Below are 66,104 nucleotides of genomic sequence, written 5' to 3' on the forward strand. Positions count from 1 at the left end.
CTGCAAACTCACCTGCCTCCTTCCCACTGTTTTTCCCCCACCACAGTTCACCCCTCACCAAATCAGAGGCAGCAGATCAGATCTTATTGCTCTGGCCATGTCTGCCTTGCTTCAGTGTTCCTGGTCACTCTCCACTCAAAGCTCTCCATCAGCACACATGGATATCAGCAAGGCTGCTGTTTGTCACCCACCTCAGCCCTGGCTCAGACCATGTGCCTGCCAGAACTTCTGGAAGGCCAAGGGTCCCATCCCTGAAGGAGATTACTACAATTCCTTGTCAGAAGAGCTTGACCATAGCATCTCCTCCAGCTTTTCAGGCTCACATTTTCTATTGTAACCACCCCCAGAGGCAGCTCACATTTAACAGATGTTCAGCTTTGATGCTGCCTTGGTGGAGTCCTGGGCTCACTCTTGCTTTTTGAGCACATTCCTGCCTGAACACAAAGGTTTCCAGCTGCTTGCAGCCTCTCGGGGAGCCACACCAGTAGGTGCTAAAAATCCTTGGGCCAGACCACCTGCAGCTACATCTCTGCCTCTCTATAAGCTGATATGCTTCTGCTCATCCTCCAGATCACTGAGGAGAGCCTGGTCTGCTCTGTCTTCTTACAGTTATTTCCTCTTTCCTCTAGGAGTCTGAAGCATCAGGAGGTTTTTTTTTGTTGTTGGTTTGTTTTTTTTTTCTCTACACAAAATGCTTTTCCCCCATCCTTGGGCAGCTCAACACCTAAGAGTAATCTCTTTACAGAAGTCTTGTGGGTTCAATTATGTGGTGTCTGTTCTGATTGTCATTAATAATATTGGATTATTATTGCCCTTAATATGTCCCTATGGAGATTCCCATCCCCTGGGGCTCTCTGCTGAACTCATGTGCTCACAATTTCCTTTTGGAAAAATCAGGACAGGGATGTAAAAAAGGTCTGAGAGAAACATCCTTTTCTCCTTGCCAGCTAACCAAGAGGAGTTGGCAATAAAGACCAGTTATAGCTGCTCCCCAGTGCTCCATTTCATTTGTGTTTCCAGCACGTGGAAGGAGACTTTTGGTGGGCACAGATGTATTTTGAATGGCTGAGCATACAGCCCATCAAGCAGGCACTGTTCAGAGTATAAAAAGAAATATCAGGAGCCACCCTGATTTTGTATACTCCTGAAATATCAGGAGTGTACAAAAGGGAGGGACAGACTGAGGTCAAGCTGCAGCACAGAGCTCTAGATGGGGAATAGGAGGAGAAGAAGAAGAAGAAGAAGAAAAAAAAAAAAGCTGTATTTGAGCTCTAGATGGGGAATAGGAGAAGAAGAAGAAGAAGAAGAAGCTGTATTTTCAAATACAGAAATTAGTCATCTGTGGACTTCACATTGTGTTAAATTACATTATTTAAGCTGTTGTCTGAGACAATCACATCCAAAGATCCTGTTGCAGGTTTTCCTCATTCATGTCCAGCCTGAGCCCAGCTGTTCATGCAGATACACCAGGAAACCCTGCAGAGCATTGCTGCCCCTTTCTCTGGCAAGTTCCTATATTAAAAATAAATCCTGGGGAAAGGATGTACCCTCTGGCCTTGGGAAGGGTGTTTGTTTGTATGAAAGCAGCACCTCAACAGCAGAGCATAAAACCAGCTGAATTCTTGTCAGCACTGCCAAAAGCCTTGACCACCAGAAATGTGTTAGCACTGTTGCTGGTAATTCCCAACTGGCACATAAAGCAAGAGCCTTCACATAACCACACAGCCAGCCCAAATCCTGGCCTCTGTCCATATCACTGACAGCTCAGTGATAGCAATTTGCCTTTCTGGAAAGAGGAAACGGGAGGTGACACGAGAACTGCATCACTGCTGGTAGCTGCAGCCATCAGCAGCTGCAGAGCTCATTCCCCTTCTCTGCCTCAAAGGAGCATGCATAGCCAGGCTGGCCAAGAAAGGCAGGACCAAGTTCAGATAAGCCTGTGAGCAAGCAGGTTACCAAATCAGCAAGGCCACCCTGCAGAAGAACTGTGGCACCCTGCCCAGGAACAAGAGCACGTCAGGCTGGGGAAGGGAGTCCTGAGCTAGGAAGAAGAGAGGTCTGGGATAAGGGGAAGCTTCCTCAGAAACACAGAAAAAGATATTATCAGGAAATAGTCCAGTCAGCAGTGCAGCATTTAGGCAGTGAAAAGCACAGAAATGGTGCTGCCCAAATAGCCATAAGCTGGGAGTGTTTCCATAATTAATAAGAATTGCAGGTTACACTTGATGAACTCCAAAGGAAACAAACACATTCCCACTGAGAATCAGCCCCCATGAGAAGCCAGTGCTGAGAAAAGCCTGTCCTGTACCTCACCACAGCCTGTGCGGAGTGGGGCCACATCCCTGAGGTGTGGAAGCCTCAAACTCCCCTTCTGTAGCACAGAAATCTGTCTGAAGGGCAGCCACATTTCAGGGAAAGGGACCTTGACTGTGACAGCTCCTCCTCACTCACCCCAAATCCTCCCTGAGGGGCAAGCAAGATGTCTGAAGGGAACAGAGGTGTTCACATCAAGACATTCGTGCTTTTCTTTCACTGGAATGGCAAAGATGACTTTGGCTTCAGTAAGGAGAGTCCAGTCTCTGCTTGCTTGCAGAAAGGGGGTGTCCCCAGCAGGGATCAACCACTGCTCCCCACTGGTGCTCAGAGTGACAGCCACTGGCAACAGGGATGGCCAAGCCTGGATCATGCAGAGGTTTCCCTGGCACCTCCTTTCCTCAAAACAAATCTTCTGAAAGGAAAGAGTGCTGGTTGTCCCGAGGAGAGGGGTGGGCAAGGAGCTCTTCCATCCTGCCCTGCTCTTGGCCCATACTGGAAGCCCAAGTGGCTGCCAGCAAACCTGCAGCCAAAATCATGCCCATGATGGCAAATTCTGAAGGTCACAGATGCAAACAAATATTTGATGAGTTGATAAAATGCAGCCTTGACCAGTGCATGCCCAGCATCAGGAGGACCCCCCTGTGCCACGGCTGAGTGTGAATGCCCTCCAGCAAACCACCCACGCTGTGTTTGAGCTGCCCTGCTGTGTGCACACCGCTTGCTTTGTTAATGTTTAGACTTCCCCCAGAAGGCCTGTCTGGGCTCAATGAGCAGGAATCAGCAGCATGAATTACCAGGAGAGAAAGTGTCCCCAAATGCTGCTATTGTCTCTCTTCTCTAGGTGGAGGAGCCACCTTCCTCCTTGCCTTGTCTAGGTGACCTTTCCCTTCTCAACTCACCTTCCCCTGGGATCATCTGACCCACGTTTCGCCCACTCTGGCCACCAAAAACCCACCTGGCCACCTTCTTTCCAACCCTTCTTCTGAGCCTGGCCAGCCACAGCCTAGCTCCTGAAAGAATCTGAAGGGCACTGAGAGGGAAAAGGCATCAGCCCCGCTGTGATGAATCTGCCATGCTGGTGCATGTGTGACTTTGCCCCCAGGATGCAAGAGACTGCTCACAGATGCATGAGGATCCAGAGCAGTCTCAGGGTTGTACTCGAACCACTGTTGCTGAAAAACATGGATTTTGTCCCTGTAAAGTCATACAGGGTGCCAGGAAACCTGATTTTGACATGCTCAGTAACCTGTAACCTCAGTCTCTCCTTGTACCCAGCTCTCTGCCTCTCTCCATCTTTGCTTTGTCTCTTCCCTCCCTTTTCTCCTTCCCATTTCAGTGGCATTTCTTTCAGCCCAACTCCAAGGACAACCAGCAGCCTTGGATCCTGATGCAGGAATATCATCACTTTGCGTGTGCCTCTTGCCTTTTGCTCCCTCAGGACCTGCAAAATGGGGAAAATTTCCTCCCCTCTAAATTCTGTTGTGGGAGGCCTACAAATTGTATGTCACAGTGTTCTCACATGAGGGAAACCTCCTTCATGACATGAAGAAGAAAGCATTTTCCTGAAAGAAGAGGCTTGGTGGGATAGAGTTTATATCTTGTTTCCTGACTCTGAAAACTTGGGTGAACCCAAGTGTGGATGTGCCTCAAGCAGCTGCTTGCTCTGCTGGGAGTTTTGTGGAAAGCTAGGAAAGGGAAGTTTTAGGGTTGCTTTTCTCCCTGTTCCTTGTAAATTTTCATGTATTAAAATAAGCCTGGCCATCCCACAGGCCCTCCACCCAAATTTCCTGCCCCCTCACAGTGTGGAGACAATGAGACCCACCAGCTTCCACCAGCTCCCCACCCAGCACCTCAGCACAGCTCATCCAACCACAGCACAAACTCAGGGTTCTGCTGCCCTGAGGAAAGTGCAGTTTAAAAGGAATTAAGAGGATGCAACAGCATTTTTAGAGGATTAGTTTAACTGATATCTGTACCTCAGACAGCAAAAAGCCCCAGAGCTCTGGTGAGCTGCAATACCCCTTGCTGCAGGACCTAGAGATTTATTCTCACTATATTCCCCCAATCCCTCCTCAGCACAGAGGTGCAAGAGCAACAAAATGCCCCTTGGACCATTTTTTTTCCCCCTGGCCCGGCCTCATCTTCCCAGCAAACCAGGTTTGCAACAGATTGTGTTTGAATTCTCCAACGACGTGGCTTTTTCTTTTTTAATGCCTGGCTGCCCAAGCACAGCTGTGGGGCTCAGTAAAGCAGGCTTGATTTTCAGCCTTTGAGGTGGTTTCAGACCTAAACCACCAAAAATTCTGGTGATAAAAATACACCTTGGCACTTTCAAGAAATGAAAAAAGTGGCTAGTAGTTGTGTTAATTCACCTGTTGCCTGGCTTTAGCATCCCCATATCTCTGCAGGGAGCTAGTTCCCATTCTGAAGGGGCGTGTTCTCTTGTACCTTTTTTCACTTTTGGTATTAGTTTGAAATCTGTGATGGAGAGGCCATTTAAAAAAGCACCCTGCTCTTCTGCAGCAGTTTCAGGTGATCCAGCTTCTCCAAGCCATGCAGCTGCATGGGTTTCTGGGCAGAGACCCGTGTATAAGAACTATTTTTCTTGAAAGCTTCTCAAAAAATGCCATTGGGCAGCCCAGCACCAGGATTTCCAGGCTGGTAAATGGGTGTGGCCCCAACCTGCCAGCCTCAAGCATTCTGGGGCTGGTGCCTCCCGTCTGGGTTTGGGGCAAGCCTTTCACTTAGGGACCCTGTCCAGTCCAAAAGCATCAGGACTGACTGAGCTGAGAGAAGAAATTCCCAGCTTTCCCTCTGTGTAACAACCTGCCTATACTGCCTGGTCCAGCCAAGGTTTGATGCCCCCAGCTGCAGGGCACAAGGAGGATGTGAAACCTGGCTCAAGGGCTGGATTTGTGAGCAGGAGTATCCCTGCAGACCACCAGCACCTCCCACACCCACCTGGGCACCAGCTCAGCACCAGCAGCCTCTGCATGGCTGCTGTAAGCATTGCTATTGTCACACAAGTCTTGTCACAGCACTTGGCAGCCCCATCTTCAGGGTCACTGACATACCTAGAAGAGAAATTATTCAGTCTCAGCTGTTTCCACAAATTTAGGCCAGGTTCATCCTGCATCACTCCAGGATTTGTGCCATGGGAACGCCCTGCAGTTACTGAGGTGACACCACAGAAGTGATGGAGCACTAAAATTGGAGTTGTGCATCAAGGGCACTGGCCTGGCTGCAAGTAGTGTTTTAACATTCTTGTATTTTAGCTCCTTGCCTGGGGAGGATTCAAGCAAAATCAGACAACAGCTGCAGAAGGGACATTTCCCAGCCCTACTCTGCAATAAACCCCACCAACAGGTGGGGATCACCCCGACATGGTGCAGCAGAAATGTGGAGCATTTCCCCTCCTGGAGACCCCCAGGCACTGTGCAAGGTGGGTCTCAGCCTTTGCCCTGGTGGTGGGCTCAGGTCTGAGGTGCCCTTAAGGGGCAGCTGAGCTGTAGGAGCTGTCTCTATGCTGGATCACCCTGGCACGGCACCGTCTGGAAAAACAGCAGCAGATGTCTGTCTGCTGAACTGAGGCAGAGATTAACATGCTCAGGGCCAGGGCAAGGCAGCGAGGGGGACTTGGCCACTGGGTTTCCCAGCAACACGCCTTGCATGAACATGTGCACCCTGTCAGCCAGGCAGAGGCTGCAGCAGAGAGCCGAGAGCATCCCCTGCTCGTTACCCACTGATGGAAACGGGTGAGAAATGGGTGAGAAACCATTTAGCTCAATCGAAGTGAAAACTGGTATTTTGAGAGACAAATGGTAAAAGCAAGGGCTCCTACAGATGTCCCTGTGACTGAGAGAGGAGGAGGAGGCAGCTGCAGAGGGTTTGGTGGGGTTTTTTTAACGTGAAACCAAGCGAAGGAAGTGTGAATCAAAACCTTGCAGAGCCGAGATTTTGCATATTTACACGGAATTGCAATACACAAGGTGTGCCTGAGTATTCCCCCATCTTTCCTGGGACCTCTGACACCAGCTTGGAAGAGTGTCCGGCAGCCAACTATGCTTTTGGTGACTCCAAGTGACATCCAGGGACCACCATCAACTCAGGGCTCAGTCAGATCCCTGGCACACCCTTAGGGCACCTACCTCCCCTCTGGACTGATCAGAATCAGGCACCCTGGGGTCTTGCTTCCGTGCCCTGGCTCTTACCCCCTCCCAGTCCCAGTCCTTTCGAGGGACCCTGCCAGCAGTGCTGTTCCCCACCTCCTGCTTGGCTTCGCCTCCACGCCGGGCCCACGTCACCACCCACAAAGAAAGGCCTGTGCAGGAGCTGGGGCTCATGCTGTGCTGAGAGGAGTCATAAAGCTCCTTTTAAGATGTCCAGCACAAAGCTGAGCCTGTTCAGCCGCAGGTTGGGGGCTGCTGCCTCCCCTCCCTGCCTCTGCCAGGCACTGAGTCATTGCCCTGCCGTGGTGCTGCCAGCCCAGCACTGGAGAGAGGGCCAGGGCTGGTGGCAAAGCTGCCCCGCTCGCTGCTGCCACAGCCAGAACCTGTGCCTCAAAACTCTGCTTCTTTCCACAGGTGCAAATAGGAAATATTGTGGAAGAGACCTGGGGAAAGGGGCAGTGATATGGAAGGGGGCTCACCCGTGGGGAAGGGGTCATGGGGAATATTCCTGGGGTTTGTGTTTTCCACCACAAATCGCTCTCGGTGCTCTTTGTGACACAAGGAAGGAGGCTAAGGTTTCTACCTGTGTGCTTTTACAAGGCAAGGGAGGGAAGGTTGGAGATATTTTCCAGCTTGCAAGAATCTTGTGGTGAGACTCTTATGGCTCTTGTGGTGTAGGCTTCTTCCTCAAAGACCAGAGCCAGGATTGCAAAAAATCTCTGACGTTGTCTAAAGCAGCACAAGAGACACACAATCTTCTGCCCACAGAGAAAAAAAAATGGTTAAAAGGTGGATCCCAGCACTCTTTCAAGTGTTTAAAGCACTTTCTTGGCTCTGTCATTTTTATGACACTCTGAGATGGCAGGAAATCTCACAGGTCAGGGATTTTACTGGTGTCCAAGGAACTGAGGTGCTGGTTCTTTAGCTCTCTTGAAAAGTATAGTCTGGTTCCTTGAAGGAACATGGAGACCTCTGCAGAGATGTCATGCCTATCATGAGCAGACAGGAAGCAGAGCTAGAGATAGACACTGTGATTTCAATCTGCTGTTAAGTCACAGAAATACAAAAAATAAATAAAAGGTAGATAAAGCTGGGAAAAGGGTCCTGCTCAGGGCCACTTGAGGAGTGTTGGAGAAATGCACTCCTGACTCCTTTACCCTCCCATGCCTGCAATCCAGGTACACACTCCCTTAAAGGCCAGTTAGAAACAGCAGGAAAGTGCAGCAGCCAGTTTAAATTGAGGGAAATAAGAGACTTGGAGAGAAAAAAAAATAAACTTCTTGAGCACCTCACCTGTGCCCAGCTGTGCAAGCTCAGCAGCTGGGAGCCTTGGGCACTCGCTGCTGCAAAGGCTGAGTCACACTCCTGAGAAAGTCCCAACTGCCTGCTTTCACTGAGTAATTGCCTTTTCAGATCAAAGAATTGAACCAGGAGGTGAGGGGGGAGAGGAGACAAGCCAAGCAGCTTAGAATCTGCAAGGTGAGGGAAAGTAACTTCAGCAAAGCAAAAAGGGAGACTTGATGCCAGGCAGGAGATCCATCCTCTCCATTCACATTTGTCTTCCTGATTCTGCTTTTCCTCTCTCTTTCTCTTCCAAGTTATTGAAGACAGGAGAGCCTCTGCCAGCATCACCCCAAAGTCTTTCTGAAAATCTAAAGGCAAGGCAAGCCCCAAGGACCAATTTGTAAATTGGCATGAGTGCTGCAGAAGCTGATGAAGGGTTCCCACACTCCCACAGCACTGCATCCAAACCCACACCACTTCTGGGTTCACAGAAGTTACCATGGGTGCTCTCTGACAAAGAAGTGGAGGTTGTCTGATGCCATGATCATGTCTGGACCCAAGCACAGGTCCTGTTCTTACAAGGATCTTCTCACAGATTTTAGTGTTGAGCTCCCTGGTCACAAGAGGTAGAAAAGCCTTCACACATACCCCTTCTTGTGTTCTTAACTGAATTGTGTTCTTAACTGATTTTTACATGATTTTGCATGGACACAGGCTGGAATAGGACTCACCAACAAAGCTATTTTAAAGCAGGCTTTCCTCTGCTTCCCAGTGGTCAGCAATTCCCTCCTCCCAGGAGGATGCTCTGCCCACGCAGCCCACAATGCACCGGAGCACTGAGGCACAGTGGGGAGGGAGGGCTGGGAAGCCACTGGACCATCCAGGATTCCCAGCAGCTCTTGGCTCAGCCCCCAGCTCCACTCTCTGCTCAGAGCTCTGGGGATGCTGGCCCTGGCTGGGAATCTCCAGCTGCAGCCATGCCAATAAGTCTGCCTGAAGATCCCTTAGCCCTTCCATCACAGCCAGCCAGGAATGGTCTCCCCTGAAACACATCTGGCAAATCCAAGCTGGATCCTTTCAGGTGGATTTACCATTCACTGAGCTCCTCCAACAGCAGTGCACAGTGTTGCAGACAGTCAAGGGCAGAACAACCAGCTGAGTCACTCCCTGACACCCTCAATCTGCCAGAGGTCCAAATGAACCTCACTGCAGTCCTTCCCCCTCTGCAGCTTCTGGAAGTCATGCATCCTGCTCCCTGAGCCCTGGCATCCATCTCTCCCAGGCCTCCTCTCAAAGGGCATTTCCTTTCAAGGAAAAGCCCAGACAAGCCATATCCTCTCCCTTCCTTTAAACACACTCCTCTTTAACTTCATCACCTTCTTGGGGCTGGCTGTGCCCCACAGAAAATCCACGTGGGTATTCCCACCTCTGGGCAATGCTTCACCCAACAGGAGATGTGTGAAATTTTGTGGGGTGGTCTGTGCTACTTAGAGGCAGATACTTGGTAGGGAAGAGAGAAAGAGAGAGAGAGAGGGACAGAGGGTAGTTTCTCGGTTGGTTCCAGCTTGCTGCAGGCCAGCACTTGGCCATCAAGTGTACATTAAAAGCTACTTGATTTTGGTGCAATCCTTTCCTTTCCCTGGTCATAAAAAGGGAAGGGGGACAGAGGGTGGTTTCTCAGTTGGTTCCAGCTTGCTGCAGGTCAGCACTTGGCCATCAAGTGTACATTAAAAGCTACTTGATTTTGGTGCAATCCTTTCCTTTCCCTGGTCATAAAAAGGGAAGCCAACCCTGCTGCTCATGGCAGTAACTTTGAAACTCACTTTATCCCCTAACCTTCACTTTTCACATAGTCTCAGACATGCTCACTAGGGATGCTCTGGCTAACCACTGTCATTGGAGTGGCAAACTCCACCCCAAACAGGACCAGGATCTGAAAAGAAGCCACAAGCCCCCTGCAGGGGTGTGAAGTCTGACAGGACAAGAGTTCAATGTGTTTCAGAGTACCTGGTATGTGCTGCCTGATGAGGCTCCTTGGCCTACAGACACCTTCCTGCTCATCCCCTAGGACAAGGAAATCCTCCTGGAAATCCTGCTGTTGGGCAGTGAGCAGAGCAGGGTGCACCTCTGTCCAGCTCTGATCCAGTTGGGATGGGGAGGCAGTGATCCACCCACATGAAGGTGTGCCCCATGCTGCTCTCATCTCTTCCTGGCTGGAGATGGGAAGGAAGGACCACAGTGTCTGTCTGCCAGGGATCCCTTCCCCATCACGCTCATACTGGCAATCATCTTCAGCCTCCCTTCCTCCTGCCTTAATTACCTTAATTTTCCTTTCACTTTTAAAGGTTTTTCTCAGCCCCCTCCCTGCCCTTCCTTCAAGCCCCAGATTGCCTCTGTGACTCTTTGCTGGGTGCCAGAGGTGGCTTTTTTCTGCGTGGAGGTAATTTTGCAGGCCAGCCCTCACATGTGTTTTGTAAGTGGACAACAGGCACCAGCAAAGAGTGCAGTAAGTGCCTGCAGTCCTGGCCCAGAGAGGACAGCACAGCCTGTCTGGCTGCAGGAGGATGACAGAATATATTGAAAGAGCTCATTAAACTCACTTTGGTCACGCTCCAAAGCATGTTGACAGTCAGGAGAGAGTCCCCCATTGACATGAACAGAGTTTGGATCAGGGTTAATTCCATTAACCAGGGTGTTTGGTAGCTGCTGAGCCCAGCTGAGGCCTGGGGTTATTACTGTGCATGTAAGCTGTCCCTAATAAAATAAAGAAGACAAACTGGCCACCTGTGTTTAATAATCTGTGCTGACTTATGAATCATCTGTGTTTGTTAAGACCCATCTCGTACACAGACTCATCTTTCTCTCACCAGCACCCAGCTCACCCTTCCCTATGGAAACCACAGCCAGCTTTCCTGCAGGAGATGAATTCCTTTCAGAGTTGCATTTAATCTGCTGCAAGCTACCCCTTTAAATCCAGGCTTTTACATCCAGTTACTCCAGAGAATATGAGGAATGCCTCTGCTGGCTTTTCACTGAGCCTATTTAGCCTTTTTTGGACAGAAGGAAGCATCTGAGAGGGAGGGTGCATTTTTCCCTCTTTAAATCACAGAAGGAACACCACAGCTCATTCCTCATGTCCAGACTGCTTAACTCTTCCCATATCCTAGCAGTGCTCAGCTGCTGCTCTGGTGGCTCTGGTGGAGCCCCTGGCTGTCCCTCTGCCTCCTGGTCTGCAAGCCTGGCACACAGCTGAGTTACCCTGGCAAACAAAGCTGCGGGGTTCTCCATCCTTTCAGGTCTGCAGCCAAGACAGTTGTCCCCATCTTGATCCTGCCATTCAAGCCACAGCCTGACACGCAGCCCCGCAGCTCCTTGCACAGCAGGGCCCCAGGCAAGAGAGATTCCTCTCTCTCTGAAACAAGGAAAGAGTGTTTTTCCCTTCCCACTCGTTTATGCGCTGCCACAACAGCTGCTCTCCACGGGCTTACTGTAGAGCCCTCAGGCTTAGCTGGGTTTTCAAGAGCACTAAATTTGCATCCACGCCACATGACCCAGGCTTTAAGCCTGCCCACATGGCTGGCAGAGCTCCTGAGTTTAAGTTTGGCTGCAGGGACCGACTTTCTGATGACCATAGCATTACTAAGAGATTCCCTCACCCTCTTCTCCTCCTCATGATCCCATGGGATGGAGTGCCATGCCAAAATTCTGGGCTGGAGAGCACAGGGAAGGGCAGGGCACCGGTTGTGGGGCTCCCATTTTATGTATACACAGAAGGTGTATACATAATGGTAATATATATAGATATAATTTTTTTTCCTAGTGTTCGAGTAGATGTTAAATTATCCATGCAAGCAAAATTAAGGATGAAAATGAAGCAGATCACATCTCTCTGCTGGGGCCTGAAGAGTGACAAAAGCTGGCCACATTGTATAATCATAGATTCTGGAGGGGTTGAACACCATTCTTAAGTTAAAGCATTCCCCAAGATGATTTCAGGTAAGCTTACTTTTTTAACTGAGATGGTGACTGAGATGCTTGTTTGGTAAAAGCCCTGCTCTTAATAAATAGAAAATCCCACATGACAAAGCACTGACAACATGAAAATCTGACAGATGTGCCTGTTTGAAAGGCTGCAAAGCGAAATTGTGTAGCAACAGTTTTACACTGAAAGAAACAATTGATGTCAGATGCTGCAAGCTGTGGAGGACTTAAAGAATTCTCACATCTCAGCTGTGCCACATCAGCATCTGCACCTGCACTCCCAGCAGTGGGGAAGACCCAGGGATGGAGCAGCAGTGCCTGCTGTGAGACACGGTCACAACCAGCCTCCCATCCCAGCAGGCTGTGCCAGGACTCAGGGACAGCATCCAAGTGCCAGGGCTGACTGTCCCCCATCAGGAACACAGCATCTGTGCACCAGTCCACTCAACAGCATACATTTCATCTCGGTCTTGCACAAGCAGAACACCCAACTTCTACCCAATTAGCCAGGGTTCATGGAGTTTATGTTGGCTCTGTGCAGAAAAACAGGCAAGCCATGGTGCAGCCTGTGGGACACAGAGACAGGCAGCTCCTGATGTGGCACAGGGCCACACAAAAATGTTCAACAAATCTGAACCAGAAAAGCGGGTTTGCATTGAGTTTGCCCCTTTCATCACGGGGCTGGGGTATTTTATGATGTGGTTCTCAGGAGCCTGAATCCACAGCCTGCAGCTCAGGGAAGGAGCATGGCAAAGGACAGGAGGTGGCACAGGATTCATCTTGGGACAAAACAGGACAGCTGTCCTGGCTTCATTCTGGAGGGCAGAGCCTTGGAATACAGTTATGGGAGGACCCCACAGATGAACAACCAAACTTCTGCTCCTCCAACGTGCTTCCAGAAGAGCCTAAGAAACTTAAAACAATTAAAAAAAAAAACAAAAAATCAGGAAAAAACACCTTCAAAGTTAGAGATCCCCAGGATGGCAGGACAGCAGCTGTAAAACACTTCTAAGCTGACCAAACCTCTGCAGTCGTGATGGTTTCTGCAGGTGGCCAAAAGGACAAGAATTGTCTGTTTCTCTTAACAGCTTCATCAGCCCAAGGCCAGGACTCCTCCTCTGAAGGGACACTGAAGTGTGGTGTGCTGAGGGAAGGGGCTTTCCCAGCACTTGCCCTTTCATGAATAAACCAGGTGTGCTATAAACACTGAACCAGTGATGTGAGATGCAAGTACCCAACAGGTTTGTACCTCCCCAGTCACCACCATTTGTCAAGGATGGGCACCCAGCAAACAAGGAGAACAAGAGGAGGAAATGTGACCTCCAGCATAGTCTGGAATCTCCTCTAGAAAAGGAAAACCTGCTAGAGAACAGCAACAGCACTTCCAGCTCTTCTGAGAAGTTTCCACATTTCCATAGGTTCTAAATAAAGAGAGGCTGGAGACCAATCTCTGGCAGAGGCAAAGATTTGGCTGGAGCTGCATGTTCCAGCAGGCAGGAATTGTCCTGAGCACCTGAGCACCCCATGGTGCTGCTGTGGCCCTAATTACCCACACCTCAACTCATGTGAAGGCTGCAGCCCTCCCTAATTACCCACTCCTCAAATCATGTGAAGGCTGCAGCCCTTCTTGCAGGCAGGTTTGATTGCCCTGGTGTGGGGTGTTCATCACCCTGAGGCTGTCACACATGTGCCACTCCCCTGTTGGGTGCCACCACCTCCAGCCACACCCCAGCTGTGACTGGCAGAGCACGGCTGGGCTACAAACCAAGCCACATGGGCAAGCAGGCTGGAGAAGGGCTGGCCTTGCCTTGTTTAGCAGGACATGCAGACCTGACCTTTCCCCCACAGGCCGGGCTGTCCCTGCTCACACTCAGGCAAAGAAAGCCAGTTCCTCACCTGGGTCATCCCAAGGTGAACCCACAAGGAAGGTGACAAAAGGGGAGAACTAAAGGAAAAAATACCCTAAAAAGTTTTCCTCCCAGTGCCCTGAGACAGGCAAAACATATGGGCAGAGTGTAGCTGGACTTGCCAAGGCAGGGCCAGCAGCTGTTCTGCACTGAGCAAAAATAAAAAAAGGTGACCAGCCATTTCTGAAAGAGCAGCATCCCTCCTTTCAACCCAGAAAAGCCACTAATAAACCTTCTACACTCAAAAGAATAGCACTTCCTGAGGAAGTGGGAATACACTGTGTGAAAACATGCAAGTGGAGGAGGCAGAGACTCACCAGTAAAAACACCAGCTGCCTCCTTGCCTCCTCACATAGGCCAGCCCCTTCTGCTGCTGCCTTCCCCTTCCCTAGGTCAAAATAGAGTTTTTGACTCTGTGACAGTGTTATACCCCTCTAACCAGGGCAAACATCTTGCCAACAAGATAATCAGAAAATGGAACAGTGTCAGACTCCACCTGGTGCATCATTCACACTCATTTTGGCCAATTGTGGGTGTAATTTAGGGATTGGGGCTTTTCTACCCTGAGATATGCTGTCACTACCTTCAAAAGCTGACATACAAATAGAGACAGCTGCATATTTGTCCAAACCCTTCTCTGAGACCACATTTGTGGCTTTTCAGGCAAAATATGCCTGTACCCAAAAGCCTAGAGCAGTTCTTAGGAAGTCCACCTAATGTCTCTGGCCATGGCCACAATCTCTCAAGTGGAGTGACACTCCAAACAAACCATCCATTTCACCAGGTTCTTTTTAGCCTGGATCATTTCCCTGCTTCACTCCTGGAAACTGCTGTTGTGGATAAAAAGTGAGACAAGAAGAAGGAGTTAAGATTGTGTTGCTGCAAAGAGAAACATTTGGCAAATCTTCCCCAAAAAGCTTCTTTTGTTTGAGCAGGGACAGGGTGGGTATTCCTGAACAGCACCAGGAAAATGGCTGGAAATTATATCTTGACCCTAGCAGAGGTGAGTAGTGCATGAACACCCAGGGATGCTTCCCTCTGCTTCCTCATGGGAGTAGCCATCCTGCTTGGGATGCCTGACATGCTCCAGGCTGCTGCAAGGAGCAGTCCACACACCAAAGGCTGCAATGGAGATGTGCCCTAAAGGTGCATTTTACACCTTCTACAGTGATTGCAGCAGTTTAGAGACAAGACAAGCAGAGCCTGGCTTGTCTCCTGATCCCTGTCCCTTCTTTCATCTCTGAGTGGGATGAAGACACCATGACAGTTTTAAAACTATCAGACACTTTTTTTGTAGGATGGAACAAGGCACATCTTGGTTTTGTGAGGATGGTGAAGGATCCATCAGGAGGGAAGAGGGTTTTAAACTAGAGCAGATCCCTAATCCAATCCACTAAACAGCCACTCATGGGGCAAGGGTGGGCAGAAAATCACATGGGTGACAACCCTGATGCTGTGGATCCAAAGTAATGCTGATTTATCCACACACATGGAAGAAAGGGTGGCATGCAGGCAGGAATTGCCAAGTAAGGTCCCCACAAAGTTAAGGCTGCTGAGCCTCAAATCACAGCCCCACCATCTTCATTTGCTCCACATGGCAGCAGAAAGCTGCTTGTAGCACTGGGAATGTTGCTGATCCCAGAGGGGCCATGGCTCTGCAGGAATGCTGGCATGGGCTGCCTGCCCACCTTATCCTTTTTCTGGGCAGCTGGACTGCCACAGACCCACGGTGAGGCTCAGAAAAAGAAACTGTAAATCTGTAACCACTGGGGCTGGCTGGCTCGGGAAAGCAGCAGGAGATGAGAGATTAGACACGTCATTAGCAAGAGCCCTGTTCTTTGCAGCTGCCTACAAACCCTGGTACTTCAAGCCTAAAGCAGCTCCGGGTTTGCAGGCAGGTGATAAGCTCAGTGCTCCATAAATCCCCAAAGGAACATGGCTGAGACCGTGCCCATTGGCATCATTACACAGCAGAAGGAATCATTGCTGCTCCCTCTGCTTTGTTATCCCACAGTCCCACCAAGAAGCCTTCCTGCATAGCTCCTGTGAACGGGCTGCACAGGAAAATTAATTCTTCAAATGTCTCTTGCCTTCTCCTTGTGCAAATACCAGGCTGTGGATTGACCAGGGAAGGATACAAATATTTACAGACAAGGTGAGGATGGGAGCTCTGCCACGCATTGTGCTTGTGGCAGCAGCTGGGCAGCAAACAGAGCTGCCAGGGTACCTGTGGCCTGTGCCTGCTGCACAGACAGACCTGACAAACCCCAAATTCAGCAACAAATATTCCTTTCTTGGACTGATTTCAGAGCATTTGGTTTAAAGCTGATATGAATACAGCTGAAGTGGGAAAACAATCCCATTAACGTGTCAAACAATGACAGGCCCTAGTGATACATGAGGTTCTCCAGCAAACCTCACCACAACACCCCACATCAGGCATTGGGGTCTCAAGGAGCCTGCTGCCCAGCAGGAAAAGCTGGCACCTTTGCAAGAAAGATGAGCAGCCACAGGAATCCCACCACCACCTCCCAACAAATGCCCCAAAAGACCCTCCTTTTTCTTGTCCAGGTAGTCTTGGAGTTTGACTATTCCCCTGTCCTCACAGAGATCAGCTGGGACAAACCAGCCTCCCACTGGATCCAAGTGAGGAGGAGGCAGATTCTGGATTGGCTGGGAGTTGGGATCATGACTGTTAGGATGGTACCTGGTGTGGCTTCAGCCCATGCCAAGGAGCTTCATTCTGCAGGTATCCAAGATTTGGGAGACAGCATGGGTCTGACAGCACTTCCAGCAGCAGCAGGGACATGGCTGGAGGCAATTTAATGACACACAGACTTGGCCAGACGTGACCACTAAACACCCTTACACACCTTTAAGTTCTTTACAGCAGTGTAGCCCCCTGCACGTTCCTTTCCCCATTAGGAGACCTAAGTACAAGTACCCTGGGGTGGGTGGAATCTCTGTCTTTCCAGTTTTTGCAGGGACATTTATGGATTCCTCTTTGATCTGACCTTTGCAGCCATCCAAGGCCGTTTTCCTGGGGTTTCTCCTTTTCCTGAGGCTGGAAAGCAAGTTGCACTTGCCAGGGAAGCACAGCCTGCCTTTGCTGCTTAACAGGGAGAACTTCACTCAGCATTGCCTCAGTGGAAGATCACATTCCTCCCAAATTCACAGCAGGACCCTGTAGTATGGAAACACACACATTAAGAAACGTGGTGTCCTTGTCACAGTCTCATCACTCTCCACTTTCTGCTGCTCATTCTCCAGCCTAGTGCCACACTACAAGAAGCACCTCACTGAAACATGCCAGGTTATTTTTCCAGTCCCTGTCCTTACTGGCTCCAGGAAATCAGCCATGATATTGCTTTCATGGATCAGTTTTCTGGGCTCCATCCTTCACCGCAAAAACACCCATATGGCAGGAACACATCCAGGAGGCACAGGAAGCCTAATGGAGTGGCCAGGTAGGGATACAAGGAAAGGTGGAGCCCATAGGGAGGTTCAGGGCAGAGCAAAGGTCTTCTTTACCCTCTCCTTCCACCAGGCAAGCAGCTTGTTCTCCATCTGGGAATCGGGTGGGTGGCACATGGACACTCCTCATCAGCAAACACAACAGTCACGGATGTGGAGGGATACACCTCCCTGGGCCTGGATGAGAACACTGAAGACACATTATTCCTGCAGCCAGAGGATCCTTGATTGATCCCAGCATTGTGGGTGACACTGTCCCTCCCCTCCATTTCCACCCCTTTGATCTGCACTTGTTCACTGAAGCATTACAACTCTTCCCTTTAAGCATTCCTACAATTCCAGGCCTAGGGGATGGACCCATTTTCTCAGGTCCAGCTCTGCAGAGCAAAGAGCCCCAAAGGTTCAGAGGACTCAGGGAGCACCTGCTCCTGGGCTGATCACTTAGAGCTGGGGTTGGAACTCCTGTACATGAGGTGCTACACAAACACTACCAAAGGTCCTGCCTTGAGCAGCTTTGCAGAATGCTGAGGAACAGCTTTCTGTAGAGCCAGCGTACCCATGATGTATCCATGCTTTGCAGTGCATCCTGACATTATAGGGACAGAAAACGCCTCTTCCATAGAGCTCAGCAGGATTTGACCTGCTCCCAAACCCACTGTGCAGCCCAGGGTGTTGATTGACTCGCTGACCAATTTCCCATGGCATGCCCTGGGCAAAGCAGCTCCAACACACACAGCATCTTCCTCACCTTCTTGGGAGAGCAAGGGAAACCATCTCTGAGCACTGGAAAGTCACAGGACTGTGCTGCTGGAGAGTGCTGGAGCTGGGGGGTGCTGCCACACCTCTGGTGAAATTAGTGAGGAATCAGCACCCCACCGTGCTGGACCTCCCTTTGCAACCCCCTGGGGGACAGAGACCTCCCCAGCTCTCCCCTGCCTGCTTTGTCAGGCCTCTGCAGAGCTGCAGGACAGCCACTTAAACAAGCATTGTGTAATTTCAGCCCTGAGCTCAGTCACTCACCCAGAAACACAAGCCTCCTTCCAGGGCTGCCTTATCTTGTGGCTTTGGTCGGCACAGGATATGCACACACTGGCATAGAGGGGCAGGCAGAGGACAGGAGGTGCACTCAGAGCTCCCATTTCCTTCTCTCTGTTGTGCTTTTAAAAGAAATGGTCCCTTTTTATACCTCCAGCAGTGTCCCCAGACGTGCTCTACCTGTCCAGCCCATAGAAGACCCCAGTTCCGTTGTTCCAGGAGCAAGGAATGGATCTGGGGCTGTCTGCTGAGTCTGCTCCCCAGGCCACTCTTGCAGGCCCCTTCTTATCTGCACCACCCACTCTGGAGCGGGTTACTGAACACCAAGCAGGAATATTCAACAGCACAATGCCAACATGCGATAACACGATTCCTACATCCTTCCTGCTGGGGCTGAAGTCAGGGCAGGAAAGAGGGCAGGAAGCTGTCACCACCTCCATCTTTCCCCAAAGCAATCCATCTCTCACCAGCCATCAGTCAGCAGAGTCCTCCTGGTGTTCTTGCTCCTTTTTTAGCTGCTCAGAAACCAAACAGAGCCAGGTGGTTTATTTACAAAGATTTCTCCACCAAAGCGCAGGGATGCCTGTCTCCCACAAGAACTCCCTGTTTGCACTGCACCTCCCCCTGCTGCTTGTGTGCACCAAGGAAGCTCTGGCACTTTAAGCCTTGTGTCCTCGCACACCACATGGCTTTTATGATTGACCAATTTCTGTAGACCAAATTATCCTGCCTGAGGAAAGCTTTTCAGCCAAGCGTCATGTTTCTCCGAGAACTCCAGAGCACATCCTCCAGCTTGCCTTTCACTGAAGCACACAAATACCATGTTCACAGTCCCAAGGAGAGCAAATAAATCTTTCATTTCCCTCTCTTTTACTTGAGCGAAGGCTGAGCCATGCCCAGCACCCAGGTGCCACATTACATTTTGCATTTGGCTTTTTGCAGCCCAAAGGACTTTCTAAGTCATCCTCTCCAGAGCCTCTTAAAATGTCTGACATAAAGAGATGGGGTGTGTGTGTGTAAAAGATGATGGACAGACACACAAACACCCAGCACTGGTTCCATTAGCATTGCCTCCTGCCTTTCTTCTGCAGAACACCAAGCTCTTGATGTCCTTTTTGCCACAAAGGAAGAAGATGCTGTCACGAGGTCTAATGCAAGAGATTTGTTTACCCCTGAGCAAGTTCTTTAGCCCATTCTTTTAACAAAAGGTTGTCCTGGTCCTCTAGAAAATTAAAAGAAGAGGCTCCATGCAACACACAGTTTCCAGAATGGTTGTCATTGACAACCAAATTGAAGATGAGCAAGACCATCTCTGTTTTCATTTATTGCCTTTTATTCCTCCTGTTGCACACACCTAAGAGACAGGCAGGGGGTTTCTTTTTCACGTGGTCTTGTTGACATCAGTGAGCGGCTTCTGTGTCACCTTGCACGTTTTACAGGCCAAAGGACTGGAAACACTCTGAGAATCAGGTAGCCCTCAAGAAACCCAGTCAGACTCTACACCAATGGGCCAAAGAGTGCCAGTTCAGCACCAGAATTAAGGGTTAAGCAGGCATTCTGCAGCAGATGGAAGTGAAGCTTAAAAAGCCCAGCCTCCCATCAGGGAAGAGGAACCCCATCCCAGCAAGGTGAAGACACCTGAAACACACAGCATTCCCAGCTATTGATGGGAAAATAAAGCAGCACAGAGGGTGGGACTTGACTTGTGCAAATACACCTAGGGAGGGCTGGTGGTGGAAAGGAGGAGGTGGCACTTTGTCGTCAGTCATAAAAGGAAGACATGGATCGGGTGGCCTTGTGGTGACTCCAGACAGACGTCACAACCTGCCTTATTCAGGGCTGGGCAAACACAGCCAAGGAGCCCTGCTGGTGTAAATCAGTCTTGCATTGACACGAGTCAACACAGCCATGCCAGGTGACATCAAAAGACTCTGCCAACATGAGAAGAAGCAGAGCAAGAGGGTCGTTTGAACATTCTGCACTGCAGCAAAGCTGGGCTGTGGCAAGGCTGGGAACAGCTGCAAGGGAAATCCTGGAGCAGTTTCAGGAAGGATACAGGAGTTCTGGGATTTTGACACCATTCCCATCACATTGGGTGCCAAAGGTACCTTAAATTCACCCACAATGTTCCTATGAGCAATTCCAAAAGGGGTCCCCAGAGACCTTGCTGCTGATTTAACACATCATGTTGAAAGCAGTGACTGGTGTACAAAGAGAAGCTGATGAGCACAGTTCCCTTTCCTTTCCAGCCAGAACACCACAGCCTACTTGCAGGAATATCCTCTGGAGCCTTGAAACAGGTCCAGTTTCATAAGCATCAGCTCAAAAACTTGACCCAGGAAACACTGCCGAGCAAAGGCTAAAGCTCACCAAGTCAGACATGGCCTTCTCTTTTTCTGTTCCAAACACAGCTTGGGGTTGCAATGGTGTGGACAGCAGTGGAACAGAACCAAACCTGAACTAAACAGCTGACAAACCTGTCTCTGGAAAAAGGGAAATTCCTGATCCAGTGGTGATCAGTATCTACAGGTGATCAATAATCACTGGTATACATCAGTAGTAACCTGATTGTCTGGCCTCTGAAGCAGTCCATAGGCAAGAATGACAACCCCAGTGATAGGGGAGGTATTCATGTGCTGGCAGATCCAGGCAGCTCAGCCTTCATACAGCATGATGATGTTAATTAACAGTGATGGCTTGACAAAGTTAGTCAACCCACCACAGGCTTGTCTGGTCTCAGCTCCTGAGGGAACTGGATCCTCCCACAGAGCCTGCAGTGGAAAGGTGGCACCAACACATCCTGAAAGATCTGCCTCAAGTCTCACCTCTTACCCATCTCGTGAGGACAGGCCAGCTCTAAACATCTGGGTATTTGCAGGGACAGATGGCCAGCTGCTCGATCTGCACACGTGGCCCAAACTGCCGTTCCCACCTCCAGCAGCAGCAGCCAGGATAAAGTTAAAGATTCCAGGTAGAGAACACAGAGCCAGCACAGCACAGAGGCCTGCAGCTCCAAGAGGTCTGAGGCAAGAAAAGGCAGAGAGGGAAGGTAGAGGGAAACAGGAATGAGAGGAGCTGCAGAGTTAAATGGAGAGGCATACACTGAAAGTTTGCTAAGTATCTTACTTCCAAGTGAAAATCCCTCCTGCTTCTCACATTAATCAGGGCACTTAAAACTAGTCCTAACCAGCTGCTCCCACTTCCTTTGTCCAGCTCTTCTTAAACGCACAAGCAGCCCACTAAGAAACAGAGCAAATATGTGCAAAGATTTGCAGACAAAAACAGAGACCTTTGGAAAACACTCCGTAGAAGCAAGCACCACTCTCCCAGCACAGAGGCAGCTGTGCTTTACAGTAGGACAGTTTCCAATGTTTTCTTTCTCTGTGCAGACTAGGGATTTCCTGTCCTCCATGGCAACCACTTTGCATTTACTGAAGGAGGCTGTGCCAATAATCTCCAGAGTGGAATGAAAATTTTTAAAGTGGCACTGCCTGTTAGCTCCTGGATTTAACTTGCTGATGTTTTCCACACCCACGTTTCCAGTCCATTCTTCTACCCTCCTTAAAAGTGTTGCCAGTGGGGGCAAATCTCCAGTGCTGTATTGTCCATGCCGAGGGAGTTTCTCAAGCACTGGTGACACAAGTTTTTCTGAAGAAGTCACCAACCACCAGCACCTCCCAGCAAGAGCTGTCTGTGCACCTTCCAAAGGACAAGGTTTTTGCTTTTCCCAACAAAGCACAGCTCCCAGTTTGAAGACAGTCCCTGTCATGAATTCAGCCCTGGAGTTTGATGGCCCAGGTCTTCCTGTTACAGGTTTAGAAGTAATTTTGCCACTCTTTCTTGGCAGGGAAGCACTCACTGGACCAGTGCTGGTCCAACAGTCCCAAAACACAGCTGAACCAAGCTAAGCCTTCCCACCAAGTTGTCCTTCTCCACCCCCTCTGAGCTGCTCTTGCTTAGGTCTGTGTGCTTCTCAGCTCCAGGGACACAGATTCAGTGCAGAGACTTGGCAAAAAGCTTTTGTTTTGGCCCATCTCACACCATTTTAGCGAGTTACATCAGCTTGGCCTGAGGCCACACGAACATCAGGACCAGCCCAAGGCATGCAACAAGAACAAAATGGGAGGGGAAGTGAGGCCATCCCCTTTCAGTGACAGTGAGCTCATGATGAAACTACATCCATTGGTGTCTCAAGTTTTGCTTAAAGAGGTTTTGTTTAGCAAGGCCTTCAGAGAGGAGCAGTTCAAGAAAGAGCTGGAAGCTCCTGACTAAATTGTACTAAATCTCAAGTTTTACGGTACTAGAACATCTCTCATTAACCTCTTATGCTTAAAGAGGTTTTGTTTAGCAAGGCCTTCAGAGAGGAGCAGTTCAAGAAAGAGCTGGAAGCTCCTGACTAAATTGTACTAAACCTGAGGTACTTTTTTGGGCTGAGTCGCAGGTGCAATCTAAACTCCCTCTTCTGTTTCATAGTCAGCTCTCTTCTTTCTACCTTTTTTTCTTTTAAAATCCCTTGGCAAAGGAGCAGAACAAACTTGATCCTAACTAAACCAGACATAATAAAGCAGGACATTGTTTTCAAAGCAGGCAGTAGACTAGCATTCAACAGGAACCTTAAAGTTCTTTTTCACTCCTGTTTTATTTCAGTGAGTCAGACTCTCAGGGGCCTTTTCCTCAAATGAAACAAGGTTTTTGAATAGCAGCAAAGCAACATTAAATACAAGGAACAAAAAGGGAATGAGAATCCCTAAACTGATAGGGAAGACTTCTACAGTCTTACCTAAGAGCGGTTAAGGTGCTGCAAGCAGTGAGTGCACACAGTCCAGTGCTCTCTAGCTTTGAGTGCTGACAAGCCAAAGCACCAGCACAGGAGCCCTCACAATGCATTCCTACCTGCCCTGGACCCCAGCAGCCTCTCTTGCAGAAAGTGACCTTGCAATTCTACTGCCAAGTAAAGCAGACCCACAGAAGAGAGCACTAAAAGTCACTCAAGCTGACTGAAATGCTTCACTGCATTGGAGTGGAGGCAGAACAGTGACATTGGCAGTTGCCACATCTGCACAGAAGAGCAGCAAACCGCAGCCAAGGGACAGCCAGACTCAAAACCACCAGCACTCATTTGATTGCTTCCAAGAGCAGCTGATCATGACAGCAGGAGCCCTAGAGTGGAATTTCAGAATCAAGTTAATTTCCTGGATCTGACAAAAACTCCCCACGGAACCACAGGCAAGTCCCCTTTTCCGGACACCACCTGAATTCCCTGTCCTGTAAAACAGGCACTGTTCCTGCTGCTCTGTTTAAGTCATGAAGCACTCCTAGCAGGGATTATTTTTAGCATGCAAGCATGACAACCGAGCTGAGCTGGACTCTGATCTCAGCTGGGCCTTCTCATTGGCTTTGTAATATTAAAAGTAAACAAAAAGCTAAGCTGAGCCCACACCAGAGCTCAGCCACTGGGCAACATTTTGATAGCAGATGAAACACGGCTCTTGGTAAACAGCGAGCTGCAGATCCAAAGCTGCAGCCAGCCAGCAATCTGAGGGATTACGTGGATCACCAGTGGCTGCACTCATTCACTGGTGAGCAGTGATCCGCCAATAGACCAACTTCAAACCCATTTCAGATATTCCACTCTCACCAAGCAGTGACGCAGGTGTTTAGGAGGACAAATTGAAATCACTCTTAACTGTGCTCTCAACCATAGCAGCAAGTGGTGGGAGAGCAGGGAAGAACTGAAAACTCCATCTAAGAACAGGAACTCTGCAGAGCTCTCTGCTTCACAGCACAAACAAGCAGCTTCTCCCCATCTGTTGAAAGAGACGGCAAGTCAGAAACTTAATACCTGCTGAGAAAACCTTCCCAAGTCCATGTTTGCAGAAATTCACATTTTCTATCAGAAGTGTAGCACAAGGGCCTCAGATCAGAGCTCCTCTACAGAGTGGGCAATCCAGAAGAAAGAGGATGGAATAGAGAAAAGCAGAATAAATTGGGATAAAGAGCACAAAGAGTACGTGCCCACGGCTCTTCCAGGCTTTATGTATCCCAAAAGCACACAAAATATTCTGGTTTTTTTTGCCAGCCTCAGCATCAATGATGTGTCTTCCTAGAAGCATGACTACTTGCATACGTCAGGGCAAACCAGTTCCTTCCTGAAGTACATTTGATCCTTAATCATTCCCTTTCTCTGGCTACAAACCCATTTTATTGCAGATCCTGGAATCACAGCCTTGTACAAGAGGGCACGTTTTTGAGCCTCTCTTATGGGACCAGCTTGGCTCCCATCTGCAGTTTTTCTACAGCTGAATGTTTAACACACCTTAGTAAATTTGACCAAACAGCAGATTTTCCTCTGCCCTCATTCAAACAGGGAGAGAAGAGCTGACATCTGCAGCATGTGGCTTTTCACAGCAGTTACCATCACAGTGATAAGGCCTCTCTGCCTGTTCTCAAAAGCCAATTTTTAACTCATAAACTAGGCGAACAAGCTTGCAAAGTTAAAGTTAACCTGCTTTACAGATGGGATCACTAAATATACATTAGTTAATCTTTGTTTGGGACATATATGAGATTCTGCTCTCATCCACCCCAACCAGCCTTTTAAATTAAGTCTCAGCAATATTTCTAAAAAACTTATTTTCATATTGATGATAACCTGCCTTATCACACTGATTTGCCCAAGCTGATCTTCATTCTGCTAAGGCTTTATTCAAGGCCCTGCTATAAGAAAAGGCAGGTCCAGTGCTATTACATGCCTTAAAGGAATATTTCTGTCCTTCCTTATGAGCAGGCTGCCTACATACACAGCTAATTTCTCTTATGTATCAACAACTGTCCAGCTACCAGGTAAGAAACTGGGGGATGCAGCAGCCTTTTCAGGACTTCATCTCAACTCAGCCTGAGGGGAAACGTGGGAGCAGGTAAGCAGTGGCTGTTGCAGCCTGCCACCCACTGGCCTCCAGAGGTGTGAGCTATGCTGGCGCTTATTTTCCAAGTCACAACGCTGAAGCTGACTGCAATGCACTCTGCTGGCAGCAGCTGACACGCAGCAGCTTCCTCCAGAGCAACAGTGGCATTGGCAGAGACTGCTTTACAGCTTTCTTGAGTTATTGTAAATTAACTGCAATTACAATAACTGCAACATCAGTATAAAGCCATAATTACAGCCATTTGAAGTGTTTGACATACTTTTAATCTGTTCACAATAATATCTTGACTTGGATTGAGGTATGTCAAGAATTTAGAGTGCCAACCACACAAGAAAAAAAGTCTCGTGGAAAAGCTCCAAAAGGGTGTTTGAAACGGGAAAAGGGTCTCTCAGCTTCCAACACTGCATGAAACCCACCACAGCCTGGGCCACTTCTGGGGTTGGGATATAAAGTGGTGCTTACCATGGCAGAAACAGCTGCACCCTTTCTCTGGAGAAAATGAGAAGAGCCTTTGAGCCAGGTTGAACTAGTTTAGGATAAACAGTATGCTTTTTTAGGAAAAACAAAGCTTTGCCAGCATGAACCATCCCGTTTGGGACCACTGATGGCCCCAGGACAAGTGCTAGGAGCTTATTTGGCATCTGTCACATCATCAATGTCACCTATCAGCTATATAGAGGCCACCACATATACACAAACAATGTGCTTATGGCAAATAACCCCAGGTTGAAACTATTCCTGCCAAACAAAGGAAAAAGGAGTTCACACATTCTTCAGCTACTCTGCTGCAGGATGGTGTGGCTGGCACAATCTGCTCAGTTTTCATGGAGTATCAAGAAGAAAAAGCAGTAGGTCACAGGAAGGTAAACCCTTATAAACTGCCACAGAGCTGCCCATTCTCAGAGCTGCTCTGGTTGAAGCTGCTTCAGGCAGTCTGCCCAGAGCACAGCCACAGAGCCCACTTTGAGCATGATTAGAAGTTTAGTCACATGAAATTAAGCAAGGCTGAGACACTCATCTTACCAAAAAGCTGCCTGTAGGAGGGTCTGACTCACTGACCTATATCCATGTATGCCAGCTGATAGTAAACTGTCCAGCCATGGCCCTGGGGCTTGTGGGCTGAGCCACCTCAGCTGTGGCACTGTGAGCCCAGCTGTTTCAAGAGGTTTATACCTTACAGAAGGCTGTCCACGCCTATGCTTCCAGAAGCCCTGAAGATTTAAACAGCCTCTTGCTGCTAGTAGGAGGTATAAAATTACAATGCTGTATGTGCAGCACAGGAGAAGTAAAAGTTGCAGCCAACCACTCAAACAGCAATGTCACTTGAAGTCCACACATTTCATTTCAACACCCATTCCAAGACAATCCTCTTGAGTCAAATATTTCTCTCTAGTGCTCTGAAGAGCTCCAGGTGATGAGTAATTCGTGATAGTTCTGTGTCTGAAGCCTCTTTGTCACTTTACGTCCCACACAAATTCTTGCCATACAACAGCTTGTTGTGTCAGACATCTTTATTTGCTGTGTTGCCCAAGTGTACAAATAGTGAATGTAGTTATAGAAATTCAAAATATATTGTAGTAGAAATCTGTCTGGGAAGTGGAATGCTAAGATATTCACTTTATAAAATTATTACCCTTTAGTCACTCTCACTTGGCAAGTTTTAAATACATCAGGGCCATGAAGAGACAGATTATGATCCTGCAAAAAAGGAGTTCTCAGTAAACTTTTTCTGCTAGATGAAGAAAACAGCAAATTAATTTCTTACATTTGACTCATTTTGAGTTATCAGCCAACAGGATGTTAGCTACATCCAGACAATTCATACACAATTCAGCTCCCATTTATACCAATAAAGTCAATGTATCACTATCAACATACCTAAGTATTAGTGAAACAATCTCAGTGACAATATTATTTTAAGCTAATGAAGTCAAGCCAATAAGTTGCTCCTGGCTATTGAGTGCAATTGATGCTTTTGTCACATTTTCAGAGTAAGACTCCTCAGTTCTTGAACAAGTCAATACAGCTCTGCAGGAGAGACACATTGTTCTGCAAAGGAAGAGAATTAGTTTCAGATGAGGATGACTGATAATTCAAATCCTGCCTTTCACAATGAAGTAGCTTCCCGAATAGTGGGTCCATCACAGATTTTGTAGCCTGTGCCAATGCTAAAGATCTCCTACTGCAAAGACAAGCATTCAAGCAGTAAAGAACCAAAACCAGATCACACATTCTGCAATCTGCCTCTTCCTGCAGGCCTGCAACCATTAATCAGTTTGTGGTAAGGAGAGGGGCAGGAGCCAACAGGAAGCTTTTAAAGTAGGCCAAACTGAGCAGTGTTGTCAAGGCTTCGTGTCACATTCCAGTTCAGCACTGAAGTAGCTGCCTGTGGCAAAGTCCAGTGCTCTCAGGGAGTGGGACATTAGACTTTCCTTCTTCAAAGGAAGCTGAGGATGCATTAAGTTAACAGACCCTTCAAGCCTGCCTAGCAAAGCTTGGCAGAGGCTGCTATAAAGCCAACATGCCCTCCACTGACAAGCCAAGTGACAAGGACTGCCAGCCTGATCACAAGCTGCAGGATGTGCTCCTGTGCCAGCATTCAGGAGCACTGGAAGCAGCAGCTGCCTCTAGACACAGCAGGGGTCAAACCCCACAGATGAGGCTGATGGGAAGTCAGATGACCCAGCAAATCCTCCCAGTTACACACTACTCATTTCTCTCAACCCATGGCTGTTAAATTCCAAAGAAAACACACCTTTGCATGTTTTATTTCCAGTTCTGCCATTTCAATTAAGTTTTTACGGAATGCTGCTATTCTCTTCTGTTTGAAGCTCATCAGTTCTGTAGAGAAGGAAAAAACAAAAGTAAGAGATAGACAAAGTGTGACAAGCAATGCCCCTCATGTTTCAGGAGTTCTGTTGTGCAGCTCAGATTATAGTATTTGATCAAAAAAAGGTTCAAGAGTTTGTCATGCTGTTTTTAGAAAGAGATGCAGTCATCACATGATACACAGACAGCTTAAGACAGAAAAGCTTTGTAGGAAGACAGCTGGAACAAACCAGAAATAAGCCACACAAGCTCTGTGAGAACGTGGATTATTTAAAAGCCAAATACACAAAAGGAGCAGCATGTATACCATGAAAGCATATTATAAATATATATATATATATAAATATACATACATATACTCTTCTACTGAAAACCAGTGTGTGAAACTCTTGTATAAGGCACTCAGCTGTATTAGGACAGAGCAAAAGCCTGTTTGCACAGTTCTGACTGAGATATTTAGTTACCCTCTAGTAGTTACAGTCACACGGAGGCTGAGTTCAGTCCAAAAAGCAAATACTAGGGGTTTATAAATAAGGTTGGTGTAGTACTGACACTGCTCTGCTACAGAAAATTGCTTTAAAAAATGTTTAGCTGTTTTACAGCATCTATCTCTACTGTCCTTGGGAGGTCCAGACTGTTTGTTCAGGAGCCTTCAGTAGCTGAAGGTCAGATGGAGACCTCGACTGCATTAAGCTCTCCTTTAAGCCTAAGTTCAGCAAAGCCTGTTTTACCTTGTTTAGCAGATTCTGAAATCTTTTCAAACTTCTGACAGCAATCCTGTTGATGTGCCTCAGCCAGCCTGACGTCCTTGCTCTTTAGTCTGGCTTTGTCTAGAGCTTTGTTCGAGTTCTCATAGTCAACAAGAGCCCTGGTTCGTCTGTACAGAAGATCCTGAAGAGACAGAAATAGCACACCAGAGCCTTAGCAGGACTACTTCCCAAACTGAGGTTACAACCACCTAAGCAGCAGGAGGTTTCACTTTTTTCAACACCAGATTCTGCTTTTTCAAACAAGCTATTACAGCCTGCTCTTGGCAGCCTCTGACAGTGCAGCACTACATTTTCAGGACAGCCAGTTTTGCCTTAGTGAAGGAAGTCTAAGGGCTACTGTAGGCATCGTTTCTTCCCTTAAAGTCGTTTCTCCTGCTGTAAGGTGGATGTCTCTACTAAGAGCAAAAAGCACTTTCTGAATTCCCTCAGTCTACTTCCAGCAGACATTTAATTTGTTGGAGATCTGACAGTTTGACTGAAGCACGGCACTAACCTAGACAGGAGAAGTAGTACAGGTCTCTGAGCCAATCCTTTCCTAATGCAGCAGGAGTACAGCTGTGATGTCTATATAACAGTACACCCACGGAGGGAGGCTGGGGATGTTCTGGGGTACCAGACATTACAGGTCAGACACTAGATGAAGAGGCCCAGTAGGTTGCACCTAGATACATTTTTGCAGCATAGTCATCTCCCCTGTCAAATCAAGTTTTGATTAGAAAAAGTGTTGCCAGCAAGGCTTTTGCAGTCACATCAATCTACCAAAGCCCTCTTGGAAGTTCAGACTCCAATAGCCTTCACAAGTTACCATGAATTTGTGCTAAGGTACTCTAAAAATCCTGAAATCAATCCCAACTACTAATTAGTAATCATTGATTTTATTGGCAAGTCCATGACTACTCAGGCAAGGAACAAGAAAAGAACTGCTGCAGACTTAAATTCAGTTTGCTCTAACTTACAGAAATTTAAAGAGTTCTTCCACTTTACATGCCAAAGAAAAATTGGTCCAAGTCTTCTGTAAGTGGCTGGGCTCCAGCTAGCTAATATATAGCTTCTATATTCTGCTGTGGTTTAAGAGTCTCAGGTTTCTTAGGCAAAACAAGGGTCCACTTTCCTGTCTTCTTAAAGCACAAAGAATACCATGAGTGAGTCATGTTGCCCATAACAAAACTAAGCTTCAAAAAGAAAACTCTTCTCACCTTAGCAGCTTCTATATTGAGCATGTAGTATCTCAACAGTTCAGAGAGCTTCAAGTCTTCATCAGATGAAACTCTACTCTCTACCTTCTGCAGAAGGGAAAAAAAAAATCAGTTAGTTGGTGTGTAACAGAACGGCAACATTCAGAGTCAGAGATTCTCCCCCCCACACACCTACCCCCAGCAAAGCTTCTTACCCTGAGTTTCTCAAAGAGCTCTGCAACTTTCAACAAGTACCTAGTGAAGGGGAAAAAAAAAAAAAAAAAAAAAGCATAAATAAGTTTGAGATACTTCTTAGTCTGATAAATGACAGGATCAATTGGCAGGAAACCAGAAAGCTGAAGGCTGGAGTGTACTCCTGTATACAGATCCAAACAAGGGCTTTAAAAAAAAAAAAACCTCATTTAGGCAAAGACCTAGAGAAAAGGTTGAATGTGCTGGATCCCAGCCTACCAGAATAGTACAGCTGAGCAGCTCAACACCATTGAATGTAACAATGCTCATCTCCAGAGCATAAAGGTCCTCTGGAGAATTTCTCTGCTGCTATCCAAGAGGGATGAGCTGACTTATTTATTCAGCTATACACTCTGTTTCAACAAGGTCTTGGTAAATTGATAGCAAAGTCAAAAGGTGGAAGAAGTCACCTCAAAAAAGACAACTGAGTTCCCCTGGCTTTAAAATCCCCTACTATTCTGGAAGTGCAAAGGTCCAGAAGATACTACAGACCTAGTGTAAGCTGACCTAGTGCAGTTATATTTAACAACACATTAGAACACACACAAACCCTTTCTTCAGGAGTCACCAGCAGTTTGTGACCTGAAGAGAATCAAGGAGATTTCTGTTTAGAAGGATTTTGATGACCAGCACAAGTAACCTCTAGGCCACAACTGGCAAGTGATCAACTAGTTCTGAGTTAGGTGCAATTGATAACATTAAGTCTGCCACAGCAGGAGTGCCAGAAGGAAAGTTTTAATGCCACTTGCATGCAATTCAAGAACCTCAAACCATCTATGACTCAATCCTCTGGATTTTACAGAAGATATTTGGTATTCCCAGACTCAGGATATGTTTATGAACAGTTGGTATTGCTTACTTTTTGATAACTGTAGGCTCTTCTAATGCCAGGCTGTTCAAACAAGCTGAAGTATAAATATAGTCATCTGCAACATCTGCAAGAACAAGACAAGGTTTTCAGGCTGAAATCATCAAAACTGCATGATCTCTGGAAAGGGCTTTGAAAAGATTCACTTTTATGAGATCTTGTCATCTTATCTGCTTTTGCACATGCATCCTTGATTCTGTTGTAGTAGTTCACAAGAAAAGTCTTCTCTTGCTCAAAAAAATCTTCTACTTCCTGAAAAAGAACATGGCCTGTTAAGTCAGTAACTGCAGAACACAAGCTCTTCCCTATTTTAGCAAGGGCCAAAGAAACAACCATAACCTGGGCCTGAGATTGAAGCCCATCAATCCCTGTGGAAAAACTGTTCAAGACAGGATGTGAGCCAAGGGTTTGACATCCCAAACCACATGGCAAACTTCTCCCTCACTATGCAGTGAAGATGAAGTTGGCACACTCAAATACTGATGCAGGTTGTCTGAAGCAGCCAGTAAGTTATGGGATAGCCCTCAGGACTCCCAGCTGCTGGAATTTTATTTCCTAGGCTTGCTGCAACACTGTAGCTAAGGACAAAGCAGTTTACAAGCTTGTTTCTCATCCACACCAAACATGATACATATCGTAAAGTTTCATGACACTGCTCATGGGACAACAAGCTTTTTGGGAAGTGCTGCCATGGCAACACAACACAAAAGCTGGAGCAAGACCAGTTACAGGAGTCTTTGGTATTTGATCTTGTCTAGTATAAGCAGAAACCCATAAATCATGTCTGTTCAGAGCTCCGAAGTAGACAAAAGCCACAAGGATATTTCCTGAAGGTATAATTCCTTCCTCTCCATTATCAGGTATTAAGGCAGGTCTTCTGCATCCAGAAACTTGAATTATACACTAAAATTGAACAGCCGAAAGCTACAGCGTCTTATTTCTATAGAAATCAAATTAATACAGGCTACTCCCCTCAACTGGGAGAGCAGTAACAAAGAAGGGTAATGTCAGTAGCTGAGCCTCATGCACAGCAAGCCTGGAGTAACTTCCCTGGAGCGGGAAGAAAGAAACAATCAAAATTAGGGTAAGAGACAAAGCAACAACCTTACCTTGACTCCAGAGAAGAGGACCTCATCAGCACTCTTTACTACACTTTTTAAAAAGCCACCAAACATCTCCTTAGTGTTTTTCCTCCGAACACTCAGCTGTAATAGAGAGGCCAAAGCAGCTTTAAGGTTATACCCGGGGAGGGAAAAAAAGTGACTGTTTTGATACTTGCAATGTTAGTAACATCCTTTACACTTAGCATATGAAAGAGCAGGTTGATTTCCAAGCCCTCCATAATACCCATATAAAAATGTAACATGTAACACGTGGCTTGGTTACAAGCAGTTCAACTGTTTGGTGCCACGGATTTTTCCAATCCCCATAAACAGCTCTGTTTCTCCTTGCATATCTTGGCTCAGCATCTATCACTCATAATTGGGAGTGACTTTAATACACCTACATTCCTCCACTTTAGGACCATGCAACACAGCACAGGTACACCAGAGCCATACATGTTCCCAAGATAAAAACATGCAAAGGCATCTTCCTAAGCAACTCGACAAGGATTTAAAAGCACGGTGAGATTTATAACAGAGAAAGGTGTAAAGGTCAGGCTTTCACCCTTCAGTCATCTCACAGAAATACTTGCAATATCTACTTGCTGATGCTGCACATAGGTCCACAGAACATTCTGACTGTGCCCAGCAAAAACAACAGCACTTCTAACAGTTTGTCTCGCTTGGAAAGGGAAACAAGGAAAAAAGTCTCACGTCCTGGTCATACTCCAGGAAAACATGGAAATTGCGATCTTTGCTGAGCACAGGATGAGAAGCAATCCGCTGCAGGAAGATCTCATGTGATGAGACAGTCTTCTTGAAGACAGCGAGGTATTCACTGCAAGGAAACAACAGACAGATCTTCTTTGTACTACCCTCTTCAGTATACAAAGAATTGCTTTAATTTTAGCCCATGAAAATATTCAACTGCAGACTTCTGAAATGGCCAGCTTGTGATAGCGAAGCTACTTTCAATCTCTTTAGCTAGGAAGTTTTCCAGCTTGAAAGCTGGAGAAGCTGGGCCACTCCCCAGCTCCAGGATTTTCAAGACACCCTTCAAAACAGAGACACTCAAGATCAGTTATCACCAAATGAGTTGCTGTCCCAGGAGGCTTCTCTATATGTAGCTTTTGGCAGTAGACTCCTTTACTTACGCTTCCAGCTCTTGCTTCATTTTGGCAAACTCTTCTTTTGTCATGGACACTTCTCCTTCCCCCAGCTTCTGCATCTTCTCTCTGGGACCATCAAAGTCAGGCTTTGAAGGTGCTGGAGGTATCTAGGCATGGAATTGGTTAGTCATGGATATTAGCAAATAAAGTTGTCCAAGATTACTTCTAGCCTTCTCTAGAAGGAGGCTCTTTTGCCTGGCCATAGGAAAGTGTGGTAAAGAGTGCATGATCCAGGAATTCCAGGTTCCTGGTTTGTGTCATCCCTCCCCAGGAGGGAAACCAACGCAGAGCAACAGCTTCTGTAATCCACCCCAATGCCAGCCATCTCTTAAAGAATCATGATAGGAAGGAAAACCCACATTTAATAGGCTACTTCAGTGTGCCACCTTCTGGCAGATATTAATACCACCACAGAGTCAAGGACTCTCACAGCATCTTTTGCTGCTCCAAGCTATGTGCAGAGTTAACACAAATGCCATACCACTCAAACTGTTTAGGAATTAAGGCAACAGGAAGTGTAGGGAAGTGTAGGGAACACCCAAGTCACAGAACACCAGTAACACTGGTAAAACATACTTCATGCCCTTATTAGTAGGCACTTTAGATTGCTACAGTTTTTCACTTAGAATCACATTCTTTAGGAAGTACTTACAATGAGTCCTGCATACTCTTCAGTTTCAGTGAGTGTATCATGTAACCACACAAAGTCTTCATGCTGCCTTGTAACTGAAAACTCAGGGCTTTGAAAAGCTGGCAGTGTAGTCTGGAAGAGAATATATAGAAGCCCTACTGTTTTGTAAATCAGTGCTTTTAGAAGCAGTTCTGTCCATTTCCAAAGGAAGCTATTCTGCTTACTAAGAGCCTTGCCCACTCCCTTTTAGCTGAGCTGGCACTTATTCAACAGCACCACTAAGGAGACTGTTAGAAAAAAAAGTACTGTTGTAGGACAGCATTAATGCAGTTTGTTTTGTGACATTTCACAGTAGCTGCCTTCCTATCCCCCACCCTTCTGGTGTCTAGCTAGGATTCCTTAGCAAAGCCATCAGCTACTTGCCTCTGTTAAGAGAGTTCAGATCCTAGGAAATCTGAAGTTTCTGCATATATATATATACACATATATATACACATATATATACACATATCCTCAGGCCACCTTTAAGTGGGAAATCTCCATCTAATTAGATTTTCTTCATTGCCAAGCCCATCTTTGCAGGTATGTGTACAGCAAATACATCTGTTACTTGCACAGCCCCTTTTTGCCCATGACTTTACCTTAGTGTGCACAGTGAACTTCACTCTGTCCTTTTCACTTAGGGCATCAGGGATATCAATTTGGAGAGAAGGATCAACATTCAGGTCTACAGATACAGACCTCAGCTGCAAGAGAATAATCCTAATAAGCAGGTTTAGTGAAGCTGACTGATCATCAGTCCTGAACAAGAATCACACTGCATGCACTACACACTTGCCTTCAGGTACACACGATCAGAATTCCTTTCCCAGTGCTTCAAAGAGCCATAAACTGAGCCAGCATTCCTTTGGAGGCTTATTTCTTCATTCATTCCAACAGCTTAGACCCAGAACATCATTTCAAGACTACTCAAACTTTTAAAGAGCAGTAGAATAGCTTTCTCAGCAGAAGATCCTCCAGCTTACACATGAAGACTGTGTCCTAAGAGGCCCTCCCTTGCTGCAGCCTGACAAATCATTGCTGTTTTCTGCATAAGGGAGAAACCACCAGAGATCAAGGTCACAACACAGGAAGTTTGCTGAAAAGCGACCATCAGGGCCAGGAGGAATGCTGAAGTTACCCTTTGGAGATAATTCTGAAGGCCTTCTCAGAAAAGCAGGCTAGAAAACTGCACCAGGACTGCTATCTCACCACCCTGCAGCACAGACCACACCAGCCAGGAGCCTGCTCCTACCTCTGCAGTGTACACTAAGCTTCAGCACCCAAGCTCACAGGCAAAGGCTGCCAGGATCTGAGCAGTCCTAGCACATCACAGATGGCTAAATACTGCCTCAAGCCTCTGCAAAGCTGCCTAGGAACTCTTGATAGGCTGCCTGTTATAAGGTGAAGCTTTGCTTCCAAAAGGCTCTGGAAAATGCCTCCCCTAGGCTGGCCATCTGCAGCCCAGATCTGGTATGTGACAAGTCTCTCTGGCTGCCTGCAGAGGACACAGCTGCCAGGACAGGGAGCACTTGCCCCTGCCACTGCTCTCCCCTATGATCAGACTGCCATGTATAAGTGAGGGACACCCCAGCCACTGCACCCTCCAGCCATGCTAAAAACACTTGTCTGCTGCATCCTCACTGTTAGCTAGAATTAAAAGGAGATAAGTAATAGATAAAACATTTTAAGCCTTACAACTATGGAAAGACCTTGCATGCAAACACATTAAGCTTCCCAGAAGATGGGAAGGACAGAAGAGTTTTAGCCCATCCTGGGCATTGCCTTGGTAGCGAGCACACTGACAGAGCATGACCTGGAGCACAGTTCCTAACAGTCCCAGGCACTGTTCATGTCCCACAGGACATGGTGGGACCCCAAACTCTACAGGGACTCCAACAACAATCACTTCCCTCCAGTCACCACTTAGGACAGACAATTATGTTCCCATACAGGCAGGCAATTCTGGTCCTTGCTAGGGAGGCACAAGCCAAACAGAGGTGCATGGTTCACAGGTCACTGACACAGGCTTGGGCAGAAGCTGTCCCCTCCAGGCAGGAAGGACAGGTAGAAGGCCACCAGTCAGGCATTAGTTTCACTGGGAGCACAGCTCACTGTTGCCAAATGAAAGGCAAGCCGGTTGGTGTTTCCCATTTCCCAGGCAGATAACACCACCAGCCAAAGCAGCAAGATGCAGACCCCAGTGTTTTACATCCTGCTTACATCTATTTGCTGTCCAAACAGGATCAGCAGTGCTAACAATATGAACTGCTGAGTCTGGAAAGTATGATAAGCCAAAGGAAACCATTTCCTCTCAGCTAAACTAAGGAAAGAATTACACAAATCAGACAGTCCTGAATTTGTGAGCTTGCTTGCTTTCTTTCTTGTGGAGAAAGTAACCTGTGATTAGATGCTGTCTAGGCCCCTCCATGCCCAGTAGCTGCCTACACAGGAGACAGACAAGCACAAACATTAGGTGGTCCTGCTTGGTCAGATTAAAGCAGTTAACATGTCACAAGCATGTATCTCCTGGCACCCTGCACAAACTGCAAATAGGATCTCGAGCTATATGAAACCAAGGATTTTAAGACCCCAGTCTGCTCTAGTCCTGTGAAGGGCACTGTGGGCTCCTAACTCCAGGCCAGAGACCTTTAGGATTACAAAATCACGGCTCAGACTACAAAGGGAACATTCACACTGTCTGAGCTTGGGAGGAGAGAGTGCTTTGTTTCCCGACAAAAAGTGCTGGAGTAGCATTTGTCCCCTGAATGAGGGGAAGCATGAAGCCCCAGTCCTGTCAGCACAGCTCTGTAAAGCACTAACTCAGGGAGCACCCATGGCAGATGTCTCACAGCAACCCCTGACCCACACAAGCACCTGCTCTGCATGCAGGACCTTTCGTGCCACCATCTCTCCTGCACCCATCCTACAAGCAGGAATGGGGACCAGCCTCCTCACGGGCACACGAAGGCTCTGCAGAGCAAAGGAATTAAACAGGCATCTCCAGGCCCCAGGCTTGTCCTTTTACTACAGCAGGCATCCAACACAAGGCTTTCCCAGGTCACCCCTCCATCTTCACTCTCTGGCAGCTCCTTCGTATTCAGAGGCATTTCTCTGCTAGGACATCACTACTTCCTCCCCAGACTCCAAGCAGTGGGGCAAGAGAACTGAAAGTTCCCCATCCAGTTACCAGAAACCAGTCTGTCACTCCATACCCTCAAGGGATATAATCCAAGCTCAGCAGCTGGGAAAGAATTATTCCTCACTGGTAGCAGATGCCCAAATAGTTACAGAGGACACACAGGATGGAAACAGCTGGGTTGGGCTGCAAACTGAAACACTCTCCCTGAGCCAGCACAGTACTCTCACTTCCAACTCTCATTTCTCTTCACCAGAAGCAGCTTCTGATTTGCAGTGACTCCAGAAACTGTTACAGCTTCTCTGACACCTCCCACTTCTAAACTCAGGACTCGTCAGAGACTTGTTTCAGGATTCCTAGGGTTTCTTGAGGATTCAAGCAAAACTACTCCCTGTTCAGAACAGATACTGTCCACCTGTCCAACTGGTAAATCAGAACAAATCAGAGCCCTTCACAATAACATAGACATCATACTAGTTAAGATTTCTAGGTTTCAGGGCTGAAAGACTATAAATAGATATTATGGTACTAATTAGGATACCATGATAAACACCTGATCTAGAAGCCCAGGAAACAGCAGAGATCATTACTGTGCCCAATCCAGGTAGAATTTTAGAACATTTGCCTTTTTTTTTTTTTTTTTTTATTTGTTAGAGATGCTAGGGAAAAAAAAAAAAAGTTGGATCACTTAAATACAAGGCAGTGATGACCATCAGCTACCCAGACTTCTGCCTGACAGACATTACATTTCTGATCAGGCCTCACCCAAATGCAAACACATCTTGATGCTTGCAGACACCCAGTGGGAGGAAATGCCCTCAGCCACTGAAGTCTCTCAGCTCTGGTGAGAGGCCTGAGCTGCTGCTTTTACAGTTCCACCCTTTGCAGTTTTAGCATCAGCTCCGGATGACTCGGTGTCACTTCTGCATTCTAACAAAAGAATCTGCCAGTGCAAGCAACTGTGTACAACTTCTGACTGCTTGTGAAATATGTATTTGTTGTCAAAGACAGATTAATCCAGGGGTTTTCCACATAGCCAGGCTCTTGGAAGAGCAAGGAGCCCTTCCACAAGGGCTCACATGTCAGACTTTTCTGCTAATTGTCAGCTACCTTTTAAAAACCTTCTCCCCTTACTGATCACCTCCCTGCTGTCATTCAAGCGACAGCCCACAAACAAGACTTCAGAAGTAATTACATCTGCCACTACCTAAAACCCATTACTCTTTACAGAGCAGGCTTTCTAATTAAAGCTGTTTAGGTGCTCTCCAGAGAGCACTAAAAGATCATGGTGTTTTCTGGCAGTTTATACAGAGCCCTCAGTTCCAGAGGGCCTTGTTTTGACACCCGGAATTAGCCACCAGGGGATCTGGCCAGCAGATATCAGCAGCATTAGCTGCTGGAACTACATTTTAGTCATATTCAGCACAAGCAGCTTAAGTTTCCTTTTAATCAGGATACTAAAAGGACATCTGAAAGTGCACTGCAAGCATGCAGCACTACAGAGCACATGTGAAGCTTGGATTTTGCAGCCTTTGTGGCAATTTGCTGTCACCACTCTGACACTGAGCTGAACAGACCTGAAGTGGTCTGGTAACACACAACCACGAAAATTGAAGCACTGCTTACTCATGCTATGGAAAATGCTTCCCCAAATTTGTGACTTCAAACTGAAGAACTCCAGTGATGCAAAGGTTGAATTATTTTGCTTAAAACACCGACAAAGAGGGAATAACAGCTCAGTGTAGTCACACTGAAATGGCATTCCTCAGCAAATGCAGTGCTTGCCAAGGAAGCAGAAGACCCAGAGCATCTGTTGCCTCAGGCTGTGCAATAAAGTGGCCCTCTCCTGCCAGAGGGATCTCTGCATCACTCTCTGCAGGAACTTGCAGGTCACACACCTCCTGACAGAGGAAAGGACTCTACAAACATTCAAGGATGCCACATTCCGAGCAAAAGCCTCGCTGGCTCACCCTGTTCCTCCAGCAGCATGCAGGACACCTCCAGCCAAGGCACGGCTTCCTCAGTTGAGGAGTCAAGCACAGCTTTGGCCGTGCAGGGCAAGCTCCCCGTGTGCCTGCACAGCACGGCCTGGGGCTGAGCACTCCCGGCCCAGCACAAATGGAAATGGTGCAACAGCAGCAAACCCCAAGCCACAGTCAGCATTCCCCAAGAACGCTTTGCTGACCTCCTACAGTGAGGCCAGAGCTGGTGGCAGGGAGTGTCAGGAACAGGGCAGCCTCACCGTGCTGGCTTCACCTCCCGCTAGCCCAAACTGCCGGGCCAGCCCCGTGGAGGCTGCGTGTCCTTGAGAGGCCATTATCCCTGTCCAGGAGCTGGCACCTTGCTAGCAGCTCACCTCCCTGCTTCATTTCAGGCTCAGCAGCAAGCAGAAGCAGGTTTTTTTGCTAAGCACAAGATCCAGTACGGTCTCATTCCTTCCAGAATGTGCAGCAGAATTTGTCCAGCAGAGCCACCACTTGTGAGTGATAAGAGCAAGTCCCAGGCCATGACACAACATTTTGTCTTCCACTGATTGCTGTGTGAAAGAGGTGCTACAATACATGCTCTTAGCATTTTGATCTAGAACATTTCAACTGCAGACTGAAGCCTTCAAATACCATGAAGCCAGTGACATTAGGAAATACCAAGGTATTTACTCAAGCTTAGCTTGGAAGTCCCACCACTCACTTCAAATTCTGAAGTGCCTTTTCCTCCCCCCTGACAGATTACACCTTATTTTCCACTGCACTTTCAATCACCTTTATCCTACCCTCCCTTCCTCTTCCTACATATCCTGATCCTCTCCTGCTTTGCCACCTCAGGGTCAGTTTTTAGTTTGTACTTAACAGTGGCTCCTATTTAAGTTAATTCCTAATGAAGTTTCCTTTACAGGCATGAGTTTTATCTACTGCTCACACCCCAGTTCCATGTTGCTGTTTCTTTGCTTAAACAGGAACAGACAAGATAGGAGCACTTCTATCCTCCCCCGTGCTGCTGGAATCCCAAGACAACCCTACAACCTAAAACAAGCTAATCTTTGTCCATTGAGCATCAGAGTTTAAAGCTACTCCAGCCCCCGCCACAAGAACATTTTCCCCTCCCCCCAATATTCCTGTCTGAGTTAGAAAGGCACATAAACACTCAATAGTTACCAAATGTTGCAAGAGAGTTGATATTTGACCTTCCCCTCCAGTATTCTCCAAGGGCAGACACTTTAATACAAAGAGTTTCACATGCAGCAGAAAAGAAAGCACTGGCCAGCTCACAGCAAGCTACTAGAAAATGCTTCTTCTACAAACTCTTGCCTGTCTTACTGACTCAGGACTGTTTCAAAACAAGATTCATATGGGAAAGAAGCAGAGAAAAGGAAATTATCCAGAAGTCAATAAAGGCTGGTGTATTTCTAGCCCCCAAGTCAGTTAATATACATGCTCCAAAAAGCTGGAGAAAACCCAGACTGAAGAGATTTCCAGCTCACCTAACAGCTTAAAGCAAAGTCATCTTCCTGCCAGTGAGCTTAGTCACAATGCAAAACCACATGCAGATGTGACAATATGAAAGGCAAATAGGCAACTTGCTGACTCTTACAGGGCTGCCTTGCCTTCTTCTCAAGGTGTGTTGAGGGTAGTTATTAAACCAGGGAGTTTAGGTAGGTTAGCCCAAGCAGCTCGTCCAGTAGAAGAGACAATTCCAATCATTGTCTACGCTACATAAACATTAATTCACAAAGTTCCTGCTTCAGCATTTCACTTGCATTTCCTCTGAGAAGTTGAGAGTCTTAACATTAGGAAATCCCCTGTGCTGCTTTAAAGGGAAAGCCATGAAGCTCCTTGGCACCTACAGCTTCAACACTTCTCCGGAGAAAGGAAGACCAAGCGAGCTGCTGATGTGACAACCAAGGCAAAGGGGCACCGCAGGTGAAGTGACAGCTGACAGCCTAATTACCGCAGAGCACACAGCCAGGAAGGCGCTCACAGACACGGCAGGGCAGCTGGCCCACCGGCGAAGAGCAAGTTTAACCCCCTGCAGCACCCGGCCCGCAGCGCCCGGGGCCGGTCCTGCTCCTGCATCCGTCACCTGCCAGGCCCAGCTCCCCGGTTATCACCTGCTCCCGCCTCGGCACGGAGCGCAGCCCGCACCGCCTCACGGCAGCTGCACAGCCCTGCCCTTCCCTCCTCTTCCTCCTTTCCTCTCCGGCTTTAATGCTCCCACCCGCTCCTCTTTCCCCGGGCACCTCTCCCCTCAGGGCTGCTCCCCACGCTGGCCCCGGCCACTCCGACCCCCTGCCCTCAGGTGACCTCGGCGCGCCAAAGGCACGAGGACTAAGGCGACTTATCGTCTTTTTAAAAAAGTCCTAAACGGAGCAAAAGCCGAAAACCTGTCACCGTCCCAGCACTGCCGGGGGCAGAGGGAGCGGGGAGCTCCCTCTCACGCCGCGGGGCCGGCTCGGCTGCGCCCTCACCGCCCGCCCCAGCCAGACTCGGGCCGCCAGCCTCACCTTGTCCTGCGCGTCCCCACGGAGCAGAGCCATATCTCCAGGCGCAGACAACCACCCTACACCTTTCTCTTTCTGCTCCTCCCCGCCACCTCCTCCTCATATAACCCGGGCGGAGCCGCCGCCGCCACACCCCCTGAGGGGCACTCGCCATCTTTGGTGAGGGCAGGGCGCTTCTTGCCTTCATCCAAGACGGCACCACAACGCTTTAGTTTTTCGGCTTGCATTTAAAGATTTCGGCTGTTTTCCTTACAGCCTTTCAAAAAATACAAAAAGAGCGCGACATAGAACAGGTATACCCCCCTCTCTACCTTTCGGGGCGCTTCAACAAAGGGGAAAGGGCTGGGGGCTGGCCGTGCTGGGAACTACAAGTCCCATGAGGCAGCGGGCGGCGCATGGGCGATGAGCGCGGCAGAGGCGGCGGGCGGGGCGCGCCTGCGCGGTGGCGCCCGCGGTGGTGGCGGGAAGCGCGGCTGAGGTAACGCGGAGCCGCGGGTCGTGAGGGCCGCGGGGCCGGGCGGGCCTGGGGGCGAGGGAAGGACAAGGGAGGGGAAGAAAAGAAGAAAGGTGCCGCTCTTCCCGGGGCCCACAATGCCCCCGGGTCCGTCAGCGAGCGTGGCCGGGCTGCCGTGGCTGGGCATGCCCGCGTCCGGCGGGGCTCCTTGTCCAGAGTGGGTTTTCCCCCTCCGCACACGGGCGGGCTGTGCGGCACTGGGGTTTTCGGACACACGCAGAAAGTTTATTTGCCCGAGGGCACTTGGTGGTCACTGGTGTTGGCCCAGCTCTTTCACAAATCGCCAAAAGCGCTGACTTCGTGTTACAGCCCTATTTCCCACGAATTCCCTTCCCAGTGCTGATCTGGGAATGGAGCTTGAACTGGGAACTGATGCCTGTTGAAGCTACCCTGAAGTAAAGCTCACAAGTGTGGGTTTGTGCTTTAAACGGGGTTGCCGAGTTGTCTCTCTTTGTGCTCTAAACATCCCAAAAGAGGGAGGCGTATTTTAACCCAGATAGGTTCAAGAATGTATTTTGAAAACTGCAGGGATCTCACAGTTATACCTTCCTCAGTGGATTTGTTCTGCTCAAATTAGGGACAAGGGGCAACAGGTCTGTAGGTGTGTCTAGGAGTGCTCTTTTTTGTTACCTCTGAAATAAGCCAGTGTTTTGGGTTTTTTTTAGCTGGATAGGTTTCTGTGGAGAAAAAGCCATGCTGGTTATTATGCAAAAACACAGCTGGAGGTAGGTTTTTATAGGTGTGAACTTTTCCTTAAGTAAACCTTTCTATTTCCTTCAGTTAAGACACTCATTCCTATACTGGAAAAAAAAAATCCTCAGTTGTGTTAGCTCAGTTATTGTTGGAGCTACAGAGTCAACTTGCTTGGGAGAGTAAAGTCCTCTTGGGGTTTTTTTTTAGCTCCAAGTTATTTTAATTTTTTTTCAGTTCTCCATTGTGGCTCGTCATGCAACACTTGAAGGAATTCTGCCAGTCTTCAACCACAAATGGTTTCAGAAGGAAGGGAGGCACTTCCCCAGAGGGAAATCTCAATTAAATTCTGTTCTTTGTGTACAAGAGTAGATCCCGACCACTCCATTTCTTTCTTGTAAGTTATCTGTACAGAAATGCCACTTTAGTGATTTATTGAAGAACACATGATTCTTTATTCAGCAGGGCACAAGAGTTCCTTATTTCTTAGCAATCCTAGAGCCTCTTTCCTTTTGTAAAACAGGACAGCAGCTGGAAAACTCTTCCTTTCCTCATGGTTCTGTTCATACACTGCACAAACATTTCCACAAGTACTGGAAATTCCACAGGTATATTCCCCAGCACAACAAAGGCTGTTAAATCAAAATTCCTGCTGGTCACTGAAGCACTGTGTTGCACTAAATTTAACTCTGGAGCTCGTACTATTCCATATCTCAGTAGCTCCGTGATTCAAAACACTGATCTGGTATAAATTTATTCCTTGGAAGGTGTTGAGGGAGCAGCTTACTACAAGTGAATTTATGCTGAATCAGGCATCCTCTTGCTACCTCCAGTGGCACAAAGCCAGAATAAACTTTTTCTTTTGTGCTGTGGCTTTATGTAACAAAGCCACAGCCACTGGCCCTGCATTTGCTCTGTTCTGATTAGTGCATGTCCACAGTGACCATTAATGAGCCTGTCAATAATCACCAAACAGCAGCCTGGGAATCCACAAGCTTGGATACTGTCACCCAGGAATGAGAATATATTTCTCCTCTTTTATTTGAAATCCCAGCTCTGGCACCTCTAGTTAGAGGTGAGCCCCAAGAGGGAAGGGATCCATTTTTCTGCACGGATGAAGCGATGAAGGGCGGTATTTATGGTCTCAGCCTGCTGCTGCCAGGTGCCTTCTTCTAATCAGCTGCCCCATTTTTGGGAACTCTTGTGTGACAGATGCTCACCCACCCCCACACTGGGCCACTGCATCTGTGGGATCTGTGCACACAAAGTAACTCGCCATGGTTTTGTTTCCCGTGGAGCCCAGGGCTGTGTGAGGAGCGTGGGGAAGGAGGAGAGCAGCTGGAGGGATTGTCAGGAACAGAACGCTGCTGTTGGCTGGCAGTGAGCAGGAGTTCTGTCTTTGCAGTGGGTGGAGGGAACTCTGGAATGGCAAACAGGTTACTCCAGTAGGAGACTAGGGCCTCAGTTCTTCCTGGGAAATGCTGCTGTGGAAGTGTTACATTTTATCCGTGTGCAAAAAACTTCCTAGGGCTTCCAGTGCAGCTCTGGAAGGTGTGCTGGGCACGGCATTGCTTGTATGCTGTTCTTGCTTTTAAATTTCCTAAGTGGCTTTAAGCACAGCTATGATTGAAACTTGGTGTGGAAAAATAAGTTTATATTTTTTTCTGGACTTTAAAAAAAAATCTTTGAATCTGAAAATATTTGCAGTGCATCTTTGCCTTTTCTAGCTTCAAGTCTCACAATTGTATATACTGCTGCTGTCTGTTTTCTCCTAGTGATACAAAAGAAAATTGTGGGTTTATACCCTGCAAGGTGCCCCACAATCCCCTTAAGTTGGTCATTCTCTATAAACTTAAGAGTTTTAATACCTCACAGCAGTGGATTGGCTTCAATGTCCTCTGTGTAGCTTTAATTTCCCCCTCCCCCTTTTGGCGATTGTGGCAGGTCTGGTTTTTGTGCCTACTTCCATGGCATTCTGATACTGTTGCTGCAGGGATGTCCTGTGATGCAACTTGAGCTACTTGCAACAAATCTTCAAGTGTTTCAGATTTCAGGTTTGGCAGGCTTCTTTTTCAGGAGCATTTCCTCTTTTCCTTGCTCATTGTTTTTTTATCTTATTTATCTGAAGAATAAAGGTGATAGAAGGTAAATGAAGACACTTTGGTCATAGCAATTCTTTGTTTGGCAAAGGGCAAACAAAGAATAGGATGGCAAAAAAAAAATAGGATGGTGGCAGAGTTTTATGACTCTGTAAAACACAAATTTCTTCTTTCACAGGAGGAAAAAAATATGGTAACCCACAGACTGTTGTTGACAGAAGGAAGAAAACTCTAACTGCTCACAAACACTTCTTGTCAGGATGCAGTTCCTACAGATCCTGTCCAGGAAGCCAGGGAGCCTGGAAGTGCTTTTTCAAATACCATTTTGTCAAAAGCAATTCCCATACACGTGTCTGTCTACCTCTGCATGTGTTTATAGCAAAAAGAAAAAAGGAAACAGTTATGATCAAGTTGACCAAGAAAAATACAAGAACTTGGTCCACTCTGTTACATCTTACAAAACCAGTGCCCAAACACCAGAGACAATACTTGAGGAAGACAATTTGTTATACGGGCCACCAGCTAAACACACACCTCCAGTTAAAGCTGGGACAAGAACTCCCAAGAACTGGGTTCCTTTAATAAACCCCAGCAAGAGAATTCTTCCTGTCAGCAGTGATTCAAACGTGCCCATGAAAATCGGGTTGCAAAGAACAAAGATGCCCAGTGTTACCCGCATCCTTCAACAAACCCTCTCTCCTCAGCAAATTTTCTATCTGGAAAGATGGAAGCAGAAAATGATAGAGGAGCTTGGAAAAGAGGGATTCGAAGAGTACACCAAAAGTAAGTCTAGCCACAGTGTGATTGCAGAGTAGGGGCAGTAGTTTGGGTTGGTGGCAGGTATGATGGGCCATGGTTTGGAAATCCATGAAGTCGTTTCCATTTCATGGGAGCATGTTGTGAGTGTACCTGTTACCAATGAGCCTAAGCTCTGGTCTTTGTTCTGGGACCACTAAAATGGATTTAGAAATTTGTGGGAAATGAGAGTCAGACTGTAGGCATACTTTGCTCAATCCTGTCTGACTTTCCTTTAGTTCTCAATTTGCCAGTATCTAATTAGAAAGAGGTATTTTCCAGATGATGTTACTGAGCCTCTTTGCAGTTACAAAGCTACTTTGTAACAAGATGGAAATAGGCATTTTGAACTCCTACAGTCCTGAGCGTTTAAAAACCAATGTGTCCTGCTGTTTATGGTGAGGTTTTTCAGTAACTGTTTGGTTTATCCAGTGTATGTATGAGTAATCACTGAGACTAAAAAAGTAAAGGAAGCATTAAAAATCTAAAGTAGTGTCTAAAATATGAGAGAGTTTTCCCATTTTTCCTAGATCTTTTTCTCCAAGGAGAGCTCTTCCATTCAGCTTTGGAATCCATATTCCTGTCTGAAGAGACAGCAGCTAGGGACCAGGGTGAAGCTGATGTCGTGGCTGGCTACTTATCCAGTGTGGAACATGTCTTGGAAGACATCAGCGAGGTGAAGGCTCTGGAAAGTGGAGTTCACCACGAGACCCTGCAGTACCTGGGCCTGGTCGACTGCGTGGCCAAGTATCGGTGAGGTGCCCTTCCCTAAAACTCCTGTTGTGTGATGCCGTGGGGGCCAGGGTGTGACTGAGTGGCTGGGGGAAGCTGGACAGATCTCTAGAACAGGCTGGAGGAACTGCCCTGGATGATCCTCATGGCAGAAGTGCTGTTTTTCCTGGTGGGGAGCTCCCTTCTGGAGAAGGGACGGGTTTAAGGAATCGTCAGCATTTCCAGGAACTCTGGCAGGTTTGTGTAAGCTAGTTCTAGTTTGGTTTTTGGGATCTAAACTGCCAGTGTGAAAGAGACTTGTTTAGTCATAATAATGAGCATTGTGACATCAGGGGGAAACAGGCTGAGAGTGAAAAATCTGTATGTGCTGTCTTCCTTATTTCTTACTTGAGACTAAGCTTAAGTTTAAACCATTGTCCTGTCTTGTTCTCCTGTGCAGGGGCCGACTGTGTGTGATCGACTGGAAAACTTCAGAGAAGCCAAAGCCATTTCTGCAGAATACTTATGACAACCCGTTACAGGTTGCAGCATATATTGGAGCCATAAATCATGATGCCAATTATGACTTCCAGGTCAGTAAGCTTGCTGCATGCCAAGACAAGCAGCAATGCCTGTGTGATCTTCATTTCTTCCTGCCTTTAGAACCTGCTGCTCATCATGGAAGTGTTGGTAGGATTTGTAACAAAGGAGCCCAGTCTGAGATCAGGTTAAGATGTCATACTGTGGAATAATTCCACTACTCCTGCTAATCCTGCTGCCCTTGGCTGCCAGTAGTGAATTTTCAGTGGTTTTAAGGAAGTGCTTAGTGGGACCAAGGGATGCTCAGATGAACTCCCAGGTACTTGGCATGTGGGCAATCCCCTGTGCTCTGTCCTGTGTGGTTTTTGCTTGTGTCAAGAGTAGGAAGGGGCAGGAGAGGAAATAAAGCAAAAGAACCTGCAAACAAGAAAATGGTATGGGAGGGTCTTGCCTGCATCCTGTCTTGCTGTGTCCCACTAGCAAATGAGGGACTAAGTGATGCACTTGGTGTCTGGAAGCTGTAGTGTTTTCTCAGGGAAGAGCAGTGTATTTGGAATCACTTCATCAGAAGACTGTGGACTAATGTTTTTAAAGACTCCAAAAGTAATTCTAGCCTGCCTGCTTGGCCTGAAGGATTTTTACCTCAGTACAGATATTGAAGGGGGAAAATAAGAAGCAGAAGAGAGCAGAGTAATTTGTATGCTGTGCATAGGACTTTCTAGGATACTGTAGAGGTCAGTGAGCACAAACACTCCACAGACATGATCCTGACAGAGTGAAATATGGGCTGGAATTCTGCTAGTAGCTTCCTGCCGCCCCCACTGCCAGTGGCTGTTTGGGATTTGGGATTTGTCAGGTATGAAAGATGTCAGAACATACCTAAGTAACCATTTCTATCCAGACTGAAGCTGGAGGGTGGCATCAGTCTGTTTGTATGGCCCCAGGCAGAAACTCCTCAGTCTCTGGCAATTTTCCTGGCATCTGCAGGGTTTAACTATCACTCATCCTCAGAGTTCATGTCCCCTGGTTTTCACTGGAGTTACCCAGAGCTTCGGGCTCGGGATTTTTGGAGCATTTGAATATTAGTTCTCCCAGTGTTTTACAGTAAGCTATTGCCCCTTTTTATTCCCCATTTCTTATGTGAGATGTGTGTGTTAGGAAGATGTTTTGCAGTGAGGTTTAGCCCTTGGCCTTGCACACAGCTGTTGGGTTTGTGACAGCCCCTGTTTGTGCTGCAGGTTCGCTGTGGGCTCATTGTGGTTGCCTACAAGGACGGCTCTCCGGCGCATCCGCATTTCATGGATCCTGACCTGTGCTCTCAGTACTGGAATAAGTGGCTCTTGCGCCTGGAGGAGTACAAGGACAAAAACTGACCCAGACTAAGCACAAGCAAGTGGCCAGAGACAAAGGAAGAGACAAAGGAAGAACCTTTTGTTTAAATGTACCACTTTCGTGTTCTTATTTGAGTGACGTTGGCTAATTTGTTACTAGCAGGGCTCCCCTCTCTCCCCTTCCAAAAAGGCGAGTAACTTTCAAATGGAGAATATTATTTCCTTATATTGTAGGTGACCTCAGTGGTCCAGGCAGAAAAAACCCCAACTTATTTGGCCTCTCTTTTTTATCCCACACAGTTTATACAGCCTGGGGTTGATAGAAGTTTATACTATCAAGTAAAACTGCTTGATCATCTTTCTTTTGTGATTTTTGAGAAAAAAAAAAGTTACAGAACTACATCTTTAAAAATTAAGTTGGTGAACTAAAGCAAAACAATATCTGTGAAGTTTGAGCTGAGAGAAATGCAAATGATTAAGAAGTGGATATAGCAGACTGGGTTTCAGTCAGCTCTTGCTCATGCCATCAGGCTTGTTCTTATTTGTGGTTTTTCTTACAGCTACAACTGGAAAACCTGTGCTGAGAGTTACAATGAAAGTCCTCATTAGTTCTTATTTAGAATAGTACAGCGAAGTGGCCACTTAGCAGAAGTGGCTCAGCAAGAGAGGAGCAGAATTGGAGCCAATTAGAGCCAACTCCCAGGAATTTCCAGTGAGCGTTGAGAGGTGGGAATGGTTGGCTGCTGCTAGTGGCTCCCCTGCAGGTTTTTTAACACCCAGCCCCCATGGGATGTGGGATGGGCTGCGTGCTGCCACTGCCTTGGGCTCTCCTGACTCTGCTGTGGGCCTGAGCCAACAAGGAGCCCACCACAGTGCCATGTGAGAGAGTTTCTGTATCAAAGCAGGCCTGTGGCTGTGAAGCGGAGCCTTCTGAGGGATGAAGAGCTGCTGGTTGGGTTTTGGGGGCTGGTTTTTGTGGGTTTCTCTTTGTTTTTTGTTGTTTTGGGGTTTTTTTCCAAATAAGTTTGTGAATAAATGTTTTGAAACGGAATTTTTACTTTTGAAGCATATAAAATCAAGTCTGTAAAGCAGAGAATAAACCTTGATCATGTTAGGCAGTGTTGTTCTGGAAATTTTTTTCCTCATTCTCTTTGTCTTCTGTGAATTGTATGTGTGAGTTTTCACAATAACACTGCAGCTTACAAATAAAATTATGAAAAAAATTCAAGAAAATCAGCCAGAACCCCGTGCCTGAGGAAGGCTGCCAGCAAAGCCAGTTTGTAAACCTAAGTCCCAGCTGAGTCTGTACCTCAGAGAGCCAGGAGGAGGCAGCCAGCCTCCACAAGGCAGCAGTGGTGGGAGTCACTCGTGTCTGGCACTTCAGAAAGCCTGGCTGCTGCCTTGGGCATCCCTGGCTGAGCTGTGGAGCGCTGCTGGAGCAGCACAAGCTGGTTTGTCCTGTAACAGGACTGGCAGGAGCCTGTCACCAGTGTCACACTAACCCAAACACACTTTGTCACCAGTTTCAATTAAGTTGCCAGACTGTTAAGTGATGCACCCAGGGCACTGCTACGGGCACTGTCTGTCCTCTGCAGAAAAACTTGCTGGGCAGCCAGGGCAGTTACTTCAGCTCTGACATCCAGCTTCCCAGAGCTTTGCTCTCCATCCAGGATGGCTTTTTCCCTGTGGCCTGCTACCTGCTCCCTTTCTCTTTTGTTGTGAATCCTTTCTGTGCCCAGCTCACTGTGCCTGTGGTTCTGTCAGCAGGGATGTGCTGTGGCAGTGACACTGGAGGGACAGCAAAAGCAACACGTGGAACAGGAGGGATAAAAAACCAACCCATGCACACAGGTACACACACAAAACGCGTCTCTGGCTGGACAGGAAGGGCTTCAGCCCCAGCTCTGCTGTGCCAGGGGAAGGGCTGAGGTTTCAGCAGAGCTGAGCACACAAATCCCATGCAGTCAGGTGAACATTAATCCCATTGCAGAGTGAGCAACTTTCCCTTAACACTGCTCAGTTATAAGACCTGAGGGTCAGTGTACAAGCTTTAGCTTTCTGCAAAGTCAGGATCTTCTAATTTACCTCAGATGCTTTTTTTTTTTCCCCAGCAACTTCCCATTTATTAAAGTATTCTACAAACTTTCCTGCTAGGTAGGATAAGTTTGTTCTTAACACAGTAGCATCACTTTATTATCCTCATTTTCACGGTCTCAAGCACCAACAGTTGTGCTGAATAAAGCATTAACATACTTAGGAATGCTTCAAGACCCCTAGAATCTTTTCCCCACAAAAAAAACCAAGCAGGTGCCTGTACAAAACTGAAGCAAGTTGAAAAGATTTTTTTACAATTCTTGCAAAGTTGCTCAAAATGTCTCATTTTAGCAGCAATGACTGTGAAAATCCTGGCTAAGCCTGACTTGGTGTTTCGGGTGGGAGGAGCCTTCTACACTTAGCGTGGTCACAGAGGAGCAGCCAGGTTGGTGCCTGCAGTTTTGCACTGATCTCCTGAAGCAGACACAGGCTCAGTCCCCCTTTCCACTGCATTGTTGTATTAATGAACAGGCACTTGAATATCAAAGACAAAAAAAAAAAAAATCCCAAACACACACACCATAAAATATGCACAAAATTGCATTTCATCACGACAGAAAATAACTTCAAGTCATTACAGTGCTTTCTTTGGGTTTCTGGGTTGCTATTGGTCTATGTTAAAAAGATGTGGTAATAATCCTCCAAGTGAGCACGGCAAGTCCAGGAACAGCAGAGCTAAGATTTCACTTTTATATCAACATGATAAAAGTAAATTCGTGGCTTCAAGTACTTAAGACACAACCAAAGTCTACCCTAGAGTAATGCCATTTGCTAGTACAGAAACTTTGAGAAGAAAACCTTCTGCATCCTTTGGTAAGAGTTTCAACTCACCTCGGATCACACTTCCATAAATTGTTAGCAGACTGCAGAGGGGGCAGAGCTGTAACTCACTGGATGATAAAATGCACTCCTGTTCTTAAGGCACTTCAATTAATGTTGCATAGAGCCGTGCACCAGTAGCGCTCTTACCCAACACTTTTCACCCAAACCTCTCATAGGCAATTGGCATGGGAGGTAGCAGTTATTAACTTTACAAAACACAAATACACCTGGGGAAAGGTGAACTCATTTGTCAGGGGTGTTCAGACCTGTGGCAGAGCTGAAACAGAAAACAGGCTGCCCAAATGTCAGTTCAGTAAATACTCCATCCGAGAGGTGACAGCCTTTGCAAGCATTCCGTTTTTATTGGCCAGATAAAAAAAAAAAAAAAGTCTGATGTTTCCACCACAGATGGGAATATTTCTGTCAAGCTGAGGTTTTACCAACATCAAGAGAGTCCAGTTAACAAAAGCATCCCTTTAATTTCAAAGCAAAATTGTTCTTAAAAAAATAAGATACGTAGTCCTAGATGTAAACTTCATTCCCGCCACTCGAGCGCCGCCCGTGTCACTCGTCCTTGCCGTCCTCTTTGGAGTTCCTCTGCAGGACGGGGCTGAGTTTGGTTTGCAGAACAGCTGCGAGTTTTTTGGAGGTTTTCTTCAGGAAGGCGCTGCCGGGGTGCACGCCGCTGACGTGCAGGTACAGGTCCTCCTGCGTGGGGCCCGTGTAGCCGCAGTCCTCGCACACGTACAGCTTGTCCCTCCTCTGCTTGTAGGCGTACTGCTGCTGCACGCCGTGGATCTTCTTCAGGTGCGACTCCAGCGAGCAGCGCTGCGTGAAGGCCTTGTTGCACACCTCGCACTTGTAGGGACGAATGCCTGCAGCGGGGAAAGGCAGCGGTTACTGGGGCACTGGCATTCTCTCAAATATCCCTTCGCTCGGGATTTTTCTCCCAGGGAGCTAAGAAGCCTCAGAGAAAAGGGAAAACAATTATTATTTAGTTTGCTTTTCTTGTGTTGTGCTCGCATCTGGAATGTGGTTGGAGATTGTTTCCCCACAGGTGATTTTTCGTTGGGTTCTGGTGTGAGTTGTTTTCACTCATTGGCCAGTTGGGGCCAAGAGCTGTGTCACGACTCTGGAAAGAGTCACGGGTTTTCATTATTATCTTTTAAACATTCAGTAAATATTCTTTCTGTATTCTTTACTATAGTTTAGTATAGTATTCTTTAATATAATATAGTATCATAAAGTAATAAATTAGCCTTTTTGGGAAGATGGAGTCAGATGCATCATTCCTTCCTGCCCTCCCTGCCGCGAGGGTCCCTGCAAATACAATAGGTCACCTGTTGTGTCACCTGTTGTGTCACCTGTGTCTTGTTTCCTACAGCCAGCCAAGAGCAAGGCTCTGCCACATCAGCTGCTGAGATGGTATCCAGCAGCCCAAGGAGCTGCCTCTCTAAACAAAACATCCTCCTTTCAGGCTATGGGTTTATGCATTTAGGCACAGAAAACCTAGGAATGTCATCCTCAGCAGATGCTGAGGATAACAGATGCCCATCAGTGGTTTGGTCCTAAGGCAGCCATTAACAACTCCTGCAAAACTTATTTTAGACCCCTGACAATTTGAAATCCTCTGATTAGGTAAAACTATAAATTTCAGCTTTTATAATGAATGAAAACTTCTGTCTTGGTAAGATTTCAATTTTTCTCTTTTGGTTTAACGAGGCTTCAGTGAACAGCAGTGAATGTCCAGCACTCCCAAGTGTTTTCATACCATACAGTTTTGAGGACTGAGACTACAAATTCTAGAGAAGGGCAGGAAAATGAAAGAAATAACTCTGTGTGTTTCCAGAGGAGGGAGAAGAAACTGGCTTGTGATTTGAAAGCCCAGACAACCAACACCACAAAAATCAATTTTACCACCAATCAACACCGATTTAACAACAACTCCCCCAGTGCTTAAAGAGCTGAGGATTTAGCAACACTTGAAAGAACCTAAACCAGCAGGAATTCTGCTTACTAGACTAGATCAGTCAGTTTCCAAGCAAAGACCACCCTTAAAACTGATAGAAGGCGTCACCTAAACCCCTCTTTTCCCCAGGGAAGGTGGAATGCCAGGTCTGGAAGATCCTGTGATGAGCCAGGCAGAAATGGGTAAACCAGATTGGTCTGCTCAGACAGTTGTAATTTTGTGATTGCATTAAGTTACCAGTCAGGACCTGATCTACCTACCAGAAATCCAAGCTAATCAGAAGTTCCAATAAGCAGCATCTCAACTGCATTTTTGTTTAGTTAAAAGAGGTTATCCCAGTCCACCAGATTAAACTATCAAGACAAAAGTTTCTTAATGCCTGCTGCTGTGAAATTGCTTCATTTCCATTAAACTGCAGTTGGAGAGAAAGCCTAAACCTTCATTAGAATTCACACACAAAAAAGCAGTTTCATGCTCATTTGAAGGCAATTTAAACCCCCACCATCCTTGGTGCCTGCTCCAGCACTCCACAGACAGGAACATAAGCACAGAAAGGGCAGTGCCAGGATGGCACAGCCCATTAGGGCTGTGGGAACCTCTTCATCACCTAGGAATCATTTAAAATCATTTAGGAATCATTTTAAATCATTCTGACCAGAGACCCTCTTGGATTTATTTTCTGGCTCTCTGATGAGGGGACAGCTTGAAAAATCACTTCTTTTGGAAGCACTGACTCCACACTCCAGCCATACCCCAGTGGCAGCTCTCTTTCCCACATGAAAGCTTTGCAAACAAACCCAAACAGCCCAAAACATTGGCTCCAGGCAGTACCTTCCCATCCAAACAGGTGTCATTGCTTTTGGGGGCTCCACCACTAAGAAACAGTTCCTGCCTATCAACATCCTTGTGTCACTCCTAGCAGTTCACCTGGTTAATGGGGCTCTGCAGAGCAAGCCCAAATAATCTCCAGCTCCCATTGAGTGACCACACATCTGGAAAGATGGGATGTGCCTGTGGGATGTGGTGGATGCACCTTCTGGATGCCCAAGAGTGCAAAGTCAAAGCCTGCTGAGCACAGCCAGCCTGGCCCACCAGGAAGCATTGCCCTTGGAGAGGATGGGGTTGATGTTTATTTAAGCCACTGCTTCCACCAAGGAAAAAAAAAAAGCCAATCAAACTGGCAGCCTGCTCCCTGCTCCAGGCTGGGGTAAGAACTTCTGGGAAAAGTGAGCTGGATTTGAGGCAATATAAACACAACCACTGTGATTTGGGATGGACTCAGGAACTGACCCCACAGCAGAGTGGCCACAGACAGCACATCCTGCAGCCTGGGGGAGGCACAGCATGAACCACACTCTGCTTCCTCCAGACATTTCCAAAATCAAGCCAGAATCCCATCCTGCACAGCAGTCAGCTGGGAAGGCTCTCAACAGCAAAATCCCCAGGAAACTGCTGCTCGTTGCCTCTAGAGGGCAAAGCGTTTTCATGGAGCTCCTGACTCCACTCTCCGCTGCACAGGATAACTGCAGGGATTCACTGTCCTGGCGTGGTTATCCCAGGCAGGTTATCTTGGCATCCCCACTATTTCTGGAAAATGTGGTTAACCAGGGCTTCGTGTTATGATCTTACCAGGTTACCCTCACCCTCTCCTTGTCCTTCTTCCATCCCACCCCTTCTCCCTGGAGGTCCCCAGGGAACACATTCTCACCTGTATGGGTCCGGACATGCCTCTTCAGATCAAAGGTGTCGTTGAAGCCTTTTCCACAGAAGGTGCACAAGTGTCTCTTCACCTGGCTGTGGCACTTGATGTGGCGGTTGAGCATCCTCTGCAGGCGGAAGCCTTTGCCACACAGCTCGCAGCTATGCAGGGCAGCGTCGTTGCAGGTGCCAGTGGTGAACTGGGGAGTGGGAGAGGACTGCGTGAGCATTGGGATGAACCAACAGAAGGAATAAAGCAGACCAAGCAGGGCTTATTGTGGCATCAAAAAGTTAAAAAAAAGGAGGGGGGGAGATATTAGAAATGAAAAGTGAAAGCATCCAAGACTTTTCTGCTGGGTGAAACCTCCACACTTTCCTTGTAATCAGGTGGGAGGACTTCATGTGCACAGTTTGGGACTGAGGTATCTCTGGCCAGCTTGGATTCAGGGGTTAAAACAAATTCTGTGTAGTGGTTTCCTTCCAGGGGTAGCAATCCTTATCCAGCTACATCCACGAACACAAGGGCTTAGGCTGTGAGCACCTTGCTTGCTCCTGCACTCAGCTGATACCCTGGATGGAGAAGGGAAATCCTCTCTAGTGCCAGAGAATTGTTTTATGCGCTGCCTTCACTAGTCACGCCTCCAACTGCTCCGGGTCCCTCAAAAACCAGCCAGCAGTGATAAAAAAGGTGGTTTTGGAGAGATAAACCCATGGCACGTTGTGCTGACTCAGCAGAGACTGAAACAATGGCCCTAATCTTGCCCCGTTGGTGTCCCAGTCTCGTTAATTAACAGCCTAATTAACTCCCTAAAGTGACATTAGGGGGTAATCTCATTCCACTCCTAGCACCAAAAGCATTGTGCCAACACCATGACATAACTCGACTAAAGAAGACACTGATGATTCAGCTCCTGGGAAGAATCGTTCCTCAGAGGCAAGGCTTAATGTCTGGAAAATGTAAATACTGCACTGCTGGTTTAATTATTCCTGGTGGAACACACGGACATGCCCCCTGTTAGACGCCAGGGATGAGGGAAAGCCAGCAGGGCAGACAGGACCACGTGCACACATCCATCGGCTGAAAAACCCAGCTCTGCTGAAAGGTTTTGCTGTGACAGTCACAAACAGCCCAGGTTAAATTATACAAAGTAGGTTAAAGTCAAACAGCAGCAGGGCGGGCTTTTCACAAAGACAGGAATATGTCTGGGGTCTCTTTTTCATGAAGAGCCAGTTATTTTTCCCTGTCCTCCTCTGCTTACTACTGAAGCAACGCTACTCGAAATTATGAAGAAAGATTAAAAAAACCCGGCAGCTGTGAAACCACGAGGTGTGAAACTGGAGGGGGAGCCATCTGGGAAGAATCTGTTGGGCAACAGGGCTGTGACTCCACCTCAAGCAGCTGCATATAATCGGGGTGAAACCTAATCATGAGACTTCAGAACACGGTGACTGAAAAGCTGTCAGCCCGGCACAGACAATGGTAATTTTTACAGCTCCATCCAGCAAAGCAGCAGCCAAGGTTTAACGAGGTGTTAACTACCAGTGGTAAACACATCTTCTACTGCCTAGCCTGGGGTGGCCTGGCTCTTCCTCTGCTGAGGGGACCCTGGATGCTCAGAGAGAGACGTGGCACTGTCCGGGAACTCGCTCGGTGTTGAATTCTCAGGTACCCCGAGGACCTGGGTCACCGTGAGCAATTTGCCTTCTCAGCCTTGGGAGGGAAATCACTGCTCTGCTGGCTCTGCCCAGGGAGCAGCCAGAGCTCCTGCCCTTGCAGCAGAGAGGCTCCTCAGCAAAGTCAGTGGACAGGTGATTGCTTCTTTTCACCCAAGCCCGCAGGTCCACCTCAAGGTGACAATGGTCTTTCACAGCTATGGAGGAGAACCTTCAGCTGCTCTCTTGACAGGTCACGGTGGGAGTGGGACAGCGTGAAGGGTCACCCAGCCCTTCTTGGTGAAGGCTTGAGTACAACCTAGAAGGCAGCTTTTAAGGAGGCCCCACGCTAAGGAACAAGATCCACCCACACACCATGGGGCATGACTCCTAGCTGCCAGGGCTGGTCCTTCCTGGCTGGGTTCAGAGCTCCTGCGGGACCCGAGCCAAGCAGGTCAGGGGCAGCACATCCCAGGCAAGGATAAGAGAAGGCAAAGGGCACTAGAAGATTATAGCACATCGCTTACGAGGCTTTCCCTGCCACTGCCATCCTACAGCCGGCTGCTCTCGCAGGCCTCCACCTCTGCTGTCACCACTAGCACAGAGAGCCCAAGGGACTGTTGTCACCCGGTGTCCCCGGGCAGCAGCCAGGCCTTGACCTTGAACAGGGGTCACCCCATTGACAGAGAAGAGATGGTTGGGGTGCGGGTGGTTACCTTGATTTTGGACCTGACCACGGGCCGCTTGACGGCCAGGTCCAGCAGCATCGCCCCGCCCGTGCCCAGCTCGCCGGGGGCAGGCTGGGGCGTCGGGGGGTCGCTGGGCTCGGCGTCCCGGGTCCCGCTGCTGCCGCTGCTCTCCAGGCTGCAGCTGTCTTCATAGCCCAGCAGCACGCAGCCGATCCCGCCTGCAACGGGGTGGGGATGCGATAAATCGCGGGGACCCCGGAGCCGCGGGCAGGGCAGGGCAGGGGGGCGCGGGCGGGAGCCGGCGGGCCCCGGTGTTTAACCTGCGGGCGGGCCGCTGGGGCGGGGGAGGATCCCCGGCTCACGCTGCAATCGGAAACTCAAACACGAACGGTCCCAAAGTTCAAACAAGCCAGCTCCGCCGCCTTCCCGTTATACCCCGGGCAAGGGCAGGAGGAGCGGGAGGAGGAGGAGAGGGGGAGGCCAGGAGTACATCACCCCCCCGCCCCCCCCGCCCCCCTGGGTCCTTCCTTCTCCTCCCCCAGCCACCTTTCTCATGCAAACGAGGTTTCCCACCTTCCCGGACACACACACACACACACACGGCAGGGCAGGGCAGGGGGGCGCGGGCGGGAGCCGGCGGGCCCCGGTGTTTAACCTGCGGGCGGGCCGCTGGGGCGGGGGAGGATCCCCGGCTCACGCTGCAATCGGAAACTCAAACACGAACGGTCCCAAAGTTCAAACAAGCCAGCTCCGCCGCCTTCCCGTTATACCCCGGGCAAGGGCAGGAGGAGCGGGAGGAGGAGGAGAGGGGGAGGCCAGGAGTACATCACCCCCCCGCCCCCCCCGCCACCCTGGGCACACACACACATTCCCCCCTCGATCCGCTCCCCGCCCCGTCATTCCCGGGGGCTCCCCGGGGTGGGAGACGCTGCCAGGCATGGAGGCGCACGGCCCGGCGGGGCTGGCACCCCTGCCGCTGCCCGGGCAGGGTTGTCCGTGTCCCCTCCACCGCGTCTGGCACAGCTCTCTCTGAGCCGCCGCCCGCCCCCTCGGGGCTCCCCCGGCCCCTCCCCAGGTCGCCCCTCCGCGGACCGCGGGGACCCCGCTCCCTCCGTCCCTGCCGGCGGCGCGGCGCCGTACCTGGGATGTAGGTGTCGGCTCTCTCCTCGTCGGGCAGCCCATCCCAGCTGCGCACCGCCGGCTGCGGGCTCCGGCGCTTCACCAGGAAGGCTCTGGGCATGGCGAGGGCAGGGGGCACGGCTGGGCACGGAGCGCAGCGGCCGCTTCAGCCCCGCCGCCCGCCCGCAGCCCGACGGGGCGCGGGCGCTGCGCTGCCGTCCGCGGGAGCGGGACCGCACGCACCGGGCAGAGCCGCTGAGGAGCGGGGAGGGGAAGGGGAGGGGAGGAAAGTTTCATAAGGTGGAATAGAAAAATGCACCAGGAAACTTGGGAAGGAGCATGCGTGCTGCAAACATAACGGTGTCAACAAGTCTGCTTACCTGTCCGACCGGTTGGAGCAGCTGAGCTTTGTTCCAGCCCTTCCTAAGGCATGAATGTTTGCAAAAGAATTTAACGTCTGAAAATTTAAAAAAAAAAAAAAAAATTAAAAAAAAAATCACCAAACCACACAACCAAAAACCAAACCAATCCAAAAACCCAGCCGAGGAGGGAGCCCCGCCGCTGCCGCCTGCTCGCAGCCCGCCGGCAGAGCCCCCGCCGGGCCGGAGCCGCTGCCCCTCTCTCCGCCGCCGCACCGGGATGCCCTGCCGGGAATGGGGGCCGGGGTTACTCCCTGTTCGCGAGTGCGGGTCCAGCCGCCCACGGGGGACCGAGCAGAGACCCCCCCCGGGACTGCCTGTCGAGGGGAAGACTTGCCGAGGCGCCGGGAAAGAGGCCGAGCTGTCCTCGGGGCAGCAGCAGGAAGAGAAAGTTCTTATTACTTTTCTTAATGACTAGCTTTTCTTCTGTTCAGAAAAAAAAAAAAAAAAAGAAAAAAGAAATTTATTCTTTTTCAGTCATTGATTTAAAATTCAAAACGTGTCACAGCCTTTTCTCTCTCCTCTCTCTTTTTTTTTTTTTTTTTTTTTTTTTTTTTTGCCTCTTGTTGTCTCCCCCTCTTCCCAAAGTGGAAATGAAACAAAGACAAGAGGTTAGGGTATTGGGGAAGGAAGCAAAAGAAACAGAAGAAAACCCACAAGAAGTCTGCGAGCAGAGCAGAGCCCGCGCCTGGCTGGCGTGGCCTTGGGTGTTTAACATTAGTCAGGGATTCCTTCTCCCGTCTCCTGTTCAATCTGCTTTTTTATTCAAAGCAGTGGAAACGCACTTGGTGCCTCCGTCTCCAGGCTCATCCCTGCGGCAGAGCTGCCCCGGGCCGGGGCAGTTGCGGGAATGAGCACCGGGAGCTGTTTCCCCGCACGAAGGAAGAGCCTTCCAAGCGGAATCACTCCTCCCTAGGGGAGCCGCTTTCCTCCACAGGGCAGAGCACACACCGGGGGAATTGATGGGAGTTTCATTGTCGGTTTCATGGAGACCAAGATTTAACGTCAGGGGCTGGACCTGGAGCCTCTGAAAGGAGCACGCCTTCAAAGATCAGGGCCAGACAAAACAGTCTGCTGGATGCAGATGTCCCCGTTAGTCCTGTGGAGCTCCAGGGGTAAAGCTCCAGCCCCACATCAGGTGATGCTCTGCCAGAGAGCTCCTCCAGCAGTCTGTATTTCCACCAGGGTATCCCAGCACCTACTTGCTCCCCCTACTCCTGTGGGGAGTTTGCAGTTTCCACAGGTACCAGGTGGGAAGCCACCTCAGCATGGCTTCGGGCAATACCTCAGCGAGACCGCACATAACACCTTCCCTTTCTTTCAGGCTATGTAATTTCTCTGTTATGTCTGAGATTTTGCTCCAGGACAAAATACAGTTATGTGGGGCTTAATTGATTTTTTTTTTTCTTTTCAGTGCTTTCAACTTGAGGTTTCTTTTATTTTAAGAACTCCTTGTCTTTTAAGCCGAAAGAGGTAGCAAATGACATTAATCAGAGCGCTGCCAAGCCAAGAGCTTGCTGAGACGACTTCACTGTCATCTGGGCTTTCTCAAATCCTGCTTTGAGGTTCTCATTTAATGAGGTCCTGGAGCACACACTTCACTTCCACTGGGTGCTCTAAGTCAGACGTGCAGTTACAAGCATGGCTGAATCAGGAATAATAACAGTAACAACAACAACAACAATAATAATAATAATAAATCAGCTCTGGAGCCTTGACACAAGTGGTCAGGGCTGAGGTGTGCCCAGCACCACAGGAGAGACAGAGTGGAGAGAAAGTCCTGCAGCCTCTGGCAAGGCAAGAGGAGCTGGGTGGAGAGGCAGCAGCTCCATGAAGGAGAGCATTCCAGTGGCAGTGGGCTGCCTACGTGCTGAGCCACCAGGTGGAAATGCAGACTGCTGATGGTTGGTGTTGCTTGGCCAGAGCCCATCGGAAAACCATACTGCCTTTCCTACAAATACCATTCCCTGGTATTTTCTAATCTGGAGGAGCCTGAGGAGCATGTTCACAGCATGACCCCACCAACAGCACGGCAGGGAGGCACATGCAGCACCATGGAATGGGATCTTTGGGGATCCTTGTCATCAGCAAGGCAGCCCACAGACACATCACTGGGTGGCCATGTCCTTCTCTATGCTCCCACTGGAGCAATGCTGCATCTACAGCTTCAGCACTGTAATTAAACTCGATAAATAATGATGCTAACGAGGTAATGACACAAACATTTCTGTAGGATCTTGTATAATTTTCAGCATTACTTGGGTGTGGGAGAAAATCTAGCACCTTAAATTAATATTTCTGGTGTAAATCAAATTAAATGTACCAAATGCCCCGTAGGGTCAAAGCACAGTGGGATCCACCCTTGTGGATTTGACTACTAAAATGTGTTTCATTTCACTCAGATCACTTGGCAGTGAGGAGGGAGAGATGGGATCAAAGAAAGAACCAGCCCTGTGTCGCTGTCTCAACCACATCCCGCCCCTCGCCAAACTAACCCTGCGTGGGGTTGGATTGGTGAGAGGGGCACGGGGACTCATCCCCCCATTCTGGAGGACCCCATGTCACTGCCAGCATCATCCTGTGGATGTGGCACCCAGGAGGGAGTGGGGACAGCGTGCCTGGGGGCAAGGACCTGGCTGTAGGGAGCAGGGAAGGAGCTGGGCTTGAGAAGAGCCCAGGAAAGGAAGTGTAAGGCAGGCACTGCTCAGGGGACAACAGCTCAGTTTGATCTGTGAACAGGGAATATTTCAGCTGCGATCCCAGGGAGCCCTGTCCATTCTTCTTCTTGCCTGGGCTACTTTTCACCACGATCAGCACGATGAGGCTGCAAAGGGACCAGGCTGGGCAGGGGTGAGGGTTTGATTGCACAGCCCGCCGGAGCTGAGCGTTGTTGAAAGGCACAGTCCCTCAGCAGTGCCAGGGCAATGCCTTCAGCATGGAATCCAGCAAAGGGACCTTCCTGCTCCACCCCCAGCGGCATCCTGTCCCCAGCCATCACTCCTCTGGCATGGGAATGGAGGGAGTCCAGCAGGTCCACCTGCAGGGGCTGGGGGTGCTCTGCCCTGCAGCCACTCAGGACCCATTTCTGGCCATTTCTCATTATTTTGAGCCTAACCAGACTCAAAATACAGAGATGAGAACCCGGCTGATACAGCAGCTTGGCCATTCAACCTTTGGTTTCTATCTCCCAGCAGAACTCGGGTGAGGAGGTTTATACAGTAAACTTGTATATTCATCTTCAGGGTCCGTAGTGTTCTTGACACACCAGGGCTGGGACACCTGCGCTGCTGCAAGTCACCCAAAAACTCAGCTGACACCCCTTGGCTGGTGAGCCCTCACGCTGCTCTCAAGACGCATTTTGGGAGAGATGAGTTTACTGACCATACAGGAGAGGCCACAAATTCATACCCTTAGGAAAATGAACCTTCATCTTCAGGGTCCGTAGTGTTCTTGACACACCAGGGCTGGGACACCTGCGCTGCTGCAAGTCACCCAAAAACTCAGCTGACACCCCTTGGCTGGTGAGCCCTCACACTGCTCTCAAGACGCATTTTGGGAGAGATGGGGAAGAGTCTGGATGCCAAAGCACTGCCCAGAGCTCTGCAGGACACCCTGGTGTGACATCAGTTCCCTGAAATGCTGCGAGGCAGGATGGTGGGCACCAAGCCCAGTGCAGCTCCCAGGAGTGGGCACTGCCAGCCCACCACAAGCCCTGGGGTCACAGAGAGAGCCTCACAGAACATTCAACTGAGGCAAGATTAGAGCAAGGCAGAGTATCTCCTGTGCAGCCTTTTCCAACCTCCTCCTTTCTTGGATTACCCAGTGGAGGTCAAGCACGCTATAGGGTCTCTCAGGCAGGACTGTGAGCACCTCTGAGGACTGTGTCTTGAAAGCGCACAGAAAAGCACAAAACCCTCTCCTCGGACACGTGCTCCTTCCAGCCCAGGCTTTCCTTCCACCTGGCTGTCTCTGTGCCGCAGCTCAGCATCTGTCAGAGAAGAGCCGAGGCGCTGCCGGGGATGCTCGGCTCCTGCCCGCCCGCGGCAGCGGGGCTGACTCAGCCGGGTTTCGGCAGCCGCCCGCCCGCACCGCGCCTCGCCTCGCCCGAGGGCTGCTCCTGTCTCCGAGGGCAGCTTCCCAGGCAAAGCACGGAGTTTGGGTGGACACCGGCCCGCGGAGGGCAGGGGGATGTGAGCGCTGCTGGGGCGGCACGGGCTGGCACAGCAAAGCTACTGCCGCCGTCACCCTCTGCGCTGCCAGCTCCGGGGCCCGGCCGCTGGAAAGCCCGGCTTCCAAGCCAGGTTTTGGCAGCTCTCCTGCTTAGATGAGGAAACGCTTCACCGCAGCGGCAGGAGCCAGAGTGGCTCCGCGCCAGCATTATCTTGGAAGGAGGGAGCAGCGGCTCTGCAGGCTGCCCCAGTTTGGAGGGCGATCTGCTTTCCTTAACTGAGCAGGGAGGGATGCAGAAGGTGCCAGCTGGGGGGAGATGCCTCCCCAGGCTGCGGCAGAACCTGCCCTGCCTGTGCTTCCCTGCCGCGTTTCAAAGCACCCCACCAGGCTGACTCACCGGGCTCCTGTCTCCCTGCCTCCCACGGCCCCTGCCACTCCCGGCGTCTCCCTGTCTTTCTCGACCTATGGCTCCACTTCCTTCCCACTCTCCCCAGCGGCTCAGCACTGTCTCTCTGGCCACCCATTCACTGTGGCTCTGCTTCCTCGGGGCACCCAGCTTCACCACAGGCTCCTACTGAGCCTACAGATCCCACTGCCTGTGGAAAAGGCCCCCCTGTGAGGTCTGTGGTGGGTGTTGGACTGCAGCATCCCCTGAGCATCCTCCCCACCGGTGTCCATGGCCCTGTGCTGGGGAAGGGGCTGCTGCAGGATCTTGTGTGCCTCACATCCCCTACACATGGTCCAGCACCAGTCTGGGAGGGCAGTGACCCTCCTGGAGAGATGTCCACTCTCACAAGGTGGTCAGCAGAGCCCTGAGCTCTCAGACTGACATGGAAAGGTGACTGTGTGAGCACCTGTCTCTGGAGATCTCTGAAGCACCTTGCCAGCTTTGCCTGCATTGTCTAGCTTGGGTTTTTTTGTTGCTTGGTTTCCTGCAATCCTACTGCCCAGTGTTTCCTCCCTGGGAACTTGACTGTGTTCCTACCAGCCTGATCCAGCAGCAGAGGTTCCAGAGGCAGTGAAATCCCAGGAATATCCTGCAAGTAGCTAAATAGGACAGAAAGCTTCTCCCTCTGAATGTTTCTGCAGTGCTTCAAAATACATCACCTTTTTTAGACACCACCAAATTCACGTGGGCTCTAACTTCCAAAAACTTCCACTCAAGTCAGAGCCCCTCCATCCTCTTCCAGTAACCAGTCACTGCTGGTGGTGGCCCTCAATGCCCCATGTTTCTCTGGTGTTTTCACAAGAGACCAAACCCAACAGCTGTGTGAACAGTGAAGAGATGCGGCAGCAGCCTCTCACCCTTCTTGCCCAGTTGTTTGGATTTTGGATTCTCTCTGGCAGGTCACAGCAAGCCTCAGCCAGGTGGGTTTGGCCACTTGAGCAGCTTCCCAATTCAGTCTCTGGAGGGGGCTGCTGGAATGCAGTGGAAAGGATACCACATGTGGTCTGCTGACACCTCACTCCCTGGCTTTATCCTTGTGAGAGGCATTTTCCCTCCTTGCATTATGCTCGATTTATCATCACCACATCTCCCTGTTCCCATTTTGCTGCCCAGCCTGAGTCTTCTTCCCATGCAAATGGGAGGTATTGCCCTGGAAAAGACCCATTTTCCCTGGCACTGGGATGCACAGCACATCAGGATGCACTGCCACCAGGATGCACTGTTGTCGGGATGAGCTCAAGGAGGCTGAGAGCTCAAGAATGGAATGCGAAGCCCATTAGCTGACCGGGATGACAAGCATTTGTCGGGGTTTGGGAAGACAGGGGGAAAGCTCTCCGTGAAAAAATATAAAAACGCTGGATGGTGGAAAAACGCTGGATGAGCCACAACTGGGGGCTGACTCAGTCAGTCTGTTTCCAGGTTCCTGAGGGATGCACTGCCACCAGGATGCACCGTTGTCGGGATGCACTGCACACCAGGATGAGCTCAAGGAGGCTGAGAGCTCAAGAAAGGAATGCGAAGCCCATTAGCTGACCAGGATGACAAGCATTTGTCGGGGTTTGGGAAGACAGGGGGAAAGCTCTCCGTGAAAAAATATAAAAACGCTGGATGGTGGAAAAACGCTGGATGAGCCACAACTGGGGGCTGACTCAGTCAGTCTGTTTCCAGGTTCCTGAAAATAATGAGCGTGCCTTTGAACCCCGTGCTTCCCGCAGCTGGCACGGCGTGATAAGCTGTGCTTCCCCCCTCCCACAAGTCCTGCCATCACTGCCATGCCCTGCCAAGCTCAAACCTCGAGGGTAGAAAATCCCCTGTCCCCTCCCCAAGGACAAATGGCACCTCTGGGGCCCCCCAAGGCTTCCTCATTCCTGCCGGATGACGGCTGCCATAAATCCCATTGTATGCGTAGGGAGTTCAAGCATTTCTTTACCATTTCAAAAATCTCCAGGAGGGGCTAGGCGCTGTCCCTGCCATTGCTCTCCCTTTGCAGGATTATTGGAGTGAGAAGGAAGTGATAAGGGCAGAGAGGGTCAGCTGGAGGAAGGAATAACTGTTCCCAGCTGGGTGCTCTGGGACAGTCCCATTGCTGCACCCTGGCAGTGCTCCCTGGGGTTTTGGCAGCAGGAGAAAGAGAAGATGGCTCTGCTGCACTCCTCCCAGCTCCTCCCCGACAAGAAGACCACCAGGACAGCCTTGGCCACTGGCAGTGGTGATGCCATCCCGGGCACAAAACAGCTCCAGGCAGGGCTAGGGGACAGGACAGGACATCCCAAGCCCTGTGTTGGGAACTGCCTTGTTAGGGATGCACCTTTCCTGCTCCTTGTCCTGGTGCTACACGTGCAGGGGCAGGGCTGATTCCAATGGGGATCCAGCGCTGCTGCTGGAGAGTCCCTGCCTGTCCCGCCTGTGCTACAGCACAGCATGTGCTCCAACACGCCCAGGACGAGCCAAACGCCGGCACACACACACCCTGCTGCTGGGAATGGCCATGGGAGCGCAGCGGTGCTGCTTCCAGCTGGGCCCCTTCCTTCCTCTGGTTTGGCCACTGAGGGGGCTCAGAGCTGGCTGCAGCACCCATGGATGCCTCTGGCCCCTCCACACACAGCCAGATGAGCCTTCCTCTCCCTGCTGCCCTCATGGCTGCAGCCCAAGAACCCCTCTTCCCCATGGGAGAGCCCTGGGAGGGTGTGAGCTGGGGGGGGCAGCTCAGCCTGCTTTGGGGGCCAGGACCCCCCACAACTTCCACCCCCAGATGAGCCCTCTTCTCCCTGCTGCCCTCAT

At 48.9% G+C, this 66,104-nt stretch overlaps 3 protein-coding genes across 5 annotated transcripts; 1 reads left to right on the top strand and 2 right to left on the bottom strand.

Moving 5' to 3' along the window:
* Nucleotides 1-27,053: 27,053 nt before the first annotated feature.
* Nucleotides 27,054-41,642, bottom strand: SNX5 (sorting nexin 5). 2 transcript variants are annotated; one of them, XM_041424086.1, is made up of 13 exons: nucleotides 41,566-41,642; nucleotides 34,531-34,635; nucleotides 33,911-34,021; nucleotides 33,244-33,365; nucleotides 32,804-32,927; nucleotides 32,096-32,191; nucleotides 31,133-31,238; nucleotides 30,978-31,053; nucleotides 30,082-30,121; nucleotides 29,888-29,974; nucleotides 28,653-28,812; nucleotides 27,848-27,933; nucleotides 27,054-27,141 (listed from the first exon to the last, which is right to left on the bottom strand). In XM_041424086.1, exons 1-13 carry the CDS (start codon nucleotides 41,596-41,598, stop codon nucleotides 27,094-27,096), a joined length of 1,194 nt encoding a protein of 397 aa, XP_041280020.1. In that variant the 5' UTR covers nucleotides 41,599-41,642; the 3' UTR covers nucleotides 27,054-27,093. The 2 variants fall into 2 exon arrangements, 1 of the variants encoding a protein (XP_041280020.1); XR_005954067.1 differs by lacking the exons at nucleotides 27,054-27,141; nucleotides 27,848-27,933 and adding an exon at nucleotides 29,648-29,806 and having other exon boundaries at nucleotides 28,691-28,812.
* Nucleotides 41,643-42,004: 362 nt separating this feature from the next.
* On the top strand, nucleotides 42,005-49,265 carry MGME1 (mitochondrial genome maintenance exonuclease 1). 2 transcript variants are annotated; one of them, XM_041424116.1, is made up of 6 exons: nucleotides 42,014-42,040; nucleotides 43,004-43,163; nucleotides 45,044-45,648; nucleotides 46,191-46,413; nucleotides 46,832-46,964; nucleotides 48,150-49,265. In XM_041424116.1, exons 3-6 carry the CDS (start codon nucleotides 45,126-45,128, stop codon nucleotides 48,282-48,284), a joined length of 1,014 nt encoding a protein of 337 aa, XP_041280050.1. In that variant the 5' UTR covers nucleotides 42,014-42,040; nucleotides 43,004-43,163; nucleotides 45,044-45,125; the 3' UTR covers nucleotides 48,285-49,265. The 2 variants fall into 2 exon arrangements, with proteins under 2 accessions (XP_041280051.1, XP_041280050.1); XM_041424117.1 differs by lacking the exon at nucleotides 43,004-43,163 and having other exon boundaries at nucleotides 42,005-42,040.
* Nucleotides 49,266-51,722: 2,457 nt separating this feature from the next.
* Nucleotides 51,723-58,407, bottom strand: OVOL2 (ovo like zinc finger 2). Its single transcript, XM_041424165.1, has 4 exons — nucleotides 58,308-58,407; nucleotides 57,195-57,385; nucleotides 54,836-55,025; nucleotides 51,723-52,033 (listed from the first exon to the last, which is right to left on the bottom strand). The coding sequence occupies exons 1-4, from the start codon at nucleotides 58,405-58,407 to the stop codon at nucleotides 51,723-51,725; spliced, it is 792 nt and encodes a 263-aa protein (XP_041280099.1).
* Nucleotides 58,408-66,104: the final 7,697 nt, after the last annotated feature.

The sequence above is a fragment of the Onychostruthus taczanowskii genome, unplaced genomic scaffold (genome assembly GCF_017590055.1).
Source record: "Onychostruthus taczanowskii isolate IOZ18803 unplaced genomic scaffold, ASM1759005v1 scaffold80, whole genome shotgun sequence".
In the NCBI taxonomy this organism is placed as follows: Eukaryota; Metazoa; Chordata; class Aves; order Passeriformes; family Passeridae; genus Onychostruthus; species Onychostruthus taczanowskii.

Excerpts from the sequence above, each read along its gene's own strand:
- SNX5 (XM_041424086.1), bottom strand. The coding sequence starts at position 41,598 with ATGGCTCTGCTCCGTGGGGACGCGCAGGACAAG. Across the intron at positions 32,192-32,803 it reads TCCTGGAGTATGACCAGGAC|CTGAGTGTTCGGAGGAAAAA; the intron begins GTGAGACTTTTT and ends TCTCTATTACAG. Across the intron at positions 28,813-29,887 it reads TCAATATAGAAGCTGCTAAG|GATCTTCTGTACAGACGAAC; the intron begins GTGAGAAGAGTT and ends CTGTCTCTTCAG.
- MGME1 (XM_041424117.1), top strand. The coding sequence starts at position 45,126 with ATGCAGTTCCTACAGATCCTGTCCAGGAAGCCAGGGAGCCTGGAAGTG. Across the intron at positions 46,414-46,831 it reads GACTGCGTGGCCAAGTATCG|GGGCCGACTGTGTGTGATCG; the intron begins GTGAGGTGCCCT and ends TCTCCTGTGCAG. Across the intron at positions 46,965-48,149 it reads ATGCCAATTATGACTTCCAG|GTTCGCTGTGGGCTCATTGT; the intron begins GTCAGTAAGCTT and ends TTTGTGCTGCAG.
- OVOL2 (XM_041424165.1), bottom strand. The coding sequence starts at position 58,407 with ATGCCCAGAGCCTTCCTGGTGAAGCGCCGGAGCCCGCAGCCGGCGGTG. Across the intron at positions 55,026-57,194 it reads TGGTCAGGTCCAAAATCAAG|TTCACCACTGGCACCTGCAA; the intron begins GTAACCACCCGC and ends CCCACTCCCCAG. Across the intron at positions 52,034-54,835 it reads GCATGTCCGGACCCATACAG|GCATTCGTCCCTACAAGTGC; the intron begins GTGAGAATGTGT and ends TCCCCGCTGCAG.